The following is a 69,845-nucleotide window of genomic DNA, read 5'->3' as shown; positions in this document are numbered from 1 at the left end:
TAAGCACATGCATGGATTGGAAGGGGCTTTGGACAGCAAATTTAGTTTGTTAAAAGTTTTGGAGATCACCGTGTCTTAGCTATAATGAATCCCAAAATGGTTAACACATGCTTCTAAGTTGTGGAATTTTGATGAAGCAATTGCATTCTGTTGCAACACCACATCCCTAGAGACTGCCTGATTCTTCTACATCTCACTAGCATCATTGCTGGTCAGATTATGTTACAAAAGAATAAACTAATTTTTCAATGATTTTGAAGAACAAAGACGGGCAATATACAAGACTATACAACCAATATAAACTCCGTTTTCCTAGCCATCTTCCTCTCAGGGATGCACAAAAGACTGCATACGACCAATATAAAGCTTCCACTTGCTTACTTTGAAACTGGATGATCGGATGACACATCGTCTGTCTTCAACATTGCTGCAAGAATTGCAATGGGTTTAGGTCTTGTGAAATAGGTGAAGAGGCGGATAGACACCATCCAAGTAAGTATTTGTTTCTCCTGCTCTGTTTTTCTTCTTGATGCTGTAGGCTAGTCAAACGCACCTCTGTTGAAAACCTCCACATCCATGCCACCACCAGCAACAAGCAACTGTAAGATGAGTAGATGACCATCACTACCAAATAGCAAAAACTATAAAATACACGGCAGAAATTTATCTGTTTCACTAGCAAGAACAAGGTCAAAAGTTTCCAAACAACAATAGTTTTGGTTAATTATCATTTGAAATGCACCTGCAATAATTCTTGGTTTATAACTATCTAAATATTTAATCTTACAATTTATTCAATAAGTAATTACACATCATTGAAAAAACAGAACTGACATTAAGGAGCTGCAAGAGCAATACTCCACAAGTTCTTTGAGGTTTATCTCATCTACTAATAGTATAACGAGCATTTCTGATCTTAGCACAATGGTTTCTAAACGATATATATAAATATTATTGTAAAATTCAAAGGGAATAAACAATGAACATCTCAATTTTTTCCTTGTAAGTTAGAATTCTATGCGTAACGTTCTCCATCCATTACATTAAATTCATCTAAAAAATTTACTACATGAACATAAACATATGGCCAGCAAATATATAGTTGAATTTCTTGGAGAGACTAAAGGGCATAAGGTGAACTTATTGAGGTAGTCCAGAGCAAGATTAAAGCTGCATATAAAAGATAAATTCTCCTACTCTTTTAATCATTCAAGGCATACAGATACAAATGCAGATTTATTTTAAATCTAACCAAGAGTCAAATGAGATATCATGTCACCAAACACACAACAGCAGGCAAAAATTTATATAGAACTTCTCCACACCTTAACATTTTTAAGTCGCACTAGTTATGCACCGAAGAATAGGGTATCGTCCATTCTAAAGAAAAAAGGAAGAGGATATTGTTCATGATCATGAAGGATCTTCCACTTTATCAATACACGTTTTTGGCTTCTGTTTCTGAAACCATAGTTTACCTTTCAGTACGTTCAAAAAATAAAGTTTAAAAAGCTTTCTTGCATTATATCTACCTACCTAAGAATCAGTAGAGAAGTTTTTTTTTTTTTTTTTTAAAAAAAAAAAACAGGAATTTCCAAAATATCACCTCCTCGTACTTCTGGGTAAGGGTAAGTCGTCCATCTTCTGATATAACCGGCCTCAAAACTGCTACGGTCTCTTATTGTCAGAGCCCACGCGGGCATTGAGGCAGCTCCTTTCCAGTATCCACGGTCGGTATCGTGACCCGGTTGGCGAGGTCCGGTATTTGTCCGACCCGAACCGTACACCTTCATAAAACGAATCAGAGAAGTATAGAGTTTGGACCTTGATGGTTTTGGAGCTAGAGAGTTTTTGGAGTTTGTTGCGGGGAAAAGCTTCACCGTATGAGCGAAAGAGAGGAAGGGTAAAAATTGGAACATAGAGAAGGATTTAGGGCAAAATGGGGAAGAATTTATTGGAGTAGACGTAAGGCAAGAAGAAGACGCCATTGATGTGACCGTTGGCTCTGTTTTGAAGAACAGAGTAACTCTGGGTCAGTGATGGAGCAGAAGGGGAAAAATAGATATAGATTAAATAAGGTTGGGTGTAGCATTATGAATCTAAGATGCACATTAGCAAATAGCTTCTGGGCTTTGTTTTGCCCGTTGAGGCCTAAGCATGGCCCAATATATTTTGAACCAGACAAAAGTAGGCTCCATTGAGACCCGTGGTAGCCCAGAATAAAATCCCTTATGAGAACTGACATTTCATTTCTTGAAACATCAAGCTTGAGGACGAAGAAATACCGGTCACAAAGTGCACGGAGAACTGACACAGGGAGAGCGATTGAAAGATGGATCCAAAGTTACCGGAGGTCTCGCAGCTATTCGAGAGATTTAAAGCGGCTTGTGTCCGAGAGGATGTCGACACTTGCAGCAATCTGCTTTCTAAGCTCAAGGTAAGTGGCCCGCGATCCTCATGTAAAACAAACCCTAGGGCAATTCATTCTCTGGATTCGGTTTACTTAATTTCCCTATTGCTGTCTCTAATTTGTTTCATTTTCTGATTTAAGCTAGTTTTTCTGGACTTTTTTTACTTGATAAGTGTCGGAGATTTGATTTAGAAATAGTATATGGATTAATGATATGGACTAGGAGTCTGTCGTTAAACTTGTGGACCCTCGTCTTGGATTTTAAGTTGTGTGGTGGTAACGAAGTGGCATGGTTCACCGTGGTTGATCCCCTTGCAGGTCTTATTGACTGGATTTAGAAGCCTGCCACCGTTGTTTGAAGATACACCTAATGCCATTCATGAGTTGACATTAGCAAGTAACGTGCTCCACTTGTGTTTCTTCGGTTATTGGATTAGTGTATAATATGCTTTTGCCGTTCATCGATGGAATACTTTCTTCTTCTTTGTTCTTTGTTCCTTTGCTTCTAAGTTGGCAGTTCTATTTTTGCATGTTGAAAATTTTCAGGGGATGTATATGAGCATGCCGTTCTTCTAAGTGTGCAGATTGGGGATCAAGATGCCTTTGAAAGGGATTTCTTTCAGTTGAAGCCATATTATACAGACGCCAGGTAACTTACCCTTGACTTGAATTTGACATAGTTGTAGTTCACCAGTGTCTTGGAAACAAGGTCTACTCACTTATGTGGCAAACTTGTAGAGCGCAAGCCATAATCAGTATAAAACATGTTGGATAAAAGTCATCTGCTTTAATTATGGTTGTTATGTTCTTTCTGCAATGGGCTTTAATGCAGGAAATAGCGGAAGCTTTCCAATGGAATTAGTAATGTTGGAAAACTAATTATGTAGGAAGTGTGAATATAGGTTGTATGATACTGAAGACTTCAAATTCTTTTGCACTTACTTGAATTGGAAGCAGGGTTTTAAATATTGGAAATAGTGTAACCAAATTGGATTGTATTAGTCTGAAATGAACTGGATATTCGCTGATTCTGTGAATTTTTTTTTTTTTTTAAAAGCTTAGAAGAGATGATTTTAAATAATGGAATCGGAAATATTATTATTGAATCAGTCTGAAATGGCTTGTATTTAGAACTTTAATTGGCAACGGATTAAGAAGTGTGTTTTGAATTGTGTGATTCCTTTGTGTTCCTTTGTGGAACCACTCTTCAAGTGCAATAACATATAGTTTCTTTCAAACTGAAAAACACCACTTTTTCTGGGATACTTCCAAACAGATGGTTTTATTTGATCTTTCTAGTCTACAAATCTGGATTAATATGGATTGACCGTGTGGTTGTCGAAACCGGTCAAAAATAACATTTTTGGTTATCAACAATTTTACAACTGTAGATAGTGGCAAAAGGATCGAATCCACGGGGAATTGATATTTACCTATTTTCCTTATCAAGACCAAGCAAACAAACTGAAAGTAAATAAATTGAAAGTAAAATAAAAAAAAGGGGGGTTTTGAAATTGATTGAGTTAAACTAATACTGAAAGCAATAAAATAAAGCAAATAATTAAAGTAAAGGAATTCAAATATGATAAAAGTTCTAGATGAAGAATTGGATCCACTTCAGTTGTTGGGATTGATTATTCAAATTTAGGTTTTTTTGTTTGATTCAATAAATTAGTTATGGAGATGGAAGACGCTTTTCACCACCATATTTTTCATTAAGCATAAATTAGTTAGGGAACATCCTCTAACTAACCTCTAATCAACAAGTTGCCAAGGAACGTCCTTGGGTCTTTGGCATCTAACAACTGTCAATTGCATTAAGAAATAGAGACCTAATTCTAGCTACCCAAAGGTATAGTGATATCGCTAGATCATGCAATTTCCTTAGTTTTTACACCAAGTGTTCTTGTGTTTGAATAATCCAAGCAATTACGGACTCAAAACTATCCAAACTAACAAATTATTACTTTGCAATCAAGAATCAACGTAGATCTAAATAACAAAGCAACAATGGAATTAAGCATGAAATTGCATAAATACTAAAAAACAAAAGATAAACAATGTGTGTTCAGAACTTCCAATCCATAAAACAACTAAAGTTTCACCTAATCTTCAACTAGAAAAAAAAAAGTTTCAGCCACTCATGGCTGAAACAAAACAGAAAATAAAAGAAAGGAAGAAGGAGAACCAATTAGCGGCTTGCTTGGAGAAGGAGAGGCGTTCGGCCACTTGTGGAAGAGAGATGGGGCGTGCGGCTTAAGATGGATTTATAGGCTGAATGTTGCCCTAAGTTTCCTTGTGAGGTTGAGCCTTCTTTTGAATTTCAAATTTTGAATCTTGACTACTTGGGAGGCAAGTATGTCTTCTTGAGATTTGGCTTCCTAAACAAGCTAAATTTTGAATTTTGAATTTTGAATGTGTATCTTCTTGAGATTTGGCTTCTTGAATAAGGGGAAAGACTTCTTGAAGATTTGAAATTTGAATTTCAAATTATTTTGTTGAATGTACTTTCCTTATTTAGCACTTTCCTTATTTATCTCCACTTCAGCTGTAACTTGACTTGGGCAACAAGTTTGTTCTCCTTTATCCCTTTTTAGGCGGTTTTAAGAATATTTTCTCCAAATTACCCTTTTATACCATTTTCTACAAAATATAATCAAAATTACAAAATTAAGCAGAAAAAGTGTAAATTAACATTAATAACAACATAATAAAATGGTCTAAATTTGGACTGATCATGGATCAATTCATATGGCCTCGTGTAAGAGTACATGTATCATAAATTATGAACTCTATGAAATAATGTTGCAAAGATGTGTTCATAAGCTACTGAAATCTGTTGTATGGTTTTCCTTACCGAATAGATAATTTGGTTTTGCACTTGCCGTTAAATCTTCTTATATGTAGTAGACAATTCTAAACAATATGTCATAAAAAGTTAAAGCATTTCTAGTTGAGACGATGAACCAACCATTTTCAGTTTTTAATTAATTAGTCTCATATGTTGATGTGTACGCTACATAATTAATAATAAGTTGGTGATGTTCATGACTTCTCTTTTTACTCTTCAATGGAGCAGTAGCCATCTCCCCCCATCTTCGCAGGAGTACATGATCTTAGGTCTCAACCTCTTGAGACTTCTAGTGCAGAATAGAATTGCGGAATTCCATACTGAACTGGAATTGCTTTCTCCCACTGCTTTGGAAAATCCTTGCATCAAGCATGCTGTGGAGTTGGAGCAATCATTCATGGAAGGGGCTTACAACCGTGTGCTGAGTGCAAAACAAACTGTGCCATACAAAACCTATGATTATTTCATGGATCTTTTGGCCAAGACAGTAAGGTAATTTGTTTGATGTGATTTGTGATAATATTTAACTGACTATTACATATTGAAGAATCAACAATCAGTTTGTCAGCAATAATATTCATTTTTAGGTTATATGTGTAGTGATGGAAAATGCGATATATCTCGTTTGATGCATAAACAGATTATAAGGATTATTTTCAGAATATGAATTTGCACTAAAAACCAACTTAGCTCACCTAGGCTTGATTGCATCCTACTCAACCTTAAAGAAAAGCCAAGGAACAGTATCTTTCCTATAGTAAACCTGCATTTTTTATTTGTATTCTTACTAATTGATGTTATATTTCTTCCAGGGATGAAATAGCTGGATGCAGTGAGAAGGCATATGACTATTTTTCAATTGGTGATGCCCGCCAAATGTTGCTCTTCTCTTCTGATGATGAACTTTTGCAGTATATCAAGGAGGTAAGTAGTTGAACTGCCTTTTCTTTTTTCAATTCCTGCTTCCAATCCTGGGTAGGCCTTGGTAATGTTGAAAGTGTGCAGTTTGGCTTTGGCATTTGAGACATTTTGGGAACGGAATAAGTTTAAAGGCACATTTTTGTTCTAATTTCGAGCAAAGCATGGATAACTCCCAGTTCCGTCTTTTTAATGTGGCGTGTTCTATTGGACAATGTAGGAGCACCCCGAGTGGGAGATAAAGAATGGTCTAGTAATTTTCCAGAAGGCAAAAGAATGTGCCCCTTGCAAGGAAATACCATCCCTACAACTTATCAACCAGACTCTGAGTTATGCAAGAGAGTTGGAGCGAATTGTGTAGAATTGAAACTGATGGTTGTGGTCACACAACTCCAACCGAAAGCTTTTCTCCAGAGTATAAACATATTATCTTTTTGTACTTTTAATATGGTCACCCCAGTAATCCGCAACCCCTTTGCTAGTTATTCTGTCTTGATTTTTAATGCACTCGAATATCAAAATTTACCAATATAGCGACGTCTTGATTAGAGAGCCTTTTTGTGTTTTTCGCCAAAGATGAGAGCAATTCATTGATATGGGAGAGGCATGCAGGCCTGGTTAGAAAGCAAATATGAGCCCGAGGCCTAAAAGCAAACATTGAAAACACACATAAACAGCCCAAACCCATAGAAACCTATATAAGCTGAGTTGGGTTTTTTTTTTTTTTTTTTTTTTATATCAGAACAACCTGAGTAGTTGGCAGACAAATGGCAGGATGACATGAAAGACCAAATATTTGAGGAAATGAAACAGTGGAGTTTGAACGCTACAATTGATTGTAATTACTGTATTCCCACCTTCTTACATGAACATATGCCCTATTCAACTGGACTCCTGTTGTCCCAAGGGAAAAACCTGTGACGAGTTGTGATGCTACATCACAATCTGACTGTTAATTGTTTCTTGAGCAACCCTCGAGTACATGTCTTGATTTAGATCTTTCAAGAACAAGATGGGATGACACGTTACTAAATTAATCATGATGCACAGACATATTAGATTATATAATGCACCAAGCCAAAGATGTTGCCTTTCCCTGCTGGACGTTGAAATTTGAGTCGCAAAATACAAGACCTGCCCCTTGAGACAACGAGTGCTCAACTGCCCCACCGTGTCGCTATCTTCATAGCCCCACTTGTGATTTCTCAAATAGCACTCCTCAATTCGCAATACCGCCACCGAAGATGATCCCAAAAATACGCCAGCTTCTTGTATCATGCTCTACGGCCTGGTTTCATCTTACCGACAATTTTGGTTTCACGGTCTAAAGAATTGGAACCGGTTTTAAACGGTTTTTGGTCTGATTCCGATATAATTTTAATCAAATCTGATTATATATATATATATATATACTTTTTAAATTTCATTTTCTTTTTTATTTTTCAAAAAGAAATATTCAACATTAAAATGGTTAGCTCCAATTCAATTAAAATACACTTCGATTTAATTCTTTACCTCTACCTGCTTTTGCTACTACCGGTCTTTATCAAATCTGTTAGTAGACTAACAGCAGCTTAAATATTTTAAGTTATTTTTGTAATTTAAATGGCTCTATATATGGGCAATTTTCTCATGGAGTAGCATAACCCCGTAATATTTTATTTTATTTGTTTTTGGAAGAGAGGGTCTGGGAGTCCCATTGCTGTCATATGTCATTATATGTTGATTACAAGTAAACCAACTCATTTATATCTAATTTCTAAAGAAAATTTTAAGAAGTGGGTTTTTATGTTATTGATATTTAGAGTTCCATTTGACTTTGTTGATATATTTATTTATTCAAGCCCTCAAAAAAAACTAATGAATTAAAAACTCTTTAATGTTTATATTTGTTTAGCTTAATTAATCATGAATTTCATTAGATATCTAATATTCTAAGATTCAGAAAATAAGATTTAGTAAGTTTATATCAGATATTCAGAAAATAGGATTTAGTAAGTTTAGATGGAGAGAAGACGTTTCTCTTTTTATTCATTTTCCTTTTGTCTGTTAGTGACGTTTAACGGTCTCTCTGTTACAGTGCTATCTGTCTCTGTCACTCAGATCCGTATGTACGGACGCATCAGAGCCCCTCTCTATATCAGGCGGCCATTTAATTTCCTCGACGCACATACGGACAGAACTGCGAAGTGACTGACCCTGCCTTGCCTATCTCCTGAAACGTCACAGGGCTGAATTCCTAGAAGATATGTAATGCGCGCGTGTCTAGTCCAGCCTGTTTTATACTTGGGTTTGAGCCTTCCCTAAAAGACTGGTCTTACGCCAAGAACAGAAAACCCGGTCATCAATATCCTTTCAAAAATTAACCATTAATTATAACCATCACTGCTTATGTTTCATACCACAAATTTCACCTCTATGTCAAACAAAAATTGAGGAATAAGCTATTGAGTAAGCAGTTTTTTGAAAGAAAAAAAAGCTCTAAATTTGCTGTCATATTTGTATAATAGAAAAAAAAAAAGAATAGAAGAATAGAAGGAAGCTGATAAATATCTATGCCCTACTGATTGCTAATAATCAAATCTTATTGGCCAGTTTGTGGATTGCTACTTTAAATTCCTCTTAATTTCTGTGGTTGAAATTCATAAATCACTCTCAAATCAAATGGGTTGATGCGTTTGCCTCATTTTAACTTTAAACCTACCATTCATGAGCATTTGCATGTCTTCACCCACTCTTATTTATCAGGGAAGGTCTAGTTAAATAATGACCCAATTAGTTAACCAACTATATTAGTGGGTCCTAATATGTAAATTCAAACCACTAGATTTTTACCACGAGTGGTTGTTCCTTGCATCTTAAATAGCTGCCTAACTGCAGAGAAACCACTCCTCCAGGTCTTCAATTACTTCAAACTGTTAGTATTTTGCTTTCAAAGCAGAAGGGAAGTTGAGCTTTCAACTCCAAAAACAAAGGCTTCAGATTGCCTTACCTCATTGTCTTCTTTGTACAGATTTCTGTCCTCTTCTAATAATTATTATAATCTTCATAACTCAGTGAAGTGAAACTTCACTATCATCTTTCGTCATTTTTCGAGAACAAGTCAAAAGAAGAAAAAGAAGAAGAGGACTGTTTCGCTCTTCTGTAGTCTACATTAAGCATATGGCCCTAGAAACAAAGGCCTGACTTTAAATGAGAAACAAGTTTTGGATTGGAATTCTGGCAGGTTAAGAGCTTGGGAAATTAAGACCAGGTTTGTCTTATCACTTGTAGTTGATTTTCATTTATAATATCATCTCCTATATATATGTAAGGCTGGATGGATGTTCTTTTCGACTACTGAACACTTGTATGTTGTCTGGTTACTTCCTTGGAAGCTAATTGATCAAAGGCAGGTCTAAGTTTCATGGATAAAAAAACTTTATCTTCTTCACATTCTGGCCCTCAAGAAGAAGCTTCCAATCATGATGAATTTTTCATGCAACAAAGCCTGCTTTTCTCTGATACTGTTAAGGTACACTTCCTAGCAAATTATATGATTCTGTTTCGTGTCTTTTGAACTCTCTTGAGTTTGGGCGTAGATTATTCATTTTTCTCTGTTTCAGGATTTGAAGATTTTAAGGGAACAGTTGTACTCAGCAGCGGAGTATTTTGAAAACTCTTACAGCAAAGAGGACCAGAAACAATTGTGAGTCACACTTTTAACTCCTTTCTTAAATAATTTTACTCAAATCATGGCTTCATAAATTGGAGGCATATGAAGGGATTTCTCTTTTCTTTTTTCTTTTTTCTTTTTTTTTTTCAATTTAGAGTGGTGGAGACCCTGAAGGATTATGCCATCAAAGCCTTAATCAATACTATTGACCACTTGGGTTCTGTAGCATACAAAGTCAACAGCTTTTCTGAAGAAAAGATCAACCAAGTTTCAGCTCTGGAGCTTCGCTTCTCTTGCCTGGAACAGGTGACTCCTCTAAGCTTCACTTTTTCTGGACGTAATTCCAGCAGGATTCAGCATAGCTATTGAAATTGATCATTGTATTGATTAAACTCCCTCTCATTTACAGATGTGGCCCTGTGGCCACCAAATCTGTGCACTTTTTAAACTCAATGAATCACAGCATACTCATGAAATCATTTATTATGAAATTATTACATTTCTTTCATGTTCGTCTTATTTATCATTTATTAGCTTTTCATGGCTGACATCTTATTAGAGAGTACGAACATGCCAAGAGTATATCAACCATGGGGGACTTTCTCAACAATTTTTGATGGTAGAAACTCCCAAGTACCACAAGCGATACATCTTTCCAGGCAAATATCTTCATCACATCCCATTTTTCTATTCTTGAAGCTCACATTCAATAGAACTGATCAACTGGGGAAGACGTGAGAAAATTTTCTGTGAAAACTTTTCAGTTGAGGAGACTTTGGATAGCAAATCAAGATTTCACAGGAGAAGCTGCAGTCCTGAATACAACTCGTGTCAGTTCAAAAATGGTACTCCATGTTTCTTTTATCTTCAGATAAGCCTAGCATTTTGATAGTCTAATCTCATTCTTGATTACTAGAATATTTACTCAAATTTCATGGCCTATTCGAGATACTATATAGGGTGGAAAACCATTGATCTGTTTGTTTTTCTTTTTTTTACTTTTATGTTAAGCTGTTCAAGCAACAATGAAAGGGACCTCTCCATCTACTCTCGGGTAATCTTCATGCAGTATCTTTCAATGTCACAACGAAATTATAAAGCCTGCTTTACCAGGATCACACTCTTATTTGTATATTTTAATGCAGAGAAGGACATCCTAGATTACAGTCTCCACAGTTTTCCTCAAGACCAGGAACTTTTACATTTCCAAATACTTTAATCAACAAAAAACCAGGTTTTTACAGATGAATTTTCTTACATAACATAATGACGTTAACAGCAGTACTATCGAAACTAGAACTGCTTTACTGATCATCTTGTCTAACGTCAGATAAAAGAGCTAGCTCTCCACAGAGGTTTCCATTCATACGTTCTGGATCCCTTCTTCCTAAGAGAGCAATATCTCTGAATACTAATGTCCTCCAGAGGGTAAGCACAAAATCTGGAGATTTGAGAATGACTGTTGCTTTCTCTTTCTTTTTTATTCATTATGAACTACATAGCTCTCCCCATCTCTCTTGATCCCTTCCACCAACCTTGATGAGATATGAAAAAACGGAACTTTCTCCTGATTCTAATCTTATCTAATCTTTTCAGCATCCGCCAGAATCTTGGAGATCTGTTTCATTGTCTACATATCCTGACAGAGACGGCGTAAACGAGATTGAACAATATTCAAGCAAAAGCAAACAACTCTTTAAGGCCTTGCTTGGCATGCGCAAATCCAGAAAGGATCACACACTGTACAAATACTTGGATGACGCTTGAAAGAAACCAGATAAAGATTTGTACTTTTTGTCCCCTATTTTGTAATCTCTTTTGTTTTAAATTATCAGTTAGTGTCTGTTGTCCTATTGGAAGTAAGCATGTTCAACTCTTTATCTTGTTATGAAAAGCTAGAGGTTAGAAGTCAATTAGAGCTCTTATATTAGGTTAGAAAAACTACACAGGTAGTGTGACACAGTCCATACTGGTTTAAAATTGCCCTGTAACCGTACAAAACAAACTAGAGCCACATGCAACAAGCAGATCCATGCTTAGCAGAGAAGAAGAGCTTTGAGAGCCAACAGAGCAGAAACGACTTGACCAAACAAGGTTGGACCTTCCCGTGAGCTGCCATTGTCCATTCAGATACGCAATTTTGCCAAAAGAAAGGAGGTTGTGAGCATAAAGAGCCACAGCATGGAAAACTCAGGAGAGCCTCTGCTAAACGGTACACCTCATCCATGTCCTTGCCTTGAAGTCCAGCGGATATCTTTCCATCTCCAATATTCTATATGGGATGATAGTTTGAGGGATGTGTTTGGTGTTGTGCTGTGAACGATATAATTAAATGTTAAAAAATCTTGACAACTCCTTCCTTTAATAATTTTCTAAATTTGAAGATAAAACTTTTTTGAATTGATTATTAATTGTTTTCTTTACGTATTAAGCTCTTCATATGTTTTTTTTTCGCTTTTCGTATGTATATTGTTGAATCTGCATTATTCCTTTCAATTAATAAAATAACGATAATTAAATTTTAAATTTTACAATTTGATTAAGGGTTTAAAAATTTAAGATAATTAAGAAAATTTAAATTTCAAGCTCAACTTCTTCAATGCCTATATATATTTTTAATAAAGAATTGTAGTAAAATAAATATGATTGTGTGAGGCCCACAAATTATGATTTGACATATGAATATCAGTTGCTCTGACAATCATGAGTTCACTAATAGAAAAAGACTTGTATTATTATTTGGTAAAAAGGCTGTTCCATTTTATTATGTCGTCTTGAAGTGGTCAAGCACTAGCTCATTGCCTTCAACTTCTTTCTTTTCTTCTCTCTCTAATGTACGTATTTAAGTTGTCTGCTGTACTTTTATCATGTTGTGAAAAGCTATAATAAACTGATTTACAAGAGATGACAGATGATTGGCTATGGATGATTCAGATATCAATGTCTATAAACTTTTTAAGTGCTCCATTATACCCTTATTTTCATTTGGTTTAATTTAACCGTTAAACATAATTACCAATCACTAGCCTAGCCTAGCCGGATGGTTAATGTTTATATTAAATATTTATTTATTAATATATAAAATGATTAATAAGAGAAATTATATATTATTATCTTAAAAGTCTTTTGAAAATAAAATTGAGCTTCCCTCACTCGCATGAGCTATAAGGAGAAAAAAGAATCCGACAGGAAACACAAGTGGGATTAGTGGGTCAACATCCCACAAATAAAAATGGCATTCAATTCAATTTTTCTTTTCATTTTAAAAAATTAATTTTTCTGTTTTTTTATTGTAAAGGATTTAGTGCTTTATGAAGTCATTAACATTAAATTCATTTTTTAAATAATAAAATTAACAATAAATTTTTTTCTCACCTTCGACCTTTTTCCAGGTTCAATCTAACTTCACTATAAGCACAATCAATTTCAACATCTTTTTACTAAAAGCTGCTTTGTAGGAAATTGGGATACTAGCATCTCACAAACATTTATTTGAATTTGAGCGTATTTTGACTTTTAATTTATAAATATTCAATTATTTTAAATAAAAAAAAATCTTTGTTATCACTCATTTTTCTAGATAACTTCTTTATTTTTTATTTTCTCCCAGACTAAATCTCTAATTATTTTATTGACTTAAAAAATATATAAACATAAAAACATCTGCGTTATAAAAAAAAAATTATAAACGGCATTAGTGGAGTCATCATAATAAAATTAAAAATAATAGAATTGTAAAGTAAATCATTTTGATGGAACATTTTATATATTTAAATTAAATCAAACATAACAGCTCTCCAATTTCATTTATTCAAATACTTTTTTTTTTGTCATAAAATAATTTACATCTTCATTAAATTCTATATATATATTATTTCAACCATTCTCATCCCAATAGTTTAGCACGCCAAAAAAAAAAATAGTACGCAACAGCTGACAAAAGAAAATAGTATACCATAAATTATAAAATATATATATAAATTTTATCATTATTAATAACCAACAATGATGTGAAATAAATTTATAATATTTGTATTATTGTATACATGCGGTACCTAAGAGGTGATGCTCCACCTGCATTTTGATTGGACCAAGTAAGCAAGTCTTCATTTTAATATTTTGTTCTTCAATTTCGTTTTGTTTTGGACATTAAAGGGACACTCTTTATCATTCATATTATATTCACATTTCATTATTTTAGCACAATTAAGTTTAGAGAGAAAAAATTAAATAAATTCTTACAAAATTATATAAAAATTAAACATCATTTTAATTATTATTTTTTTAAGTTCAAAAATTATATTTTTTATTTCAAATAATGTTTTATTATTACAAAAATAATATTTACTGAGTATTATTTACATATGAAATTTAAAATTTTATTTAATAGAAAATCAAATTAAACTCTTTTTTCAGAAAAAAAAAAGTTATTTAAATTTTAGATAGAAGAAATTAGAGATTGATTTGCATTTTTTCCGGGTGTCGATTAAAAATCAAATAAACTGAAAAAAGAAAGGCGCCTACTAAGTTACTATAGTCGCGGGAGCAGAAAATAAAGACTCATAGCTTTTTACGAGCAGTATTGCTGTTGGATTCCATAGCAAAATGGAATCACACTACGCAAAGTTACCACCAACGTCACACACACTTCTCTCTCTCTCTCTCTCTCTCTCTCTCTCTCTCTCTAGACAACATCATCCATATCCCTTCCTGCGCACACAGACGGATACAGAGAAGGACAAAAAAACTCTCCGGGAAATCACTTTCTTCTTCCACCACCAGCCTTTCAAGTTATCGAAGAAATGGCTGAACAAGAGGACGATAAGTCAAAGGATAACCAGTCTGTTGCAGGGAACAAGGGAGAGACGCTCATGGACTTGGATCTTGATCTCGACACTTCTTGGCCCTTGGATCAGATCTATTTTCTTTCTAATCCTTTGTCTCCGCTTCTGCTTTCCTCCTCTGACCAGCCATGCTCTCCTCTATGGGCCTTTTCCGATGCTGACGATGAGAGGCTTGCTGCTTCATCCTCTTCTCACGCTACTCATCCTCTCCGCTTATCTGATTATCCGATTTTTCTCACATGTCAGTAACCTCTGCCTCTTATTTTTGCTTTCTCCCCGTTAGAATAAATAGTGAATGTCTCTCAACTTTAGCTTATTATTTCAATGGAAGTTTCGGTTTCAAAGCGGACTTACGATTTTTCTCCTATTTCTCACCCTTGAGAAATGTAATTTTAGTGCTTTGGTGGGACTTTTTGGTTTGGAACTGTAGATTGGTTCACTTTCTTTTGTCTGCTAATTGTTTTGGAAGGGTGTTCTTGGTGTTAATTTAGCTTTTGTTAGTCAGAGTCATCAATTGTACTCTCTAATTGTTTTGTTAAACTAGACAAGCCGTTCCATAACAATATATCAAAAAATTATCAAGTTTGTCCTCTCATATGGATTGTTATTCCTGCCCGTCTCGCCCCCACTTTTTTTCCTTGACACCAGTCTCCTTCTCTCTCTTTTCGTATATGTTTTTTTTTTCATATGACTGATTTTTTGGAGTTTGAAAGTCATAAGGGGATTTGTAAAATTAAGCAGCCTAGCTTTTCTCGTCCTGTAGTTATTTGTTTTTGTTATTGTATCTCGCCGAGAACGAGCACCATCTGAAATTTTAAACTTCTGTTTTTGATTTGAGGTTTCAATTAATGCAGGCAATCCCAGTTCACTTGCTGAAAGCCAGACAGAAAATGACGATAAAAGGAAACTTCCTTCTCCACTTCTGGGATTGATGCCTTTTGACAACCCAGATGGATACTGTATAATCAAAGAGAGGATGACACAAGCACTTAGGAATTTTAAAGAATCAACTGAACAACATGTTCTGGCTCAGATTTGGGCGCCTGTGAAGAATGGGGCCAGGTATGTGCTGACAACTTCAGGGCAACCCTTTGTAATTGATCCTCATAGTAATGGACTCCATCAGTATAGGATGGTCTCTTTGACATATATCTTCTCACTGGATGGAGAGTTTGAATGCGAACCTGGGCTTCCTGGCCGTGTTTTCCGACAAAAATTGCCGGAATGGACACCTAATGTGCAGTATTATTCGAGCAAGGAGTATTCACGGCGTGATCATGCTTTACATTATAACGTTCAGGGAACCTTGGCATTGCCTGTATTTGAACCATCAGGGCAGTCCTGTGTTGGTGTTATTGAGCTCATAATGACTTCACAGAAGATTAACTATGGACCTGAGGTTGACAAAGTCTGCAAGGCACTTAAGGTTGGGTTTTTTTTTTCCCTTGTATGTTTATGTAAGTAATATTATGTCCTTCAGTGAGATAAACTGTGTATTTAGCATGGTGATTTCTTTTGGAAAACATTATAATTGGGGCAGCATGTGTCGTGAAGAATTTTATGTAGGCCTCGGTACAAACTGTTATTTTTTCAAATGCATTGAGATTCCTCGTTCACATAATTTCAGTTGTTCCGCAGGCAGTAAATTTGAAAAGTTCAGAAATATTGGATCATCCAAGTACACAGGTGAGCCTAACAATATGATTTATGTCAAACCTGATTATTTGTAAACCTGAAAGATAAATGTGGTATTCTTCTTTGATTTCTTCCCTCCTTGTTCTCATAGATGTATACTTGCACTGCTTCTAAACCAGATTTGCAATGAAGGTCGGAAAAATGCACTAGCTGAAATATTGGAGATTTTGACAGTGGTTTGTGAAACTCACAAATTAGCTTTGGCTCAGACTTGGATTCCTTGCATGCATCGTAGTGTTCTAGCCTTTGGTGGTGGTTTAAAGAAGAGTTGCACCAGCTTTGATGGTAGTTGCAACGGTCAGGTCTGCATGTCCACCACTGATGTGGCATTCTATGTTGTAGATCCTCACATGTGGGGATTTCGGGAGGCAAGTCTTGAGCATCACTTGCAGAAGGGTCAAGGCGTCACCGGGAGGGCATTTTTGTCTCACAATGCATGCTTCTGTCCAGACATTACCCAATTTTGCAAGACTGAGTACCCATTAGTTCACTATGCACGCATGTTTGGATTGACTGGCTGTTTTGCAATCTGCTTGCGCAGCAGTCATACTGGAGACGACGAATACATTCTTGAATTTTTTTTGCCTCCCGGCATCTCTGATGTTTTTCAACAGAAGGCTTTATTGGGCTCCCTGTTGGCAACAATGAAACAGCACTTTCAGAGTCTTAAGGTTGCTTCTGGAATGGACCTTGAAGAAGAGGAAGGATTTGTTGAGATCATTCAAACTTCTGTGAGTGGGAAACTTGATTTAAGGCTTGAATGCATTCAAACACCCGAGTCTCCAGAATCTCTGCCAAATGTTAACACGTCACCAAAGGAAGGACAGATGGCTCAGGTAGATCCAGTGGTGAACTTAGATGTTGTAAATAATGGAGGCAGCACTGGTGATGCAGAGGGAGGCCACTTTCCTACTTCTCCTCCAGAGAATAAAGGGAACAAAAAGCCATCTGAAAGAAAACGTGGGAAAACTGAGAAGACCATTAGTCTAGAGGTTCTCCAACAATACTTTTCTGGAAGTCTTAAAGATGCTGCAAAGAGCCTTGGTGGTGAGTTCACCCATTTATGTATCATTGCTTCAATTTTTTTTATACCATTTCAGAGGTTTATTAAGTTATTGTTAATTTTTAAATGAAAGCTGGATCTAGTTTCTGTAGCATGTAAAACAAAATTGTCTTAAGAGAAATTTTGCTCTACACTTTGCAGTTTGCCCTACTACAATGAAGCGCATCTGCAGGCAGCATGGGATCTCACGTTGGCCATCTCGCAAAATCAACAAGGTTAACCGATCCCTGTCCAAGTTAAAGCGGGTGATTGAATCTGTCCAAGGTGCTGAAGGGACGTTTGATTTAACTCCCATTGCTACAAGTCCACTTCCTGTTGCTTTTGGTTCTATTTCTTGGCCTTCCAATCTGAATGGATGTAATCAACAAAACTCACCAAACTCTAGATCCTCTGAACCTAACAATGAAAGGAATGGATTCCCAATATGCAAAGTGGCAGGAAGTGAGGAGCAGAGTGGGAGTGAAAATCAATTGCCAGGAGGAAGAGTAATAAGTCACGAGGAATTGTTCCTGCAAAATTGTTTTTCACCAGAAATCGGGCAAGGCTCAAGCAGACATAAAGCAGGGAATGTCTCTAGGGAAGAAAGTGCTGGGACTCCAACCTCTCATGGTTCATGCCAAGGAAGCCTAGCAAATGACATTGCACCTGCAAAGGTTGCATCTGCTTCTCCTGTCCAAGAACAAGGGAATGAAGTGGGTACTATTCCTGAATTGTCATTTCAACCAAAAGGAAAACCAAATCTGTCAGCCCTATACCCAATACCAGATGCCTTTGTGGCAACAGAAGCTCAAGCACCATTTAGAGAAAGGCTAATTGAGGACGCTGGAAGTTCAAAAGATCTTAGAAATCTTTGTCCTTCAGTGGCAGACACAATGTTAGAGGAGCGGGTTCCAGAATATAGTTGGACAAATCATCCTGGTCCAGAATTCCCTACAAAACAATCCATGGCTGCTCTAGAACACGCAACGCCACGAGTAACAGCCAGGCAAGAAATGAGATTTGTAACCATAAAGGCAACCTACAGAGAAGATATAATAAGGTTCAGAATCTCTGTTGGATCAGGGATTACGGAGTTGAAAGAGGAAGTGGCCAAGAGGGTGAAGTTGGAAGTGGGTTCTTTTGATATAAAGTACCTGGATGATGATCATGAGTGGGTTTTGATAGCCTGTGATGCAGACCTACATGAGTGTATTGATATTTCAAGATTGTCAGGTGGCAATATAATAAGATTGTCGATTCATGATGTGAATACCAATCTTGGAAGCTCCTGTGAGAGCAATGGCGAGTTATTATTAGGTTGTACATATGGAAAGGTTTAAGAGCACCATTTTTAGTGTCGTAGGATCCAGGGAAATGGAGATAAATTTTTGTTCCAAAAAATTGCTCTAGTTGTAACAAATTTTCCATGGAATTGTAGAAATGTCATCTCTACATTGTGAAAGGGTGACTGACTGGGACAAGCCCTCTCCACTCGATATATTAAGTAGTTTTCCCAGTTGAAATAGTAATATTTTTTTGATAAAAAAAAATATTACTATTTCCCAATTTTTTGACCCTGGAAGCGTTGGCGATACATGTTGGATCTGAACATGGAATAAAAGACCTCGAGAAGACCAACTAAGAGTGATAAAATTTGAACATGTTCACCATATTCGTTTTCCTTGAGGAAGCCTTGTTGATTCTGAACTTCTTTCCTAGATACACTGATTGGAAGGAGCTTTTCCTTCAAATCATGCATAAAATAAAATAAAATAATTAAAAATAATATTTGATATTTTCATATTCAAGATATTTTAAATTTTTATTCAATAGTTATAGTCGAATTGGATAAAAAAAAATAAATTAATTATAAAAGTGTCACCGCTACATGCAAGTTATTATTTATAAAAAAATAAAAAAAATTTTAAATTTTTTTTAAAGTATATAAAAAATAATTATTAATTAAAATAATTAGTAAAAATAGATAAATTTATTATTATTTTTAAATAAATATAAATATGAAAAAATATTTAGACAAATAATTATTTAAGAAAACTTATCTAAAATTGTTATAATGGAATTATATATTTTTGAAATTTTTATTAAATTTTATTAAATTATAAGTTAAAAAATTTAGAATTTCAATGATAGTAAAACATGTTAAAATTTCAGAATATCATATCTGTGGAAATTTTAGAAGGTAAATTTATTAAAGAATATAAAAAAAATTTATAAAATTATATATTTTACACTATTTGTTTTATAGAAAATATTTTTAGCTAAATATTTTCCATTTTTTTTAGCATTTAGAAATCTAAGAAAGATTAGTCAAAGAATACTTTAAATACTTTAATTTGTTTAAAAAAATATCTATTCTTTTCATATTTATATACATCTAATTTAAAAAAAATAAAATAATTTTAATTATTAATTAATTTTTTATATATTTTTAAAAATTTGTTTGTAATTATTTTTTTATAAATAAGGAATCTTTGGCTATATTTAATATTTTAAGTGTTTAATATAACTTATAATTTATTTATTTATTTATAAATTTAACATGTTTTATACTTAAAAGTGTACGACATATCAATTTTCACAATTTTATTATCGAATTTCGCAGTTCAATAGTTTTATTATCGAACCTCGCAGTTCAATAGTTTTATTATCGAATCTCGTAGTTCAACGATATAATTATCGAATAAAATATAATTTTAATTTTTTTATTTTATGCATAATTGGGGAAAAAAAGAAATAAAAAAAACCTCCATTGAAAGCATACGAAAAGCAAACTGATATTGCGAAGAATACAACGCGGACATATGGCTTACAAGTCTCTTTAAAAAAGAATACATGTAGAAAAGACAACCAATCACAAAATAGACTGACAAGGTCAAAAACCACAAAAAATCTTATCCCTTTGGTAGGTTACCTTCCGAAATCATGGATACAAATAATTAGCAGATAAATTTGGACTGCGATTGGTCCTACTGTTTGTATCAGTAGACTGGCTTCTCATGCCCTATTGGTCTCAGAAGCAGAGCCATTGAGAGGTGCAGTGGCAGCCCTCTTGGAATCTTCGTTGACAAGTACTTGAGCTAAAGGCAGCTCGCTTTTCCCTTCCCTTGCAGCTATTTGCCTCTTCGTAGATTTGTAGAACACCGCGTACAGTGTTAGTTGGGCCAATGCAAATAGCGAACCCAGCCCGTTTGGAATCTATCACAGTAACCATTCATGTAGCCGTAAGCCCATATTAGCATAAACTGAGCAGCTCTAACATGTCTAGTATAAGAAATTTTTATATAGATTTCTTTCCTCTTTTAAATTTGTTTCTTTGTTACTCCCATTCAATTTATCAATTATCTTCTTCAATTATTTTTTTATTCTACCCAATTATTTTAATTTTTATTTATATGCATATATTTAATTTTACATATCTATGTGTGTAGAGAGAAGAGAGAGAAGCGATTACTAAGAGGAAGGGGTCAAAAGAAATGAGAGCATAACAAGTCCAGGCAAGACCATTGATAAAGGAAGTAAGGGATACGAAGAATGGCATATACTCCACACTTTTTGTCGTAATGATCATTTTCTGCATTACGAAAAAACAAAGTTAAATAAATAAATTATTTTGTCCTATAATGTAACATGATATTTGATAAAAATACTGAAAGAAAAAGAAAAGAATGAAGCTTATATGATTTGATAAAGAGACTAACCATGACTGATAATGGCGAAGCATACATGGCGATGTTAAAGAATATGCAGATAAATCCCACAATCGCAGACCTCTTTTTGGTAGTGTGGGCTAAATTTAGCACCATTGTTGCAAGTGCAGCAATGAAAATAAGCTCAACAACCACTATTAGTATCACTTTAACCCTCTTTTTCTTGTCCGAGTAGATGATGAAAACGATAATGTAGAGAAACTCAATGACTGTTCCTGCTCCATTTACGGTTACAACCAACAAGCTATTTGGGTGCACTATGGGCAGCCCATACAACACCCACGCCATGCAGTTCACTAGGGTGGCTAGGTATGGGGTTGCCGAGTACTGCTCCACTGCCTTTCTCTTCCATATTTGAACAAAAGTTGGCCTGCAAATCATCAAAACACACAAGATCAACAGCTTCCCTTTAATTCAGTTCTTGGATGTTAGATTAAACATGGGTTGCTTTTGTTTTCTTGACCACTGTATTATATATATATATCTTTCTTAATTTCTTCTTATAGCATTTCCTTTATATACTCTACGTGTGTGTGTTCCTTTTTCTATATATATCTCTCCAAATGAAATAACCATTTTCCCAAAAGCTTACACCGGCGATAAGAACAAAGAGAGTGCGAAGATGTTTCCTGCAAATAAGCAACATCAGAGAGAGAAACTTGAAAATTATGAAATTTGTATAAATATACTTGAGAAATAAAATTAAGAAAAAAACGTACCTAAAATACCAACCAAGTTTCTAGCAGTATCTGAAGAAACCATAGCTATGAAAAGAGAAGAGAAAGCCAAAGCCAAAGGGAAAGAAATATGCTCAACTTCACAGAAAGATAGAGATAAAGAGACTCTTATATAAAGGAGGAGTCAAGGAGAGAGGGTCCAAATTCAATCACTTTTTTATACAAGTTATGCAAGTATTTTACTGAAGTTTTTATAATTAAACGTTAAGAAATCAAGTTTTCGAATAAAGATTATTATTTTGAAACAAAAATAAATAAACAATGAATAATTATTTTATAAAAAATAAAAAAAAAATCTCTAACTTATCCCTATCTCATACGATTAACCGAAATGAAATTATTCACTTCATACACATTGGAAAATTAAAAAGATAAAAAAGATTGCAACCTTTAATGATGTTTGGCAAGTGGAAAACTAAACAAACGCAGTAGCGAGCGGCACGCCTTGTAAAGAACATTAATAACACATGGGAAATATTTGTGGAACTGAAAACACCAAGGACATGGAGGTGAAGTTTGAGAAAGCGAGTGATACAGTTGAGTGTGAGGTAATGGCCAATTGAGAATTGAAGTCCAGTTTGTCCAATTATGTGAAAATGTTGAAGCTGTGTCAGGTCAGTTTCCTGCTTAGACTATTTTTGGAACAGTTATAAGCCTAGACAGCCTGCTTTCAATTCAAATTTACTTGTTTGAATATCAACATTTTGGAATGGGTAACTGTTGGTTTTGGTTTGCTTTCATTATTTTTCCTCGCTCCTACAAGTTAAGGCCGGTCACCGTCTCCGTGATTCCTGTTCCAATATCTCAGAACGAAACCAACCTTCAATTATAGTTTTGGTTTAGAATCAAGAAATTTGCGATAAAATTCAATTTAGTAAATTTTTTTTTAATGTTTGGAATGAAAAATTTTAATTTTTAAAAAATAAATAGAACTTGTACGTAATTATGTAAAATTTCTTTTGATTTGTGAATTTTTTATTTTGTTTAAAAAAACTTTTTATCTAAATATATCATATTTGAATTAAATTAAAAAAAAAAAAGTGAAAATGAATATATATTTGGGGGAGTGAAATAATTTTAGGAAATGTAAAACTGGTAATTGAGTTGAGAGGCAGGTAGATCATGGGTGGAATGTGAAATGGGCATGCAGTTAGTGTTGGATATCAAATTATCATCTCATCTCCTATCATATCTCCTAATCAGATACATTAATTTTCACCAACATTAGGTTTTCACATTAATTCCTTTGTTTTAGATTTCTTGTTTACAAGATTAAGAATTGAATTAATAAAATCTTGTACACTATTACCTTTTCCAAATTGAAATATATATAAATTAACTTAATTCATTTGGAACAAATCATTTTTAAAAAATAAAAAATAAAAAATTCAAATGAAGCTCATCCTTCCGACAAAGCAGGATTTCTTGAGCTTGGAGACAAGGTGAGGATGAAATAATAACACAATGTAGATTTAGATTAGAAGTATTTTTTATTTAAATGTTGAGAAATTTAAAGATTTTGTTTAATTATTTTATATTTTTATAATTGATTTTATTCAAATGATTAGGAATTTTTCTTTCTTTAATATGCGAATATATTAAAGATGGTATAAGAGAAGCATAAAATTGTTGGCAGAAAAGATGTTATATTCGAATATATTAAATATTGCTTTATTTATCAAATATAACAAAAGCATAAAATTGTCTACCCAAAAACAAAAAGCATAAAATTGTTGGTAGTAGAAAATAATTTTCTATATTTTTTCATATCATGCTTATGACTTGTAATTCCAAAAAGAGAAATAACAAAATGGATGAACTTATACCAATAGGTCAAATTAAAAGTGTTTTCTTTAATTTTGCTGTTCATGCTGGACATTGCAGCAGGAGGAATCCTCTTTTCTGCTATTGCTTGTCACCACAACAATCAACGCCCTCCTGTCAAGAAAACCAATGAAAAATCCTTGGAATTTCTAGCACACAAAGATGTTCTTTCTGTCTATTGAATCACAATCTGATGTAATAGACCTGAAAAGAAAGTGAAGCTGAATTATTATGTATGAGGAGGACACTTAAGACTGAGTTGTTTCCAACATGAGAACGGAAATAGTTGAAGAATAAGGACAGTTTCAAGTCACAGAAATCCTTGCAATTAAGTTAATGCTCTGACTTGGCAACCCACCGTTTCAGTGGGTTGTTAACTAAAGAACAAGCTACTTATTCTTTCTTGTTTTGTCTTGTATTTTCTTCCATACAGAGCGTAACCTGTTTGCTCTGAAAGAAAAGCCCTTTTTGATGTAGGACTATTTAGACTCCGTCAGGAGTTTTAACCAATATCGTTTGGTTAAGACGAAATAAGAGAAAAGAATGACTATTTAGACTCCGTCAGGAGTTTTAACCAATATCGTTTGGTTAAGACGAAATAGGAGAAAAGATAAGCTAAAAGACTAAAAATCTTATTGAAATTTCTCAAAGATTGAAAAGTGAAAAGTGAGTTCCTAATAGCCAAGAGAGAATATTTATAATAGAAATAAAATAATCCTAATCCTAATAGGAGTTTAAAATCATAATAGCCAAGGGAGGCTATTTACAATAAAAATAAAACTCTAATATGCAAAATTATAAAAATACCCAAAATATCCAAAATAATAATTAAAATATAAAAGTTAGCCCCGATCCAAGTCTGTCATAAAATTCATGGCTAGTTGTTCCGTGTCATTCCCTTCCACTTGTAAAGAACTCGTCCTCGAGTTGTCATCAGCAGGGTAGTACTGAAATAGATCCGTCACATTAAACGTCTTGAAAATTTTCATTTCATGTGGGAGGTCAAGAACATAGGCATTGTCATTGATCTTCTGAATGATCCGGAATGGACCAATCTTCTTGGCGTCAAGCTTTTTCTGTCCTCCACCATGCTCCTTGCGTAAATACACCATAACTTGGTCACCAACATTGAAGGACTTGAAACGCCTATATTTATCAGCTGTAGCTTTATATTTGTCATCGGCTTCTATAAGGTATTGTTGTACCTGTTTGAAAACATCCACGTGCTGCTTTGCCAAGTTGCTTGCTGCAATACTGTTGTAAGCAAATTCCACCTGGCCTTGGAGGTTTTCACTCTCCTTTGGACTCATCTTGTAATGAGGCAGATTCGGTAATTTTGATCCAGGAATGAGATCAATCTGATGTTGGATATCCCGCAGGGGTGGACGCTTTGATGACTCCTCCACCATCTTAGGAAACTCCTTTAGCAACTCTTTGACGGGCGGTGGTAAAGATGGTGCATCCTCCATTGTACCTTTTGCTCTCATCAATAAGGCTAGTGTGCCTTCAGATTTCTCAACTGCGCCTGATAGCTTCTGCACTCCCGTAGAAACAGCAACAGTATGCTTCCCTTCCACCTTAGAATGTTTCGCAGAATCGGAAGGCAAGATAGTAATCTTCTTTTGATTCCACATGAACATGTATGAATTCTCCTTCCCTTTATGCAAAGCATCAACGTCGAATTGCCAAGGGCGACCTAGCAAAATTCCACAGCAATCCATATCCACAACATCACAATTAACAGGTTCAGTATAAGATTTACCGATCGAGATAGGCACGCTGCAGATTCTGTTGACCTCAATTGTCGGTCCTTCCTTGATCCATCCGACTTTGTAGGGTGAGGGGTGAGGCTGTGTAGGCAACTGTAATTTTTCTACCAATTGCTTAGCTATCAGATTCTCACAACTGCAGCTATCTATAATTAGCCTGCAAATTGCCTCTCCTACTCGGCACTTTGCCTGGAAAATTTTTCTCCTTTGTGTCTCGTCCTCCTGTTTTGTTGAGCATAAGATCTTCTTCACCACATAGGTGACCTCTCCATCTTCAGAACCAGCAATAGATCCGTCATCGTCATCCACTTCCTCGTCAATTTCAGCCACCTGCTCAACTATATTAACCTGCCGGCGATCAGCATTAACTCCTCTACGTTCTGGACAATTATTTGATCGATGACCAGATTGCCTGCACCGGTAACAGATGTCTCCCGTTGGCTTCTGGTAAGGATTGGTCCTGCCTCCTTTGTCTGTTGTAGTGGTGACTGCCTTGCCCTTACTGTCTCTCCTTTCTTCCATGGTATTCGGAGGGTTGCCAGAATTTACAACCTTAGAAGGCTGCCCGCTGTAGTTGCCTCTATATTGTTGCGTCCCTGTTGAACTAGAGTTTCTGTAATTGAAATTTCGGTTGTACTGCTGCTGTCGTGGCTGCCAATCAACGCGCTCTTCTGCCCTTTTTGCCATCTCAATAGCGTCTGCCAGGGTGAAAATCGCAGCTACTCCCATCATACAACGAATTTCGTGATTCAACCCCCTCTGATAATGAGCAACCTGTTGGGCCTCGTTCTCACAGTTTTCACATCTCGCCTGCAGCCTTAGAAACTCCTCGGTATACTCATCCACCCTTCGGTTCCCTTGTACACAGTCATGATACCGGTTATATAAAACCTGAGCGTGATCGCTAGGCAAGAACCGTTGTTCAAACATCTGCTTCATCAGCACCCAGTTTCGTATGGGCTCCAGCCTCTTCCGATAGCGTTCGTTTTGAATCGAATTCCACCAGGCTGCTGCACCCCCTTTCAACTTATAGGCCACAATTGGAACCTTGCGTTCCTCTTCCACGTTCATAATTTCAAAGAAGCGTTCAACCTCTACCAGCCAATCAAGAACAGATTCAACATCTAATGAACCAGGAAAGTTTTGAAGGTCTACCTTGATCCTGTAACCTTCCTGATAGTTCTGTTGGGGATTTGCAGGCATAGGATTGACGACCACAGGATTGGCGGCCACAGGAATGGCGGCCACAGGATTGGCGGCCACATGGGGATGTGCGGCGGCGGCGGGTTGGTGGATTCCCTGCTGCAGGGTCAGTTGTCCGATCATCTCCCTCACTTCTGCCAAGGATGCCTCAATCGCAGCAAGTCGCGCCTCTTGGTTATCTGCCATGGTCGAACTTCGCTCTGATACCAATCTGATGTAGGACTATTTAGACTCCGTCAGGAGTTTTAACCAATATCGTTTGGTTAAGACGAAATAAGAGAAAAGAAGGACTATTTAGACTCCGTCAGGAGTTTTAACCAATATCGTTTGGTTAAGACGAAATAGGAGAAAAGATAAGCTGAAAGACTAAAAGTCTTATTGAAATTCCTCAAAGATTGAAAAGTGAAAAGTGAGTTCCTAATAGCCAAGAGAGACTATTTATAATAGAAATAAAATAATCCTAATCCTAATAGGAGTTTAAAATCATAATAGCCAAGGGAGGCTATTTACAATAAAAATAAAACTCTAATATGCAAAATTATAAAAATACCCAAAATATCCAAAATAATAATTAAAATATAAAAGTTAGCCCCGATCCAAGTCTGTCATAAAATCCATGGCTAGTTGTTCCGTGTCACTTTTCTTCTCCATAATACATTGGAATATGTACAACTTTATATGTTGATTTATAACCATTGGTTATAAATTAGTTTGGTAAGAAGAAGATGTTGTTGGGTTGTTACAGTGCCTAAATCAAGACTAGTGGAGAATGATGCTCTTTCTATATTGAAGGAAAGAAAAATGGTTCAGGAAATGAAGAGCTCCACCAACTATGAATGGTCTAATAAGAATCCCATGCAAAAGGAAAGTTTCATGGAATTTGGTAACCTTCTCTCTCCTTGTCTAGGAGAGTTGCTATAATTAGAGGACATGGAATAGGGAGCAAAGCCTCCAATATATTTTCTCAACATCAAGTTCAACCCATTTCAATAATGCCAATATATTGGCCAAATTCTAGCATGTTGGATCACTTGAGTTGAGGGATTGATCATTGTTATTCATGGATTGATATATGGTAATACTACTCCAGCTCAAAAGGAACTCTTGGAGAAAATATAGAAAAAAAAAAGAAGAAGATATATCTATACCTATAAATGAATGTATCCTCCCTTTAATATATATAAAAGAATTATACATAATTTTATTTTTTTAAAATTAAAAAATTTACAAATTAAAAAATAAATAATTTTTTCATTTCAAATAAAAATTTGATAAAAAAATAAATAAATTGAATTCTCAACAAATATTTTAATTTCAAATAAAGGATAATGTTTTCTAGATGTGTTTGATCAATTCCCTTTGGAGGGCTGGAAATCAGCGGGTTAATAGATGCTGATTACAATGAAGAAGATCCCACGAGTAGACTCAAGAAAGCAAATTGGGTAGTGAAGTCCACAAGGATCTGCAGTTTGCTCGAGTGATAGATAAAAATAAATAAATAAAATCAGAAATATCTTTCAAAATTTATTTGCTCAATTGAACATTCTTCTTCCGAGTGAACAACGACTTCTATGTCCCATCCCAGCACCAGACAGACAATGAAAACAACTAAAAGTGGCAAACAAATCAGGATTTCAAAGCTCAAGAAACAGCAAAATGCACCAGACTACAACATTGACACTATACATAATCTTCTATGTTACAGAATGTGCACGTGTAGATAAAAATGAGAAAGCAATACTAGCTCAAATTCGAAAACCCAGGCCAGGCCACCTCTTGGTTGACTCTTTCTTGTTTCTCTTTGAGTTGTTATCTATCAGATTTTCCAGTGATTTTGTCTTTTTGTTGCGAACCCTGCCTGCTTCTTTCAGAAGTTCAGCTAGCCTATTCTTCTCATCTTCAAAATCAGGATTTGCAATCCCAAGCTTTTCCTCCCTTAATTTAAGAACATATTCCAAGTTCTCAATTGCATCGTCAACCCTGTGATCAAACATAATTCAACGTAAGAAAAAGGAATAAGTAAATAAATCTTTGAGTCTCATAATGTGTAAATAAATCTTTAAATTAAGAACATCTTCCACGTCTAATTAGTTAACCCAACTAAATTTTCCAATTAGTAACAATAGAAACCTAACTTCTTTTAGAAAAATAAAACCAAAATGATCTCTAATTTGAGTTTTTTCTCAACTGCATCACCCATGCAATTATTGAACACTGCAAATAGAGCTAGAATCAAAGTAATAACACAACAACACTCAAGATCAAGTACTCTTCCAAATAGAATTCCTCCACAGGACCAGGAAGAAGTCCTTATTGAAGACAATTCAATCGCAATTCACAATAATCATAAGCTGGTAGTTCAAGGCAGAGTCATCCAAAGATATAATACCTCCCCATAGCATCATAGGTTGCTGCAAGATTGCTATACACTCCAAGAGTATCTTGATTACAAGGGCCACACTCCTGCTCCAGTATTCCTCTTGCTTCTTCAAACAACTCAGCAGCCTCCTCTATCTTGAACAGCTGTACACAAGCCAATCCCATCTGGTTCAGGACAACACCAAAGAAGGCTGACTTCCTCTCTCCACTGGCTCTAAGTTTTTCTACAGCACTCTCAAACGAGTTTCTTGCTTCTTCATATCTTCCAACCATGTAAAACATCACTCCCATTCGTGCTTCTATCCCTGCAATAGTGCTTTGCTGTCCTGGTTTGTCCTCCAACAATTTCATGGCCTTCTGCAAGAGCTTCAATGCCTCCTCAGGCTCATCTACAGACTCATAAATGGCTGAAATCTCAGTCAGTCCACCAGCAATCTCTTCCGCTGTGGTTCCAGGTACAGGTTTTGCATATATCCTCAGAGCATTTTCACAATAAGACTTTGATTCTCTGAGCTTTCCTGTCCTGTTATATAAGTCAGCAAGGCGTACAAAGACAGAGGCAACTGAAGGGTGATTGTCACCCTTTGATGATTTGAAGACAGTGAGAGCCTTTTGGTAAGAGAAGATGGCCTCATCAAAGCGGCAAAGAGACATGTAAATGTTTCCAATGCTGACATCAATTGCAGCAACTTCATTATCTTGTCCATTTGCAATCATTGCCATACTGGCAAGAACAAGATGCTCGAGAGCTGATTCATAATCTCCCTTTGCCTCACATATGAGGGCCATCAGTCGACGGTCAGCTGCCTCTTCAATGGATGCTGGCTCACTATGAGCTCGATGAATTTCAAGAGTTTTCTTGCACAGTTCTTCTGCCTTATCAAAGTTCATGGCTTGAACATTTGCCTCAGCCAAATACCTAGCATTTTCCAAATTATTTACTGAAATAAATTTAATTTAGTGGTAAATAAGCACTCTCATTATAAACATAGTATGGCCATAATGGAGATAACTTGAGATGGAAGATATTAAAATGCAGCAATTAAGAACATCTGAAGAGAAAATAGTTAATATATATAAACTTCTCTACTATAATGCAGTCACATAATTCTTCTATAGGTTGATAATCATTTAGTAAAATGCATTCAAAGAAATGGACTGCAATTATCTATCCCAATATTCAGATGTAAGACTTCTTTATCACTTCTCGAAATTGCATCAGCAGCCAAAGTATGTGTCCACTTGCATGTGTTTGTAGAGTAATATATAACTAATATGTGCATAAATTCATAGTCATAGACAAGAATATTAAAGGAGAAGATCTGAAAACATAAGCATTACGAGAATGAATTTGGACGAACATCAATATCTAGATTCAAGAACATACATTAAACTCAGTGTCAGAAGTTTTAATTAAAATCGTGAATGCATAATTTTGACTTTAAGATTTCGATATCATCAAGCTGAATTTCACACAAATTCAGAAATAAGAATTCCATACATAATATCCTAATTTAGCTAACAACAGCAAAATTTAAGCTAAAGTTTACCCCAAATATTTTATGTTATGATAAACTTACTCCAAATAGTAATATTAATAAACCCAATATCCTAATCACACAACAAACATACATAAAAATAAAAATCCAAGTCCAAACTTCCCAACAGAAACAAACCTGCAAGTCTCCCCAACTCTGGGATCGGTCTCTCCCAGGGCCTCTATCTGAATCTTAAGCCCCTTCTCATAAGCGGCAATCGACTTATCGACCTGTCCAAGCATCGAGTACGTATCCCCCAACTGCATATACCCAGAAAACGCAGCAAGCGCGTGATCCATCCCTTTAGACAAATCCGGCACCGTAATAGCCCTCTCGAGAGCCGGCACAGCCTCGTCGAACCTTCCTAGACTGCAATAAATAGCAGCCAGCACGTGCAGACTCATAACAAGGTCCAAACTCGGTTCCCCGTCGATGGCACATCTCTCAAACGACTTAGACGCACGAATTGCGTAATCTAGAGCCTTACCAGGACCCTCCCCAGACGCAATGGTATCCCGGGCGACCTTGAGAAGGAAAGGACCGAGATCCGGGTTGTCAAGGGAGGCGTCAGAAAGCAGGAGCGGGTTGGGGGTTTCGGGCGGGGGTTTCTTAGAAGAGCGGGTCGGGGAAGGTTTGGATCGAGAAGGGGATGGAGACGGAGGCTTTTTGTTGGGCGTTCTGGGTACAGCGGGGTCGGGTCGTGGTTGAGACTGAGATTGAGGCTGAGGCTGGATCTCGGGAACGGAGATGCGGAGAGGGGGTGCCTCGGGTGGCGTCTTGACCGAGACAAGACCCGGCATCGCCTCTATATGTTATGCTTTGGGATCGGAGATGGATGAAGGTTTACAGAGAAAGAAATAAGAGGGAGATTAAGGGAGGAGATTTAGCATTGAGGTGAGTAGGGACAGCCTACCAAAAAAGGAACTGACAGGAAAGCTTCAGCCTTCAGATGAAAATCGCTCTCTTCTCGCTGTCTCTGCTACGTCTCTCTTTCACTCCTGCCACTGTATGGCTATTGGCCACGGCCAACCATGAGGAGCAAAATGGTAAAAATGTAGGATTGTATGTTTATTACTATTAGTGTGCTTAACTTAACTGCTTATAGTGGGATTAAAAAGGACTAGTTTGAGGATTAAGCAGTGGTTTAGTATTTTTAGCTTCATTTGGATTGGTTTCTGGTAAGATTTTAGGTAGTTGTCGGGTCTTAAACGTCAGTGTTTTGGATACGAAAACTTTGACGTAGCAATATGGATCCAGGTACTGGAATCGCATTGCAGTTTGTTCTGCCAACTGAAAATATTCTAATGCTATCCCATTTAGCCAGTACAAAACTTGCACAAGTTTCCATCTCATCCGTTTAACCCAATTACCAAAAGAATATGAAGATTATCAATAAATTTATTATAGATTAGGATTTTATTTTTTTGAGTCATATGTTATGTAATATTATAAAAATAATTAATTTCTTTTTATAATAAAATCATATTACTATCATCATTGATCAATAATAAATACAAATAAAGTTTTCAGAATATATTTCTATTACTAGAATATAAAAATCTTTTAATACTGAAGTCTCTACTTTGAAATATTATTTGGGTCCGCCAGTCACTGAATGATGGTGATTTTTACGTTTGTATTAAGAAACTAAATCCATATCAATATAAAGTAAGATTCCTAATTTATAAATTGAAATATAATTGCTGTTATTATTTCAAATATATATATTTTTGTCCATAAATTCATTCATTAATAAACAAATATAAATTTAGTGTTATTTGACAATTTTTGCTTTGGCAAATTGCTGTGTAATAATATTATATATCAAGAAAGAAAAGATGATGGCATTAGAGATACGCAAAAGCATATATTAGATATTAAGAAAGAAGATAAACTGCAAAGAGTTTCACATTGATTCATGGTAAATCCATCCACTGTAAAAAATACAATACAAGCTCTCTATCATTGAGCTGAGCTCCTTAATGATGTACCCTCTCCACAGAAAGAGCTAGTGTTTATTTCATTAAAGGCCTCCTGGCATTGATGCTTAAGCAAAAGCTAAGAAGATATAATTTGTAGTTCAAGGCTTGCAACCAATAGGTTTTTTTGATGGATCATGTTTGCAATTAGCCCCCGCCCCTTCGTAGTCCAACATAGCATCAATCTCTATGAGTTTTCTCATCTTCTTCATTTCAGCAATAATTGGCTGCAAACCAAACAAACCATAATACATAAGTTAGCACCTAGCTAACCCTCAAAAATTAGTTCAACGAGAAAGACATTATCCTATTTCTAATCAATGCAAAGATTTAGAACACTCCATTATGCACATGACATCATGACATCATGACATTTTAAGAAAATGACCAACGTAACTCACCTCAAAATTTAACAAAGGGATATGTTCAAAACTTTATGAAGAGCACATTATCCCATCTCAAATTACTATGGGAATTAACAGCACCATATTACTGTAGTCTTTTTAAGGCTTAAACATTACTTATCACCTCATACACATTGAGAATAATTCACTCACTTACCTCACTTTGTGGGTTTGCGTACTTCATGCCTTGTGCAACTCCCAAAACTTGGCCTACAAGAGAATGAAATGGAAATCATAGGTTACTTATTAATGAATACCCTGCAAACAAGATGATATAGTCTGGAGACTGGAGAGAACTATCTAACCTATGGATAAATGGATGAAGAGGAGGAGGAGAATGAGACTCAATGCCTTGGTCTGAGAACCAGCCATGGGGAATTGTTCTGGTGATTGCTGGTAGCTAGAGAGGGTTAGAGAGAGGAGCGATGTGGTGGAGTTATATTGGATGAAAAGGGGGACAAATCCATATAAACTATTAATTCATGGTGCTGGGTGCAACCAGTACTCAAAAGCTTTGTAGAATGGTGGCTGAAAATGCAATACCCATTAGCAAACACAAACAGAACAAAGTCAACTAGCACTCATTTCTGTCACCTCAGGGATCCAAGGCTTTGCCTCCTGTCCTCCAAAAGCTTTTGTTAGGTACTAGTCAATATACCATTGCATGGCTCAAGCTCTACCAATACATATCCAGCTTGCATATTGCCTAAATTTCTAGTCTCTCTACATATCTATTGTAACTCCATTCTTGGCTGGCGTTCGGGTCACTATTTAGCAAAGTGGTGTCTTTATCAACAACGAGAGACATTAGCACAAAGCCCATGCCTGTTCATTCCACATCAAAATATTTAATGCTTTAATGAATGGTGCTCTTCATCTTCAAACAGAGTTTTTATACTAAACAAATCAATATGGGAAGCAAATAACAAAGGATCCTATGAATGAAATCATTGCAGGAGGAATCGGAAGATCAGATTAGGTGAACCAATAGTAAGGGCACTCTCAAAATAGACAACACAGGAAACCCAACATTCCATATATGTGCAATTAACCATAGATTACATCGAATAAGGTTCCTTTAATTGACTAGATAATGGCAATGTTGTTTTTTTGTCATGGTGTATTCAATTCAAACTTACATTTCCCCACTATTAAAGGTTGTCAGCAAGCTCAATTGCATATTCTAGCACTATATTCACCACTAAACCTGAGAGGCAACTAATTGTCACACATAGTTTCCTTTGTGTACCAATAGTACACAAGACATCCCACATTATATGCTGGCTCTTGTGAGAGATATCATGCATCCTTTCTCTTGAACAGCAAGGAGCCAGATTTCAATGCTTTCCTGTGACCTTCAAATCATAGCGGACAAAGTATTACCCTAGATTAATTATCTAAGATATAATATAGACAAAATAAGATCAAGCATAATTTGAAGAAAAGAGTGTTAACATATTGTCAAATAAAGAAAACTGCTCATGATGTGTACTGTGGAAGTTGCATGCTCACTGTATCATAACATTTTGTTTTCAGGGTCATATTGTATGGTAATGGACAAGGCTTAACACCTCTCTCCCATGTAAAGAAAGAAGGGGAGGTGGACCCTAGATAAAGAATATGAAAACTCATCTGCCGCTCTTATTTTCTTGGCTCTCAAATCATGACCTTTGGTGGCAGTCATATCACAATAAGTCACAGCACCTTCTTTAAGTTGACTACCCAACCTTCCCCATCTTTTTTTTTTCCATAAAATTTAACTCTCCTTTTAGCAAGATGCAATAATAGCTTAACACACCATCTCTGCCCTTTTTAGCTTTGTAGAGACAACATTATTTTCAACAGTTCCTTGTCTAGACCATTATCATTTTTGGCCGTGGTTATCGAACCCACCAAGACTTCTACTAACCCTGTATGGCAAAAAAATGAATTCACTTAGGTTTGTCCTTTTTAAATTTAGTTAACTTTGTCTTTTAATCCATGTTCTTATGGTGGATATGAAATTATTCTTTCCTAGGATTTTCGATTTCTAGAAAACAGATTATGAGGTATGTTGATTTTTCTTGTTAAAGAAGGGGGTTTTGCCTCTGCTTCATACAACTTTAATTGGTTTGCTTTGTTCGCAAGTCATGTATGTGGTAATTAGTTGTCCTCTAGCTATCTAATTATTTCATCAAGATTAAAAAGAGAAACATGCTTGAAAAGTGCCCATATTGGCACGACAACTAAGATTGGCCACATCACTAGAAAAAGTAATCCACTGGCTGCATATTTACTTAGCTGAAATTATTTACCTTTTATGGTTGTTGACAACTTTTAATTGTTGGATTTGTGAGCTGTATTGTGTATACCTTAAAATTTTGATCTTTATTATTTTTGTCTTTTTGGAGTATGGCCAGAACATAATGAATCCTGAAAACTCATCTGCATATGATATACAGAGCAATCAGGAGCCTATTGGGTTTCATGCAACTTAAAAGGCATATGGTTTCCTAAGGTCAAAGCAGAATTAACTTAGTTGGGTCCACAGGCTTTATGTTGGCTGAGGAAAAGGCCAACAATCAAAGTTGCACTACCACTATGGTAATTGGAAAATGCTAAATAAAAACCTATATGTGATTTAGATTGACGAATGTTACACGATTACTGAACATTAGAATTGCCAAAATTATCTCACAGAAATAAGCCTTCACATGTATCATTTCTTAAGGAGACACTTCCCAGTAAATTAACCATGAAATTACAAGCTCTTAATTTAACTATTGAGAAAATAATAGGATAGATTATGAACCCAACTGAGATTTCTATTTGAAGTGTGAAAATTACAAGATTACAAGAAAAAAAAAAGAAAGTAGGAAACCCCAGGAGAGCTTTCTTGTAATAGAGTGAAAATTACCGATCCAAAGGCTCATCCAGGTTGAGGATTCCCTTTTATCTTTTTGCGATTAGGAAACCAAGGCTAGCCATCAGTGACATATAACCTACTGAAATTCATATTGAATTCTTAGCAGTACAGGTGTATGGTAAAATATTATATTTGAAAATGATACCTGGCAAATCCTCAAGCTTATCTGCATGTAATAATGCAGAAAAAAAAAATTCACAGGAAGATATCAGACAACTAAGTACTAAATAATTCAAAAGGGGGCATGGGTTTCCCATGGTCAAAGCATGGCTTATTCAACTTGGGCCACAACCACAGGCTTTGGTTTCGGATATCAAAGAACGGCGGAGAGGTTGGTCATTCTATGGTTCAAAGACTCAGTAACACGTGTAGGACTAATTCTAAGGCTCTTTTCCACAATTATTCTGAAGGTTATTTAAAAGTTGAGAGCAAATTAGTAAAAATTACTTCTTATTGTATTTGGCTAATTACTAGCAGAACAGCTAAGAGTTACTGTACCAGCTAATATTGCGGAATAAACCATGACTTGCAGATGGATGGGTGATCTCATGAGTTAAAGCTTTAGGATTGAGTGGACTATCATGTCACACAATTGTGGGATGCAAAAATGTCAAACAAGCAGTGAAACCATTAGCAGTGAAACCATTAGCAGTGAAAGGAAACACTTCTTTTTTTCTTGTGGAGAAGCAGTGAAAGATAGACAATTTAGCAAAGTAGGCTTACCAGGGTTTGTTTGCATCTTGCCAGTGGGCTTCTTGCCCTTGCGGGTTTAAACTCAAGTTGGTACCCTCATCAGCCTAGCTGTTACAACCTCTTTTTTTCATCTTCAGCCCAGTTCTTGTTCCAGCTGCTTTTGTCATTAGCATTTCTTACTTCTGGGGCTTTTGGGCTAAAAGGGGCTAATATCTTATCATTTGACTCTCCTAAATCTATCGTTGGGAGAGATTTCGCGTGATCAAGAATTCAATGACCCGAAAATTTTGCTAGAGGAGGACTCATGAGAGTGGCGGCGAGTAAAGGAGCGAGAATGAGGTGGAGATCCATAAGGCTAAGAACCGACATGTAGTGGAACGACGGGGCCGTTTTCTCTCCATTGTGAGAGTCCCATGACGAGCTCTTAGCATAGCAGACTGACCGGCATGGAGAACTGGAGAGAGAGGATGGTGCAATACTGGTGACTTCGGAGTCCATTTTTGAAGTGTACTTTGCAGGTGTTTGTGAAAATGCTTTAATGAAACCCAAAAGGCACTATCACTGGAATTATGAATCAGCTATCAAATACCTTAATTGTTGATAAAAACATCAAAGTTTTAGGATTCTCTGAGTTTGAGAGGGTTTCGTAGTTTGATCGGAAGGGCGATGAAGAATTTATGAAAATGAGAATTGGGTTTGTTTGTCAGCTAACAATGGGATTGGTTTCATCTTGTTGTAGCGTCATGAAGGTTGCACTACATCAGGCAAGCAAGCCATGCAGAAGAATAGAAGGAGCATTTTTTCGATTCATGCACGATTTAAAAAATAATTATCAGTTCATGCAGAATTCGAAAATATTTTCAGATTCTGTGTGTCAACGGAGCGTGTTCGACAGTCATACTGTCGAACACGCTAGTTCGACACTCATAGTGTTGAACAATGGGGAGTTCGACATCATGGGTGTCGAATTGCCATGTGGCGTGTCTGATGTGGTGTGTTCGACATCCAAAGTGCCGAACAGCCTATAAAGTAGACATGTGGAGATGTCCTTGCATGCATAACATGTCTCATGCATGCAAAGGGTGCCTTACATGCATGACATGTGTCATGCATGCAAGGCACTTTTCAGGAGACCCATGTGGTACTGTGCATGCAAGTCACTTTGAATGTCGAATGGGGCGCTGTGCATGCAGGTCATTTTGGGTGGAGTGCTGCATGCATGAAACATGTTATGCATAAGGGGTGCCTTGCATGCATGACATGTGTTCATGCATGCAAGCCACTGTCTGGGTAAAGGAGACCCACGCACAGCTACGCGGGGAGGAGACTTTAAGTCTCCTTCCATACACCATCTTTCTGCTTTCATCTTCTCATTCTCTATTTTATCTCTCAAATTTTTTCTTCTCAGCATTTTCTTCTTCAAAATTTTTTAGTATTTTTTTTTCCAAATTTCTTCAGCAATTTCTTCTCCCTTTCCAGCTCCTTCCTCAACAGATTTCCTTCTTCACCTTTCAACATTTCCATTATCATCAGGTTCTTTTTTACTTAAATTTATTTTTAAATATAGATATTTTTTATATATAAAATAAAATTATAAAATATAATTTTATATATAAATATAATTTTAATTATTATATGTATTAAAAATTTAAGTATAATATTTTTTATTTTTAAAATTTAATTATGTAAATACTAAATGGTAATAATAATTATTTTTCAAATTTCTGTTCATGCCACTGGACTGGCCAGGGGAGCAGTGAACAGTTTGTTCGACACCATGGGTGCCGAAGAAGCTGATGAACTGGCAGTTCGACACTCATGGTGTCGAACTCCCCATTGTTCGACACTATGACTAGCGTGTTCGACAGTATAACTGTCGAACACGCTCCGTTGACACACAGAATCCGAAAATATTTTCGGATTCTACATGAACTGATAATTATTTTTTAAATTGTGCATGAATCGAAAAAATGTTCGAATAGAAGTTGCCTAATTGCTTGTAGTGTATATTTGAATGCTGTATGAAATTTCATGCAACTTGCTAGGATATCAATATCAATATCAACCAAGTCATTGGTGGTCCGATCAGTAAAAAAATTCAATTTATTTATTTATTTTTAATTAAAAGGTCATAATTGCCATTCAATATTCACTTAATAGAACATTTAAGTTGAACTAAATGAAAAGATTAAGTGATTAACAAATTAAATATTATGTATTAATTAATTGGATTTTGAAAAACAGGAACCAATCAATTAATATTGACAAATTCCATATACTAATAGTTATTTATTTTTTTAGGAAGATAGGGTTGAATGGTTACTAGGCATTTATGCTGAGTTTTTTGGTTTGTAGATTCATTTTTAATAAACATTTACTCCTTATTAAATTACAGTTAATAAATTTATTAATTTAAATTAAAATGTGAAATTTATTATAGCAAGAATTACTCTATTAATCGAGTTCACACACTATGCATCAAACAAAAACAAACAATAGCAACGCATTTTGATAAATTCTTCCAGATTAGAATTCGCCCTGTATTCGAAATACAATAACCTTCTTTCTTCAAAAAAGAATTAGGTATTTCTTTTTTCATATATGTGTATGTGAATCTTCTTCTGGATCTTGTATCTGGCATTTGATAGTGGACCGTGGTCCTCTTCTTAAGTTGAGCGTAGGTATGACCCAACCGCAATCATTTAATTGGTAAATATTAAAAGTATATATATAAACAAAAAGCCTAATCAAGTGATGATAACCGTGAGATCTGAATGCCAAGTGTGTCATCCTGACTAGGATAAGAAACCGGTATCTCCAAGCAAAAATGATCTACAAAACAATAAGAATCAGAAAACCAATGGAGCCATCATAACTAACACTTCCATTATTAAGCTAGGAAGTGTTCCTCAAATAGATAAATGCCCCCCTGAAAAAATAATTGAAAATAGAGAGTAAATGACATGTGATCAAGGTGATAAACTTGAAATTGTTAATTTAGATGTTCACATGTATGTAAAGTTTATCAAGAGAAAAATTGTAATTGTTTAAATTATTCATTACGGTCAATTAGCTATTAAATATTTAATCAACCAAGAAAAATTTATTAACTCACAATAGCTGTACATAGAGTATTTCTACAAAAGAAAAACTACATATATAGAGTAAATCATGTAATATTATGTTTCAATTATATATTCATTTCCCTAATAATTCAATTCAATTAAATTTTTTTTCTAACAGTTCTCCTATTTAAAATAAAATAAAATAATTATTTTAATTTAAATAATTTTTATTTAAAAAACAAAAATTAAAATCTTAACTGATTTTATAAAAATTTACTTGATTTAATATATCGCTTATTTTGATCCACTCTTTTCGGCCGAATGGATAAGGCTGAATTTGACTCTATTCGAACACACATCAGTATCAAGTGATGTTGAAATTGTATCGTCTTAAAATGTGAAGTTTGAAATTCTAGTCACTGTCATATATGTATATAATTATACGCATACAATATAGAAGCTGTTCTCCATGGTGAATGAGTAAGAATTCATGGCCAATCTGAACGTCGAACTGCATAATGAGTGAATGACTCTAGTGGCTGCACCATTGCAGCCCTTTTTTCTTCAAGGAATATGAAACTCAGGAAGTGGGATATTATTCACATTAGGAACCTAGGATACCAAGGTCAAGCAGTATGTGCTACCATACGCAGAAGAAAGTCTTTTCATGCCAAAGGCAAGTAGAGAGATGCATAAATCAATGATGTAAAAAGCATCAAGATACGTAGAAACAGCTATGCAGCATAGTTTTCTTAGAAAAAAAAAATTGAGGCATTTAGTGCATTTTCACAACAAGTTCAGAGATCATTGAATTATGCACTATTGTTAAGGTATGATGACGGTTAACATATAAGATTTGCCTTGCGGGAGGAAATGGGATGGAACCTCCTTAACAAGATACGTGCCTTGCCCCAAATTGCATCATCTGACATCAAAGACAGTGGCATACCATCTCCTAAACCTAATTTGGCTCCAAAAAGTTTGCCAGCTGACATTTTCCTCACAAAATTGCTAAATTCAATCCAGTTTTGTTCTTGGAACATGTTCCTGTCCATCCTCACAAAGTTGAATGAAAAGGAGGGCTTTTTCAAACCATACGAGTAGAACCTTCTAATCTTTAGCACCTGTTGAAACGATTCATCATCCCAAATAGCAGTAGCATTTTCGCCTTCCAAGGGAATACCATAGATCCTAGCTGCCCATACAAGTTGTCTAAGAAAACCCTCTGGACTATTTGCTGACTTCAGAGATTTCTTTTCCACATCTTGCATTTCAAAACCTGTGCAGCACATGCTGAATCCATACCTTCTGAACATCTCAGTAATTGGCAGGTACCCGTTTCTGGTGGAAGTATTATAGTAGCCAGCTGTTAGCTCAGCTGGATGAGACTGTGTGCCACAATGCCAGTGTATCACAGCCACTTTGGCTGATTTATTAATTTCAATACCCCGAAAAATGTTATCAACATCCATGCATATCCTTTGCCCGTGAAGCAGCAGCATCCCTGAGTACCATTCAAGAAAAAACTTCCCATATGGTTTATTCCAAGTCCCATCACTACTGAAAAATTCAGTATTCTCAGGATCATGCACCAAACTACTAGCACCAATTGGACCTCCATTTCCCCATTCACGCAGCATTCCAACTTCATGGGCAGAAGCATTCAGAGATGCAAGCATGTACTGTTTATAGCACTCAGAAGGGGAAAATCAAAATCAATAATATAATTAAAAGATAACAGTGGGCATGGAGGAAGGGGTGGTTGGGAAGTGCAGAGAGTAATATGGTCAACGACGCTTACTCCAGAAATTGCTAGAGTGATTACAAACTTGTAAATAAAGCTCTCTTATTGGTGTACCTTATCATAGCAGTGAAACTCTCCAAGTAAATGTGAATGTGAAGCCTGTGCTAATTGTTCTGGCGGGCAGAAAGGATATCTCAGTTCACCTGCAGGACCCATCCCAACTTGAATTCCCTTACAAAAAAAAGAAACTATAATCAAGAAAACCCACCTTTCCGCATCATAAAATCTTGTATCAATAAATAAAAACAGGGATATGTAACACTGTATCAGCATCATCTTACAGTAATGATTTCACCAAGTAGAGACCTAAAAGTATCTCTGAAGTTCCTCATAAAATCTGCATAGGCTTGGACTGGTGAACGCCCCCTTAAAACAGGAAGAGTATCACATCCTAGAGAAATATATTCAGTACTTCTTCTTCCAAATCTATCACAGTAAGCTAAATCTGGATCTTTGTCAATCTCATTAAGCACCCAATTGGGGAGTGAAATCCTTCAATCACAGAAGAAGTTTCAGAACCACTAACAAATTGGAACAGAAAAAAACCCACATACAGGGATAGGTATCTAACTGAATTTGCACAAGAGGGCATTTTATTTAAGACAACCCAGAATCGTCAAAAGGAACATGAAAACAACGGAATGTCTCGCATAAATAAACCTAAAGTATAATTTTATAAACCAAATAAAGATTTCTTCACGCATGCTCACTCTGAAATGACATATGTACCTTTATACAGAGTACTAAATGCTAGTACTAAACGATTCAAAAGTGCTACAAATAAACATTCTATGACTAGAGTATGCACATGCTGCAGTTCAATATACCTTACTGCCCGTTTTTTATCCAAAAAATCAAAATGATTTGAATGTTTGAGACCAATAATTCTGTGAAATTAATCACAATATATGAAGAATATCATTTATCAAACAATTATACGATTACATCACAGGGAACCATAGAGTTGTCCATGTGAGACCTGCAGTGTCATATCCCAAAATCTTTGCATTTGAAAAAGCTATGTACTATGTAACTGTACATGACAATAAAAGAATTACAAACTCCTCGTTATAAGTACATTTTAGTTGGGTTATAAAAGGGGTAACAAAGTAAAAAGTAGAGGACTAAGGGGAGGGCTAAGCTGTATTACTTCAAATGGATGAGCTCCAACCACCTAGGCATGCGGATAGAAATAAGGATACATAAAGCCAAAAACTCTCACAGAAATTATGATAATTGCAGAAAGTCCAACTAATTACACATTAAAGCCACATTTTGGAAGCTACACTAGAAACTGTTTCTTGTTTATCAGTAGCAATTTTTAGAATTTTTTTCCGATGGTTTATCGGCCCAGCAATTTAACAAACGCATGCATATTAAATTTCCAGGCATGTGCGAAAGCTCCCAAAAATAAAGAACGCCAGGCATAACAAATACTTAAGAATAATGTGATATATGACTAATAATAACATCATCGTAATATAGCTAAAAGGAACCAATGTAAATGGACAACACAGAAATTAACTCGATAATGAGCTCTTTGGAATGAAACAAGCCAGGATCACCAAGGTGAGGAGTCACATTACTGTCGCAATTAACAATTAAAAGAGAAATTGGATAATCAATCAGAGATTTCGATGGAATCAGGACTTACCTGTTGGGATCTCCAGGCCCGCTTCCGCTCTCGTGAAAGGCCAGGACGACTCTCACCTTCAAGCCGCTCTTCACCGCCATCTGCACAAGCTCCAAATAAGGTTGCCAGTTGTAAGCCCCAGGCTGGTCTCTCTCTACCAGTCCCCACCACACCTCAATGACCACGCCCTCGACCCCGGCCAGTGCCAGCGCTCTGAGGGAGTGCATCATGATCTTCTTTCTCCGCACTTTCCCTTCCTCGTCCACCGCATCCACTGGCATCACGACGAACACAGGCGACCCCTTCTTCCTCCTCTGCGCCGCGCCAAATCCTTCTGGCATCTCGTACTGGTTGAACTCGTCGCCGTTGTCAGGAGAAACGGAGCCATCAGCATCCGAGTGTTTTGAGTTGAGACGCGAAGAAATGAACAGTGGTCGACTTAATGGGCGAGTTTGATGAGCAAAAGCGACGGAGGAGAAGCAGCGAGATAGAGGATTGAACTCGGCACGCTTGCAGCAGAAGGAAGCTGAGAATCTTGGATTCGACTGAGATGAAATGGCCATTGATTCTTAGGATCAGAGTTTGAGGAGAGTAAAAAGATAGAGAAAATAAGGCAAAGAAGAAAATGGTAGTTTCTTTTTTTGCAGAGAAACTGAATGAAACGAGGGAGAACGAACAGTGGAGCTAGTCAGTTACTAAGGGTGTGAGTGTAGTACCAGTATACAACTGCGGCTTATATACTCTACAGGAAAAAGAAGTAGGTTTTAACCCTTTGTGGAGCTGAAAAAACGCTGCATTTGTTTTGCTACTCTAATAGTTTTAACTGCTCAGATTGTGTAACTTTCAATCATAAGTGCGCTCCGTGATTCTCGCGGCTGATATTGTAGTAGAAGTGATTTCATTTTTTTCATTGACAAGAATGATTGATAATGTGCCCACGAAACTGATGGCGGCAAATCAGTTAAGCTGAGGTTTTCTCTGACTCGGTTGTTTTTTTCTTTCTTTTCTTTCTTTAAAAAAAACATTTTTATACAACAAAAAATTCTTAAATTCAAGTTTTCTCTTTGTTTTTTTTTAATCATATCTCTCTTTTATTTTCGGCATGAATTTAACTTGAATATTATTTTTTGATATTATTTATCAATATAAAGTCTTTATTTTATTTTATAAAAAATAATTTTATTTTTTACTTATTATAATTCATTAAAAAATAATTTAGTTACTGCTTTTATTAAAATGCTCATTTGTTAAAATATATTAAAAATAAATTAAATAAAAAATTAATACTTAAAAAATATGTATTTTTAATTTTATTATAATTATATTATATTTTTTTTTATCAATTGAAATATAAACTTTTAAAATTATTTTAATTATACTCTACGATTATTTATATTTTTAAAAATGCAAAATTAATAAAATTATCATATCATTTACCCTATCAATACCATATCAATAACATATATCACACTAAATTAGTAAAATTTAAAATTAATCATAAAAATTTTTACTTTTATTATAATTTTATTTTTATTAATTAAACTCTACCTTTTAATGTCTGACTAAATATATTTTATCATTATTTATATTAAGCATTGTATTTAAAATTATTATTATTATTATTATTTTATTTTAATTTTTATTAATAATTTTATAATAATAATTTATTTTAATTAAAATTATTATTAACTGATTTTTTAATATATCTAATATATTTATTATTTAATATTACTTTTAAAACTATCATTAAAAAAATAATCTTATTAAATAAGGTTGTATTAAAAAATAATTTAAAATAATATTTATAGTTTGAAAATATTAAAAATAATAAAATATTTTTTTAGAATATTTTTTTAATTATTCTTTTAATTTATATAATATTAATCTACAGCTTTTTTATAAATTATAGAGTAAATTTAAAAATAAATAAATAAAATAAATAATTATTAAAAAATTCAATACTTTTAATTTTGTTGTAATTTTATTCTAAAATTTTAAATTATTATTAAATTTATTTTGTAATATTGATGTGAGAAATAACGTAATAATTTTGTTAATTTTTAATAATAAATAAATATAATTAAAATAATTTTAAAAAATAAATTTTAATTAATAAAAAATATAGAGTATAATTATAACAAAATAAAAAATATAGGCTTTTTTATTAATTATTGAATAAAATATTTTTAATATAAAATATGAATAAAAAGGATATTGAAGAAGAATAAACAAAATTAATTATTCTAACGCCCACATGTTAGCAAATATGGCAATGGATTTTCATGAATGATTGATGGTCTACGTGTCTCTCTACATGAGGTTCTTAGTTTATTTAGAGAGTATATGGATTAGTTTGCCTCGAATAGTTAGGTCTGGTAGTTTGTTTCTATAATTTCTTTATGTTGAATCATTAAAAAACATGACACTTCAATGAAAATCATATATTATTGTTATTAATTTTCTTTCATTATTAATTATGATAAATATGCCTTATTAATTTTATGAATGTGAATAATTTTTTTAAAATTGACAATTAGAATTTTTTAAAAAATAAAAAATAAATTTTCACTTTTTATCTATTCTGTCATTGCAAAACTCTCCTTTCATATTTTACGAAAGGAAAGCTAGATATTATATTGATAAATCAATGGAATAGGTTAATTTATTTAAATAATTTATTATTAATACTTTTGGCTTAAGACGGTTTGGACATTCTCATGCTAGTATTTTCATACCATTAATATAAAAAAGAAAATTCATTTTTTAGTAGAAATTAGTATATGAGAACTACTATAGCTGAATAAATAAAATTTTCATTTTTCAATAATACAGTGTCAACTTTTTTCTCATGAGGAATTAAAAAATAAATAAATCATTCAACAAAATTCTAAGTCTCTGACTTTCCATTAGCTAAACTCAGTAAAGTTAGAAATTTATTACTCTTGTTTAGAATAAAGATTTAGCATCAATTTAATTCAATTTTTTTTTCTATCAAAATTTTATATTTAGAATGTAAAAATTTATTTTCTTTTAAGTTATAAAAATTTTATTTTTAAAAAATAAAATTATATATAATTTTAAAAGTTTTTTTTTAAATGAATCATATATCAAACCAAATGATTGTGGTTGAATTTATATATATGAATTTCATTAAATTTAATATAAATATAAAAATTAACTATATATTTAAATTATTTTAAATTTAAATTTAATAATACGTAACGTATTCATGAAAAGAAAGTTGAGTGTTTTAAACAATTAATCTAGTAATTCAAACCATACATTTTTTAAATTAAAAATACATAGTAAATAATGGATAGAAGAAAATATCTATAATTAAAATATCGTGACATTGTCCTTAATTAGCATAAGTTAATTAAATGTCACTTAATTAGCATAAGTTAATTAGGCTAGTTACAGTCTCTCTTTATTTAAAAATATTCCCACTATCCCTTAACCAGAATAAAATTGCGATTTCATTATCCAATAATCACCCGCATAATATGTAAAATAAAAATTAATTAGCAATTGAATTTATGTCTATGTCTATATTTCTTAGCCAGTGTGAAGGAGAGAGCTAAATAATTGGAATGCCACGAATACCCATAGTTACATTTTTTAATTATAATTTTTTTTATTTTAGCCGGTTAAAAGTAGTTATTTATAAAAAAATCTTTAATTGGATAACTTGTTTAGATTATTTCGTTATTTAAATTAAACTCTATTCTACTAATAATTATCTAATTAGAAAATTTTTTACAATTTATTAATATATTTTTTAAATTTTAGTTTTATTTATTATTAGTTAAAAAATCGTTATTTTACTTAAAAAAACAAATGTTTTTAAAAAATTAAAACCGTTTAAATTAAAATGTTAGATTCTATCTTTTTTTAAATATTTTTTTATAAAAATTATTTCAAAATAAAAACTTTACAAATTTTAATCAAAAATCAAATTTTTATAAAATATTAATTTAATGAATATAATATTGAACAATGAATAATTATAGAAATAATTGAAAAAAAATAAAATTTTACCTTTTCTTTAAATTTGCACGTTAATATCAAAATAAAAAATATTTGATCCAACTTTAAAAAAAATTTAATTTTAGATTATATGGAATTTTTTCAAAGCCGTTTTTTAAATATCATTTTAATATAAAAATATAGATAATATATATTAATAAGTAAAATAACATATGATTATATTTATTATTTATAAAATTAAGAACAAATCACATAATTTAACTTTTAATAATGTGTTATTTCTTTAATAATTCATGACATTATATTTTATCTGTAATATTATATATATATAAGAGAAGAAAATAAATAATAAAATTAGCAAAATGCTCCTGATAATTTTATAATATAGAAATGAGAGAATAATTTTATTTTTAAATTATTAAAATTAATTTTTAATTTCTTAAGTGATAATATAAAATTTTAATTTATCTTTTTTTAGAGATTTTTGCAGATTTGGAATTGAAAAAGAAACAAAATTCAGCAATTAAATCCAACTTGATAATATTTATAAATTTAGGATTTGATTGGTGAGTGATACAAAATTCTCGCTTATAAGCACGCCAGGACCTAAATAAGCATCAAAAGGAAGCGCTAGCCGTTAAATGTTGACATTTTTTAAAGAGGCGGGTTGAATATAGCCTAACACTTATTTAAAAAGGCTAGGCTCTAATGATTGCCTTTCGAAAATTTATGGGAGGCAATCATTGAAAATATTAAAAAAAATTATAATATTAATATATTTAATTATTATTTTAATATATATAATTATTATACATTTTAAAATTTAATAAAATTTCACAAAATTTAATAAATTGATAACTCGAGTTATTTATATTTATTAAAATTTTAATTTATCAATTAATTCATAACATTTCAATAACTAAAAATTTATAATAAAAAAATAATAATCAATATAATTATCTTAATAAATTTAATTTAATAATAATAATAATAATAATTAAATTCAAATATATAAAATTAAATTTAAAAATATTCTAAATAACCTTTAACGATGGCTATGTAAATGATCGTCCATATCACAATGTCGTGATTTTCTATTATGAGAGCGCTTTATATTGTACCTGCAGCCGTTAAACAATAGCTCTTGTTGAGTCTTCTCATAATCCGTCAAATGATAATTCTTATTGAGTTTCTTCATAATTTCCAATATTATCGTTGTCATAAATAAATTTAAATAAATAAATTGAGATAGAAGCCTAGAAATCTCCCAAATAAATGAATTTTGAGTTGTAAAATCAAAATCCTTGAATAAGGGGTCGAAGAAAATAATTTAGAAAAATTTAAAGAAAATAACTTAAGATGGTTTGAGAGATCATCCAGTGATTATCGGAGATGTAGAAAAAATAGATTTTGATGGAATATGTGTATGTACAGAAGAGAAGAAGTCAAACCACATGCTAATCATGTTTGATGATCTGAGATCTAGAAAATAGGGTTTACAAATGGTTCTGTTAGCTTAAAAAAAAAACTTAGCCTGTGAGGAGGGTGTCTCTCCTTTTATCCTACTTTTCCAATGGCGTGTCACGACCTTTCTGCTATAGGACCACATTTTCTGTCGTATGGGCTCGTACGTACGGATAATGCAGTGACCCTCCCTGTGTCAGGCGGCCATTTAATTTCCTCCGGCGCGCGAGTGGACAAGACTGCGAAGTGATTGGGCTTATTGTCCTTTCCTCTCATGACAGGGTTGGAGAGAAAGAGACCGAACCCAATAGTGGTCCGGTCTCAGGGCCAAATGGGCTGGGCCGGTCTGACTGGGGGGTTTGGGTGGACCCCGGTCTTAAGGCTGAGCGGGCTGGTCCTGGTTCATGCGAGAGACTAGAGGGCCTCCAAGTGATGGGCTGTGTAATACCCGGCTAGACTCCGACATCAGAATTCCTGCTTTCCGTCGGAATCTCGGATATCGAAACCCTCTAGAAGGGTAAAACCATGTTTTTATAAAATGTTTTTACATGTTTTATGATTTGAATAAAGAAAAAAATTGAGTTTTGAAAGAAAAGACCAAGGTTGGAAAAGCCAGGTTGGGCTGCCGAACGTTGGTGACTTGTGGAAGCTCTTTTGGCCTCCGAAGGTGGTCTGGCCAACCATCTATAAAAGGCCCCTTGTCTGAAAATGGACGAGTTTTCTCTCTCTATTTTCGGGCAAAGGTGAGATTTCGCCCTCTTTTGGTTGATTTTGAGTTTTTCCTTCAATCTCTTCAAGTTTTAACAAGTTTTAACTTGGTTTTGAAGATTTTTGAGCCAAGAACGAAGTTTTGAAGCTTGGAGACCCAGAGCTCGATTTCTCCCCATCTCCGAGTTTGGATTGCCTCTCCTCTCGATTTTCAAGAGGTAAGAGTAGATCCTACCCTTCTTTCATGTTTTTAGTAAGTTTTGTGGGGTTTAAAGGGTGTTGGATGCATGTTTAGAGTAGATGAATAATGTTAGGGTTTATGTGCCCTTTATGCCTAAATGTATGCTATGTGGATGTTTGTTGGGGTATAGGCTAGTTTTAAGCCCCTATATGCTTGACAATGTGTATATGCATGTTTTAGAATAGTTGGATGTGTGTTGAGAAGATTTAGTTGGCTGAATGTGTGTGAGAGGCTTGAGTTCTGCCATTCTGGAAGAACTTAGGTTCGGCAGCCGAAGCCATGTTCGGTCGCCGAACCTGCCTGTGGAGGTGGTTTGGCCGCCTAAACTTGCCCCCGAAAGTTTGGACTTTCGGCTTTGGAGTGGAGTTTCGGCCGCCGAACCTGCCGCCGAAGGTTGGTGACTTTCGGCTCTAGACAGGCTTTCGGCCGCCGAACCCTGCCCCTGAAAAGTGCCTGACTTTCGGCTCTTGAGGGACTTTCGGCCGCCGAACCTGCAGTCGAAAGTGCCCTGTTCAGCCTTCCTTTGCATGTTTTCTATGAATGTTTTATGATGTTTTAGGGGGTTTTTGGGGAGATGTTTAGAGTCATGTTAGTATATGTTTGGTCCCTCATTTGAGTCCACCCGTGTAGGTTCGGACCCAAGGAACCGAGGGCCCCAGCAGTGAGATAGCTGCTTCAGATTCTTTTCAGAGTTGCCAGAGGTGAGTAGAACACAACTCTATTTGATTTCAAAGCAACTAAAATGTTAAGCATGTTCATGCATCACGATTGCCATGTTTATAGGTTGTTGCATTAGAATTCACGAATATGATGCATTGCATTAATTATTGTTGATGTGGATGGTTATTGGATGATCCATTAGTCCTCGATATGATATGATATGGTATGATACGGAAGTCCAGGTCGAGGCCCATTCTACACCCCTGGCATTATTGGATATGTTATGTTATGTTATGTTATGTTTAAGAGGAAGTCCTGAGGAGATCCGTCGAGGGCCGGGCACTTATTGGATATGTAGAGGGCTATTGGTGACAATACCATCTTAAGGTGATTCACTTGTGTTGTGATGCATTTCATGGAAGCATGTGATTATTAAATTGTTTTATTTGTTCTGCTCATTGGGCTCTAGTAGCTCACCCCTTTCCCTTAACCCCCAGGTTTGCAGGTTCGGGATAGACCAGGAAGTCAGCAAGAGTAAAGGCATAGTGTATGTAATAGTTAGTGTGGACATGAAAGACAATGAAAGATAATGTATTGTAAGATATTGTACGATAATGTTATGAGGTTTAGTGTAACGACCCCAAAATGGACCGTCACCGGCGCTAGGATTCAGGTCGACTTATGGCCGCCAGAACCCGTAGCAAGCCTGCTATACTCTCTGTGTACCTGTAAATCTCATACATGATCATACATTTTCTGTGAAAATAAAACTCTTTCTCTGGACCAAGGCTTAACCTGTGCATGCACTATCTCTGTACTCTGTACTCTGTACTCTGTACTCTGTACTCTGTACTCTGTACTCTATACTCTGTACTCTGTACTCTGTACTCCTGACTAGAGCTTGCTCTAGATGGGTTAACTCATACCTGTTAAGCCTGGTTTTTCACATACTCTGTAAAACATATACATATACAGATCATGTACATAACAAAAGAGTTACAACATAAAATAACTAAGTCAATCACAACTTTAACTGTATACACAACTAGTACATCTCTTTAATATTACATGTCCACTCTAAGCTATTACAAATCTCTTTACTCTTTCTGTACTTTGCTTGTAATACCCGGCTCGTTCAGGCATCGAAATTCCTACCGTCCGGTGGAATCTCGGATGTCGGGCCCTTTGTTAAGGGTGAAGCAAGGGTTTAGCAAAGGTTTTCAAAAAGGCTTTGTACATGTTTTAAGTGATTTTATGGTTTTGGAAAGGAAAGGAATCGAGTTTTGAAGAGAAAAGGTCAAGGAGGGAAATCAGAGGTTCGGCCGCCGAAGGTAATGTTCGGCCGCCGAAGGTGGTAGAGTTTGTGCCCCCGAAAGCTAGGTTCGGCCGCCGAAGTTAGCTGAGTTGCGGGTGCAAGTTTGGCTGCCGAAAATGGTTGACCAAGCCACCTATAAAAGCCCCTTAGGTCGGTTCCAGAGGTAAGTTTTCTTCCTCTTCCCACCTTAGGTGAGCTCATGTCCTCCTTGATATGATTTCATGGTTTGTACAAGTTCTTTCATGGTTTTTAATGCGTTTTATCCTTGTTTTGAAGAGTTATGAGCTTTGAGCAAGGTTTTGGAACTTGGAGCTTGGTTTTGGAACTTGGAGCTTTTAGAGCTTGGTTTCTCCATATTGTGAAGTTAGGATCACACCAACTCTAGTTCTTCAAGAGGTAAGTGTTGATCCTTTATGTTTAAACATGTTTTAAGCAAGTTTTATGGAGGAAAGGGTAGAAGTTGCATGGTTTGCATGAGTTGTGCATGAAGAGGGTTTATAGACCCTTTATGCCTTTGTTTGCTATATGTGGTTATATGATGTTGTGTGTTGGAGTTAAGGTTGTGTTAAGCTCCTATATGCATGTTTACGGGTTTGTGCATGGTTTTAAAAGGTTGTATGCATGCTAAGAGGGTTTGGAAGGTGTAGGGAGGCTTGTTGGTGCATGGATCTAGGTTCTGGAGGAACTCAGGTTTGGCCGCCGAAAGGAGTTTCGGCCGCCGAAAGGAGTTTCGGCCGCCGAACCCTTGAGGAGGTGGGATAGGCCGCCTAAACTCACCCCCGAAAGTTTGGACTTTCGGCTCTGGTGTGAGGTTTCGGCCGCCGAACCTGCCGCCGAACATGCCTGACTTTCGTCTCTGGAGAGGACTTTCGGCCGCCGAAAGTGCCGCCGAAGGTGCCCTGTTTTGCCTTCCTTTGCATGTTTTTCCCTGCATGTCTATGATGTGTTAGAGGGTTTTTGGGGAGATGTTTTAGCGTTATGTTAGAGTTGTTTGGCACCTCATTTGAGTCCACCTGTGTAGGATCAGACCTGAGGCGAGGTGTTTAGCTCCAGTGTTAGAGTTGGCCCAGAGGTAGCCGAGCAGAGGCTTCAGGTGAGTAGAACTAACTATGCATGTTTTAAAGTTCATGTTGAAAGGTAATGACAGTATGAGCATGAGACACGCATCATTAATGCCATGTGATACTAGGTTGTATCGCACTAGAGATCACAACTATGCTGCATTGCATTGCATTATTTCATGTGTATGGGATGGACCAAGGCGATCTCAGTAGCCCATAACCTGTTATGTCTAGATAAGACCTTTGGGAGCTCCGTAGTAGGGGCCAAGCTCTAGTACATGTAGTGACCTGGGATGCTCCTTAGGGGCCGGGCACCGACAGAGGGAGTTCTGGGATCATGTCTAATCCGAGATGTGATATGTTTGTGCTGTGACACATTTCATGAAAGCATGCACTGAATGAATGAATGAACTGTTTTATGGTTTCTACTCACTGGGCTCTAGTAGCTCACCTCAGTCCCTTCACCCCCAGTTTTGCAGGGCCAGTATTAGCTGTGGGAGATCAGAGTTTATCAGAGTGAGCTATGGGAAAATCAGAGTCTAAGCGTGGGTTGCTATGTTTGGTTGTACTAGCATAGCTTATAGAGTGGCATGTATATGTATGAGAGAAGCTTGAGGTATATGGTGATGTAAGAGGATGTAAAGTTAAAGTGATGTAATGTAATGTTATGTTATGTTTTGTATTTGCTTGTATAGTATAGTTATAGACCTGATGTATATAAAGGTTATGAATGAAAAGACAATGTGGTAAGGAGATAGAGGAAAGGGGAGATCAGTATATGTGTTAAGGTATAGAGTTGTGCTTTGCCTAGTGTTGGTTAATCCCTTCCTGGTGTACATGATCATGAGGTTTTTTAAGATAAAGGTTTTCATGTTGTATGAAATGTTTTCAAGATGTTTTCATGGGAACCAAGCTTATTGATGAGTTGTTACGCCATTGGAGCAGCCCTTGTGGACTCCAGATTGGGGTTAAGTTATAAGTAAGTGCATGCACAGATTAAGCTTGGTAAAGAGTAAAGAAACATTTTCAGTTATAGATCTTGCGCAGGTTAAGCCTGTAAAGTTTTATGAAAATTGTGCTCATGTATGGGATTAGACCAGGTGAGGGAATGCATGGTTAGGCTTGCTACGGGTCCCGGCGGCCTTAAGCCGATCTGGATCCTAGCGCCGAGCAGTCTGGGTCGTTACAGAGGGGTATCGGTTTTCGGGCTGTTACAGATGGTATCAGAGCATAGGGCCTCTTGAGTACGATGTATGGAGCAAAGATGCTCAGGGAGCAGAGGTATCCCACATCGGAAAGAGGTTGTGTGAGTGTGAGTAGGGCAAGCACATTAAGAAAGATCAAGAGTAAAATCATGTCCACTAGGATAGGATCAGGAGTCCTGTCTTGCTTGCTGATGTGTACGGCCATGTGTGATCCATGTGCATGTCTATGGTATTATGGATGTTGATTGATCCCTTAGTCCTCGATATGCTATGTTATGAGATGAGATGAGCTGAGAGACCAGATATGGCCTTTGGCACAGTTGGTCATGGCATGTTAGGCTAGGTTGAGGGCTTTTGGTGACAGGTTCATCCATGATATTTGATGCATGAGGGTTCATGTGTTTGTCGCTTGGACCATATGATATGCTGCTATGCTATGTGTTGTGAGTTCATGTGTTTGTTACATGGACCCTATGTTGTGCTGCTGATGTGTGCCTGTGTGCATATTGTGTTTTCAGCAGAGTGAAGATGCAAGGTGCTAGTCGGTCTGTGGAGTCAGATCCCTCTGAGTGGGAAGGTACGGATACCTTTTCCCCTGTTTTGCCAAGAGAGCAATCAGGTAGAGTTGGCAGTGAGGAACCATCAAAGAACCCTGAAAGGGCACTGGAAGTAAGCAAAGCAGGAATGGAGCGAAGAAGAATGTCCGGAGACATCATGAGAGAAGAGAGGATGAATGTGCAGAGAAAGGATGTAGGGCTGCAAGTGAATATGGATGAAGAAAGTATGGGAAAGTCGGAAGAGGACGCTCAGACTAAGGATTCTAAGATCTCAAGTTCAGGAGAAGTTGAGCCCTCCATTCTGAGCACAGCTGCCAAAAGAGAAAACAAGAAGGTCAGAGGCCTCAGAAGGTCGAAGAAGGGCAAGCTTTGGAGGAGGTTGAAGGATAGGTTAGGTTGTGGTACTGGTTCGAGCTCTGGCTCAGGCCCTATAAGATGTGGGCGGTGCGGAAGGCTGCATAGAGGACCTTGTCGGATTCGTATGACGGCATGTTTCAAGTGCGGACAGGAAGGGCACTTTAGACGTGAGTGTCCTACTGCGCCAAGGATGGTACGGTCCTAGCAGCTGGTTTCAAGGAATGTGGCTCAGACCAGTGAGCAAGGAAGGAGAGGAGTAGGGGCATTGGACACAGTGATGTCAGGTATACTCACTTGTTCATGTTCTGTTGTTTTGTGCGCTCTAGTGTTTCTGTTTCTTAGGTTGCTCTAGGAGCCTTTGAGCGGTTGAGTTGATAGCTTCTGGACATAGAGTGTTCTCTTTGGGTTCGTAGACCCGGGTAGGATTCATCTATGGCTGAGGTTCCGTCCAGTGTCATTTGAGGGAAGATGCCTTCCACCCGACCTTGAGGTCCTAGACTTGAGTGTCTGGATGTCATTCGGGGGATGGAGTGGCTTTCTCCTTGTGGTGCTGGTGTTACCTACGTCTGCAGCGCAAGGTAGTCAGGATCGCAGGTCAGGATGGATCCGAGGTAGGCTTCAGAGAGGACAGGATAGGATGCCTAGAAGTTTGATGTCAGCTATCAGGCTCGTAGGGTGTATAGGACTGGTTGGTAGAGAGTTCTTGTTCAGGTTTGAGAGGCTAGTAGGCAGGTTTGGGAACTAGCCTTAGAGCGGTTGAGAGCGGTTGAGAGGTGGTTAGGGATGTTCGTAGGCTCGTGTCAGGTTTACCATCGGTCAGGGAGGTAGAGTTGGGTTTCGAAGTGGTACGTGGTACCAGAACCATTTCTATCGTTCCTCACAAGATGGCACCTGCAGAGCTGTGCGAGTCCTAGGACGAGTGGTAAGAGTGTCTGAGTTGGAAGAGTTCTAGGAAGAGTGGTAAGAGTGTAAGTGTTGTGAGAGTGATAGGAGGAGTGTAGGAGTAGTGGAGCTTGGTAGGAGTTGTGGCGCTTGGTAGACAAGGGTTTTATCCGCCCTAGTACCTCACCCTGGAGCGTTCCAGTGTTGTGCGGGAAAAGAAGGAGAGATCCTTGAGTCCTTAGAGCAACTGTAAGCAGTTGGACAAGGTCACTACCAGGAGTAGCCTTGGATTGAAGATCTACTGGATCAGCTAGCGAAAGCCAGTTGTTTCCGAAGTTAGATCTGAGATTCGGGATGAGATAGTTGAGGCTCGAGCAGAGGTTAGGTTAGTACAGAGGAAGAGGAGAGCAAAGAAGTGTAAGAGGAGAAAAGAAGGCGGAAGAGAAGAGGAAGAGCAGAGAAGGAGAAAGAAGAGAAGGATCAGAGTGCGCAGCGGAAGCTTCTGGAGTTTAGACGTCATGTTAGCCGTTGCTAGCTTCTTTTTTTGTGTTTGTTTGTTGTGTTAAACATTCGGGGACGAATGTTTTTGTAAGGGGGGAAGATTGTAATACCCGGCTCATTCAGGCATCGGAATTCCTACCGTCCGGTGGAATCTCGGATGTCGGGCCCTTTGTTAAGGATGAAGCAAGGGTTTAGCAAAGGTTTTCAAAAAGGCTTTGTACATGTTTTAAGTGATTTTATGGTTTTGGAAAGGAAAGGAATCGAGTTTTGAAGAGAAAAGGTCAAGGAGGGAAATCAGAGGTTCGGCCGCCGAAGGTAATGTTCGGCCGCCGAAGGTAATGTTCGGCCGCCGAAGGTGGTAGAGTTTGTGCCCCCGAAAGCTAGGTTCGGCCGCTGAAGTTAGCTGAGTTGCGGGTGCAAGTTTGGCTGCCGAAAATGGTTGACCAAGCCACCTATAAAAGCCCCTTAGGTCGGTTCCAGAGGTAAGTTTTCTTCCTCTTCCCACCTCAGGTGAGCTCATGTCCTCCTTGATATGATTTCATGGTTTGTACAAGTTCTTTCATGGTTTTTAATGCGTTTTATCCTTGTTTTGAAGAGTTATGAGCTTTGAGCAAGGTTTTGGAACTTGGAGCTTTTAGAGCTTGGTTTCTCCATATTGTGAAGTTAGGATCACACCAACTCTAGTTCTTCAAGAGGTAAGTGTTGATCCTTTATGTTTAAACGTGTTTTAAGCAAGTTTTATGGAGGAAAGGGTAGAAGTTGCATGGTTTGCATGAGTTGTGCATGAAGAGGGTTTATGGACCCTTTATGCCTTTATTTGCTATATGTGGTTATATGATGTTGTGTGTTGGAGTTAAGGTTGTGTTAAGCTCCTATATGCATGTTTACGGGTTTGTGCATGGTTTTAAAAGGTTGTATGCATGCTAAGAGGGTTTGGAAGGTGTAGGGAGGCTTGTTGGTGCATGGATCTGGGTTCTGGAGGAACTCAGGTTCGGCCGCCGAAAGGAGTTTCGGCCGCCGAACCCTTAAGGAGGTGGGATAGGCCGCCTAAACTCGCCCCCGAAAGTTTGGACTTTCGGCTCTGGTGTGAGGTTTCGGCTGCCGAACCTGCCGCCGAACATGCCTGACTTTCGTCTCTGGAGAGGACTTTCGGCCGCCGAAAGTGCCGCCGAAAGTGCCGCCGAAGGTGCCCTGTTTTGCCTTCCTTTGCATGTTTTTCCCTGCATGTCTATGATGTGTTAGAGAGTTTTTGGGGAGATGTTTTAGCGTTATGTTAGAGTTGTTTGGCACCTCATTTGAGTCCACCTGTGTAGGATCGGACCTGAGGCGAGGTGTTTAGCTCCAGTGTTAGAGTTGGCCCAGAGGTAGCCGAGCAGAGGCTTCAGGTGAGTAGAACTAACTATGCATGTTTTAAAGTTCATGTTGAAAGGTAATGACAGTATGAGCATGAGACACGCATCATTAATGCCATGTGATACTAGGTTGTATTGCACTAGAGATCACGACTATGCTGCATTGCATTGCATTATTTCATGTGTATGGGATGGACCAAGGCGATCTCAGTAGCCCATAACCTGTTATGTCTAGATAAGACCTTTGGGAGCTCCGTAGTAGGGGCCGGGCTCTAGTACATGTAGTGACCTGGGATGCTCCTTAGGGGCCGGGCACCGACAGAGGGAGTTCTGGGATCATGTCTAATCCGAGATGTGATATGTTTGTGCTGTGACACATTTCATGAAAGCATGCACTGAATGAATGAATGAACTGTTTTATGGTTTCTACTCACTGGGCTCTAGTAGCTCACCCCAGTCCCTTCACCCCTAGTTTTGCAGGGCCAGTATTAGCTGTGGGAGATCAGAGTTCATCAGAGTGAGCTATGGGAAAAGCAGAGTCTAAGCGTGGGTTGCTATGTTTGGTTGTACTAGCATAGCTTATAGAGTGGCATGTATATGTATGAGAGAAGCTTGAGGTATATGGTGATGTAAGAGGATGTAAAGTTAAAGTGATGTAATGTAATGTTATGTTATGTTATGTTATGTTATGTTTTGTATTTGCTTGTATAGTATAGTTATGGACCTGATGTATATAAAGGTTATGAATGAAAAGAACATGTGGTAAGGAGATAGAGGAAAGGGGAGATCAGTATATGTGTTAAGGTATAGAGTTGTGCTTTGCCTAGTGTTGGTTAATCCTTTCCTGGTGTACATGATCATGAGGTTTTTTAAGATAAAGGTTTTCATGTTGTATGAAATGTTTTCAAGATGTTTTCATGGGAACCAAGCTTATTGATGAGTTGTTACGCCATTGGAGCAGCCCTTGTGGACTCCAGATTGGGGTTAAGTTATAAGTAAGTGCATGCACAGATTAAGCTTGGTAAAGAGTAAAGAAACGTTTTCAGTTACAGATCTTGCGCAGGTTAAGCCTGTAAAGTTTTATGAAAATTGTGCTCATGTATAGGATTAGACCAGGTGAGGGAATGCATGGTTAGGCTTGCTACGGGTCCCGGCGGCCTTAAGCCGATCTGGATCTTAGCGGCGAGCAGTCTGGGTCGTTACAGAGGGGTATCGGTTTCCGGGCTGTTACATTGCTGATCTCCCCTGTACACTGTACACTGTACACTGAACCTGCAAGACTGGGGTTAAGGGAGTGGGATGAGCTCTATAGCCCAGTGAGTAGAACAGTAAAACAGGTCAATAACACATGATCGTATGGAATGCATCATAGCATAGACAATCCACAGCAAGGGTAAACCTGTCACCATATAGTCCCAGTAACTGTTCCGTGCCAGGCCGTAGACTGAGGTCCTGGTCTTCCTGTACTGTATATGTATATGTGTATATAACACCTATCCTTACCATTTGCCAGGGCGTAGACTGGGCACCTGGTCTTTACTATACCTGTCAGGCCGTAGAATGGGGTCCTGGACTTTCCTATACTTGCCAGGCCGTAGAATGGGGTTTTGGACTTCCTGTCTGGAACTATTGGATCATTCAGCATTCACTCACATCAACAAATAATTATGCAATGCAACATATTCGTGGATTCTAGTGCAAACAACCTACTGTATACTCATGATGCATGAATGATGCTAAAAGCATTTCATTTCTCGATTAAAAGAATTAAGTTTAGTTCCACTCACCTCTGGCTATCTGGACTGACTCTGCAGGCTCTGTAAACTCTGGAGCAGTACTCACTGCTGCTTTCTCTGGTTCCTCTGGTCTGTGCCTACACAGATAGACTCAAATGAGGGACCAAACTAGTTTATGAACAACTCTATTAAACTCCCCAAGAATCCCCTTACACGCACTCAAACCTCCATGCAAAGCATGCAAAGGAAGGCTGGACAGGACACTTTCGGCGGCAGGTTCGGCGGCCGTAAGTCCTCTCCAGAGCCGAAACTCATGCACCTTCGGCGGCCGAATCTCTACTTTCGGCAGCCGAACCCTTTCGGGGGCAAGTTTCGGGGGTTGAAAGGTACTCCAGAGACGAAAGTCTCTAACCTTCGGGGGCATCTTCGGCGGCCGAACCTCCCCTCCAGAGCCTAAAGTCCAAAGGCTCGGGGGCAAGCTTAGGCAACCGAAGCCACCTCCTCAGCACATTCGGCGGCCGAACCCTTCTTCGGCGGCCGAAGCTGGGTTCATCAGCAAGGCAGAACCTTGCTCTGCCTCACGCCAAAATGCACCAAACTTCCTCCAACTCAAACACCTCAACTCCTCAACATGCATACACCCAAGTATATGCTCAAAGGGGTCAGAAACTACCTAAAAACCCCAACAACACAAAACATATAACACATAACAAGCTTGTCTCACAAAATATCAAAAACCTCTCTTTTACCCTAATCATGCAACTCTCCCCCAAAACCTCAAAAAGCTTCCATAAATCATGAAAACAAGCTCAGGATCTTCACTTACCTCTTGAAACCAAGAAGATGAACGATCCTAACGTGGAGTTTTGGAGCAACTCTCCTTCAAACTCTCCAAATTTCAAAATCTCAAGTGTTTAGTTCAAAACCTTCAAAATAACATAAACATCAATCAAACCTTTGCATGATTTGATGAAAACATGAAGAAAACATCAGGAAGACAGAGTCTCACCTCAGAAAGTGAAAGAAAGCGGCAAAGCTTATCCTTTCAACCGACTGAGGGCCTTTTATAGGTGGCTGGCCATCGTGAAACTGAAAGCCATGCATGTTCGGCGGCCGAATCTCACCTTCGGCGGCCGAACCTGACTTTTCTGCCTTGGTTCTTTTCTTGCAAAAACTGAGTTCCATTTAACTTTAAACCATTAAACCATACTACATTCCTTTAGAAAACACATAACTCTTCCCTTCTAGAGCAATTCGACATCCTGGATTCCACTGGACGACAGGAATTCTGATGCCGGACTCTAGCCGGGTATTACATTCTCCCCCCCTTAAGAACATTCGTCCTCGAATGTGCCTCAAACAAACAAATAAACACATCAAAGGAGGAAAATTAACCTCAAAACAAATATGGATACTGCTGGAGCATAGACTCCCGCGTCTCCCAGGTGCATTCTTCTAGATTATGGTGGTTCCACAGGACTTTCACCATCGAAATTTCCTTGTTCCTTAACTGCCTAATCTGCGTGTCCAGAATCCGTACTGGCTGCTCTATATAAGTGAGATCTCTAAGAATCTCCACATCAGGCTCACTCAGAACCTGATTCGGATCTGACACAAACTGCCGGAGCATAGAAACATGAAATACCGGGTGAATTCTCTCCATCGAAGCAGGTAAAGCCAGCTTATACGACACATTCCCGATCCGCTGCAAGATTGATAGAGCATAAATTAGCCCATATTATCATGATATTCTTGATGTCTATTTACATCTTTTCTACCTAATTTTGTGGTTTTAATCATGTTTTGCAGATATTAGGTGAAAAGGGACATTCAAGAGAAAATGCTCTTAAAAACGCTCAAAAGTGCAAAATCTGGAAAAGCCACCTTCGGCAGCACTTTCGGCAGCTGAAAGCCCAGTCCAGAGACGAAACTGCCCCACCTTCGGCGGCACCTTCGGCCGCCAAACATTGGCTCCAGAGACGAAAGTCGGCCTCCTTCGGCCGCCGAATCTCCACTTTCGGCCGCCGAACCTTCAGAACATAGCCGAAAGTCCAGCCCCCGAAACTCAACTTAGGCAGCCGAAAATGCGCTCTATTGCACTCTTTCCTTGTTCAAGAAGCCATATCCCAAGTTGCCATATTTGAGGAGCCAAATAAGGGAAATATCTTGAGATCCAAATCTTCAAGATTCACATTTAATTATTGGATTTCAAGATCAAGCTTATTAAGGAAGCTAAATCCCAAGATCACATGTTTCCTACTTAGTGCCATGCACATTCAAAATTCAAAAGGAGTCTCCACCTTCCTTATTAGTGCATGGGCAGCCTCTTAACTCTTTGGGCAACATCTTGAAGACCTTGGGCAGCAATTGAAAAGACCAATGAGCCCCCACTTGCCTTCCATCACATGCAACTCGTTTTTGCCTTCACTCATGCACAAACAAGGCACATGCAACACCAAGGGCACTTTGGATAGCCTCTAAAAGTCTCCTGGACTTCCATGAAACCCTAGGCAGCCTCTCAAGACTTATTTAAAGGCTTCAAGAAGACAAGGAAGACAGCTTTTCATCCTCCCAAATTCGGCCAAGCAAGGGCAGCCTCTTCTCCACCTTAGTTCTTCATCTTCTTGCTTTCTTTTCATCTATTTTCTGTTTTGGTTCAGCCATGAGTGGCTGAAACCCTTTTTCTAGTTGAAGTTTGGTTGAAAATAAGGTTGTTTAAAGGGTTGTGAGATCTGAACAGAAACTTTTGTCTTTGATTTTATTCAATATTCATGCAATTGTGCTTAATTCTAAGATTGCTTTGTTGTTTTGATCAAATTGGCTACTTGATTCTTGATTGCAAAGTTAATTGATTGTTGGATTAGGATATTTGTTAGTCCGTAATTGCTGGAAATATTCTGTCCATAGAACACTTGGTGTAAAAACCCAAGAAATTGCATGATCTAACACCATCTCATGCGTTTGAGTAGTTAGGGTTTGGATCTTTCTTGTTCTTCATGCAATTGGCAATTGTTTTGATGCCTAAGGCCCAAGGACGTTCCTTGGCAATTTGTTGATTAGTAATTGATTAGAGGACGTTCCCTAATCAGTTTGTTCATAAGGAAAGACATGGTGGTGAGAAGCGTCTTCCACCCCCATAACCAACCTCTTGAATCAATCAAGATAACCATGTTTCAATGATCAACCCAAACAACCAAAGTGGATCCACATCTTCAACTAGACCTTTCTCTTATTGATTTCCTCTTTTATTTTAATTAATTGCTGTTTTAATTGCTTTCATTAGTTGGTAATCAAATCATCTCAAAACCCCTTTTTTACTTTTATTGCACTTGTTTCTATTTTTCTTTGATTACTTGCTTTCACTTGTGCTTTCAATTAGTTCTATTGGTCTTGATTGAGATAAATAAATAGGTAATCAATTCTCTGTGGATACGATCCTTCACCACTATCTGCAGTTATAAATTGTAGGTAACCAAGAAGGTTATTTTTGACCGGCTTCGACAACCGCTCCTGTCAAAGATCTTAAAGGGTCCAATGTATCGTGGAGCTAACTTACATTTTCTTCCAAAACGAACCACTCCTTTCATTGGAGACACCTTTAGCAATACCATATGACCCTCCTGAAACTCTAACAGTTTCCTACGAACGTCTGCGTAGCTTTTCTGTCTACTCTGAGCTGTTTTGATCCTCTCTCTGATCACGGACACCACTCTACTGGTAATCTCTACTATCTCTGGTCTTGCAAGAGTCTTCTCTCCTACCTCTTCCCAGCAAACAGGTGATCTGCACTTCCTCCCATACAACGCTTCATAAGGAGCCATCCTGATGCTAGCATGATGACTGTTATTGTAGGCAAACTCTACTAGAGGTAGATGCTGCCTCCAAGAACCGCCAAAGTCTAACACACACATTCTGAGTATATCCTCAATGGTCTGGATGGTCCTCTCTGACTGTCCATCAGTCTGCGGATGGAAAGCAGTGCTAAAATCCAACCTCGTGCCCATCGCACTTTGCAGCCTTTGCCAAAATCTGGAGGTGAACTGAGGTCCTCTGTCAGAAACTATAGACACTGGAACTCCATGTAATCTCACTATCTCATCCAGATATACCTGTGCCAACTTATCCACAGAATAGTTACTCCTAACTGGAATGAAATGAGCAGATTTTGTGAGTCTGTCCACAATCACCCATATAGAGTCTATCATGTTGGTCGCTGCTGGTAAGCCCACGACAAAATCCATAGCTATGTTCTTCCATTTCCACTCTGGAATCGGCAGTGGGTTAAGCATTCCAGCCGGCTTCTGATGTTCCAGTTTCACCCTCTGACAAACCTCACAGGCTGTCACGAACTGCGCCACTTCTTTCTTCATGGCTGGCCACCAATATACCCGCTTCAGATCCTGATACATCTTGGTGGCTCCTGGGTGAACACTATACCTCGCATTATGAGCTTCTCTCATAATGTCTTCCTTCAGACTGCTACTATCCGGTACACAAAGTCGACTCCCATAGCGAAGGATCCCTGTGCTGTCAAATCGGAACTCTGCACTGTTGCCTGACTGAACAGTCCTGGCAATTTTCATCAACTCTGGGTCCTCGTGCTGTTTCTGAGCTATCTGCTCCAGAAACACTGGTGTCACTCTCATTTGTGCTATCAATGCACCCGTACCAGACAACTCTAGTTGTAACCCTTCCTCAATGAGCTTATAAAGCTCCATCATTACTGGTCTCCGCTCTGCTGCTATATGGGATAAACTGCCTAGTGACTTCTGACTTAGGGCGTCTGCCACAACATTCGCCTTACCCGGATGATACTGGATCTTACAATCATAATCACTGAGCAATTCTACCCATCTTCTCTGCCTCAAATTCAGTTCTCTCTGACTCAGGATGTACTGTAAACTCTTATCATCGGTAAAGATCTCGCATTTAACCCCATAGAGGTAATGCCGCCACATCTTGAGTGCAAAGATAACTGCTGCCATCTCAAGGTCATGGGTGGGGTAATTCAACTCGTGCTTCTTCAATTGTCTAGAAGCATAAGCAATCACCCTATCCTATTGCATCAAAACACAACCCAATTGTAATACCCGGCTCGAGTCCGGCATCAGAATTCCTGTAGTCCGGTGGAATCTCGGGTGTCGGAACTCTCGAGAAGGGTAATGCATAGGTTTTCCAAGGTATTTTCACTTGTTTTCATGTTTTGAAGTGTTCAAAGACTTGAGTTTTGAAAGAAAAGCAACAAGGGAGAAATGCAAAGGTTCGGCCGCCGAAGGTCACTTTCGGCCGCCGAACATTGCATGGTTGCGGCTTCACGTTCGGCTGCCGAAGGTGGTCTGGCCAGCCACCTATAAAAGGGCCAAGGGTCGGTGGAAGGAGGTTATTTCTCCTCCACTTGCAGCCAGAGGTGAGTGTCAGCCTCTCCTACGTTGACTTTCATGTTTTCCATGATTTTCATCAAATCTTTCAAGAGTTTTAAGAGTTTTGGTGACTTATGAAGGTTTTGAGCAAAAGAACCAAGTTTTGAAGCTTGGAGCTTTGGAAGAGCTTTTCTTCATATCTCCACGTTAGGATCCTTCATCCTCAAGTTGTGTAAGAGGTAAGTGAAGATCCTGAGCTTCTTTGATGATTTTGAAAGGTTTTATGAAGTTTGTATGGGTAGTATGTATGTTTAGGTTTAGGTGAGGTTTTTGGTGATTTGTGGTGTTCAAACATGTTTAAGTGTTATGTGCTATGTTTGTTTGGGGGTTTCGGGTAGTTTTAGACCCCTTTGTGCATATATATGTGTCTATGCTAGTTGGGAGTCGTTGCTATGCATGTTTGTAGGTTTTTGGGCAAAGTTTGCATGAAACAGAGCAGGGTTCTGTCCTTCGGGCAAAACCAGGTTCGGCCGCCGAAGGAAGGTTCGGCCGCCGAACCCCTTGTGGAGGCAGTTTCGGCTGCCAAAGGTTGCCCCCGAAAGCTAGGCTTTCGGTTTAGAAAGAGACTTTCGGCCGCCGAAAGAGGGAGTTCGGCCGCCGAAAGTGTGTGAGTTTCGTCTCTGGACGAGACCTTCGGCTGCCGAAGGTGCCGCCGAACATGCATGGGTTTCGTCTCTGGAGAGGGGTTTCGGCCGCCGAACCTGCCGCCGAAAGTGCCCTGTCCAGCTTTCTTTTGCATGTTTTATGTGATGGTTTTAGGATTGGTTAGAGGGGTTTTGGGGAGTTTCTTAGAGATGTTCTTGCGTGAGTTTGGTCCCTCAGTTGAGTCCACCTGTGTAGGTACGGACCAGAGGAATCAGGGAAGTCAGCAGTGAGTCCAGTGTCAGAACCTGCAGAGTCAGTTCAGAGATAACCAGGTGAGTGGAACTTAACTTGTTTTAATATGACAACTGAATATTTTATCATGCTTCATGCATCATGACTATGCCATAGGGTGAGTGCATTAGAGTACACGAATATGACGCATTGCATGTATCCTTGTACTTGGCATGGCTCCTTGTACATTGCTTATGTGAGACGGCACGGACTTCGTGAGGATTCATTAGCCCTCAGAGGAAAGACCTGGATCAGCCCTACGGGGACTAGGCACAAAGACCTGGAACAGCCCTACGGGGACCAGGCACATGGTACTCCGGTACCCCAGATGAGATAGAGGGAGTTTTGATCCGTCCGGCCGAGGTGATGTGATTATGTGTTGCATTCCATGAGAGCATGTTTTATCACCTGTAATTTTATTACTATTCTACTCACTGGGCTATTGTAGCTCATCCCTCTCCCCTAACTCCAGTTGTGCAGGTTCAGAGGTTAGAGAGAACTCAGCAGGGTACAGGAAGAGTACAGAGTGGTGTAATAGCTAGTGTGGACATGTAAATGTATGCTAGTGTATATGGACAGTGTATAGAATAGTGCTTGACTTATAAGAGTTGTAATCCCTTTGTGGAGTCACATGATCAGTTTATGTATGTTTCTTTATTGTTGTATGTTTATGAGCAAAACCAGGCTTAACATTATGAGTTTGATCCGCCTAGAGCCATGAGGAGCTCTAGTAGGGATTGGTAGAGAACAGAGAGAGTGCATGCACAGGTTAAGCCTTGGAATGAAGAAAAGTGTTATGTGTTTTACAGCAAATGTATGATCATGTATGGGATTTCACAGGTATACAGACAGGATAGCAGGCTTACTACGGGTCCCGGCGACCTTAAGTCGATCTGGATCCTAGTGCCGGTGGCAGTTCGGTTTCCGGACTGTTACAGATTGGTATCAGAGCCCTAGGTTCATATGGTCGGACCTATAGAGAGAGTTGGGCTCATAGAGAGGTTTAGCAGGTCAAGCATCATAGGAAAAACATGTCCACGAGGATAGGATGTTATGCTGATGTGCAATGCCATGAGTTATGCATGTGCATGTTTTTGATGTATGTTGATGTGTTGTGTGATTTGTTGTTTTCCAGCGAGTGAAGATGCGAGGAACTCGCGATCCGCGAGATTGACTGGTGTCCCACCTGTAAGTGAGGGTACAGCTGCTCGTCCACCTGCCTTGCCAAGGGCAAGATCTCACAGGTCAAGCAGGGAAGGAACGTCACGAGACCCTAGAAGGTCTTCTGACGAGAGCAGGAGAGGAGTAAGCAGAGGGGGAAGGTCAGTAGAAGAAAGAGGTGTGATGGAAGAGGATCAGAGTAGAGATGTAAGCATGGGTGTAGAAAGGTCAGAAGAAGGTATGGGGGAGTCCCAGGGAGGCATGCAGGCCTCGGGGTTTTGCTATCCACCCTTTCCTCAGGGCCCAGAGTATCCGATGGGAGGCACGTCGGATTACTCCAGCTTTGCCCCATATCCACCCTACATGCCATATATGTCCTATCCTTCCTTTTATCCACCATATCACATGTATCCACCCCCACCTGTTTATCCAAGTCCATTACAGCCTGAAGTGAGGGAACCATTTCCTCCACCACCACCTCCTGAACCAGTAGCCCCTGTTGTGGAAGCACAGCAACCCAGTTCTTCAGGGGGAAGTAAGGTGAAGATGACCGAGTACTTAAAGTTGGATGCTCCTAAATTCAATACAGGAGATGATCCCTTTGAGTATCTCAGTGCAGTCAGAATGATAACAAGTGAGTTGGGAGCTGATGACAGTAGAGCCATTGAGATGGCAGGGTTCACGTTAAAGTGCAAGAAAGCTAGAGAATGGTTCAAGAACTATGTGGACCCGAGACTTGAGAGTATGACATGGGAAGAGTTCGCCAACGAATTTGCTGGATGGGCTTTTCCGGACAGTTCCAGGGAACTAAAGGTTGTGGCGTTTGAGCAGTTGAGACAGACGGAGGAGATGAGTGTTGATGAATATACAGATAAGTTCCTGGAATTGTTGCCATATGTCGGTCAGGCATATGATACAGATCAGAAGAAGGCAAAGAGATATGCCACAAGGCTTCATCCCCGGTATTTCTCTTTGATTCTTCATGCGGAGAAGGAAAGTTTCCACTCTATTGTGGATGCTGCTAGAAAGATGGAGGCCAGTGCCATAAGTCAAGGTGTAGTCAAGGCACAGTCTTCTGGTGTTAAACCCGGTTCCTCCTCACAGAGTACAGCAAGTGCAAGTAAGAAAAGATGGGAGAAATTCAGAGGAAAGAGAGGCAAGTTTTGGAACTGTAACGACCCGAAAATCGGACCGCTACCGGCGCTAGGATCCGGGTCGACTTAAGGCCGCCGGGACCCGTAGCAAGCCTGACATAAAACCTGTGAACCTGTATAATCCCATACATGATCAACAACATGCATAAAAATTAAAACTTTTCTTTCCATAAACATCAACCAAACTCAACCTGTGCATAAATATGAACATAACTTTGATCCCTCTGTGGGATCTCATCTGTGCCCTCAAAGGGTAACATAACCTGTGTTGAGCTGGTTTACATAAACATCATCAAAATCTCTAAGATCATGTATAAAAAAGGGATGCAACATTCTATGGTCAAGCACACACTAACGTCCATAAAACTCATTACATAACTATACTGTACTTTTACATTACAATTTGATCATGTCCATTGCTAGCTATTACATAGGCATGACTTCTTTACTCTATCTGGACTCCCGTACTATGTCCTGTGCCTGTAAGCCTGGGGGAAAAGGGAGAGGGGTGAGCTAAAAGCCCAGTGAGTAGAGCTATTAAAACACGTTAACACTATGCTCTATGAAATGCATCATAACACAAACAATTCACATAAGGGTTGGGCGAACTCGTCACCAATTAGTCCAAGTTAACTCTGTGCCAGGCCTGTAGAATGGGGTCCTGGTCTTTCCTGTCAGAACATACATCACTTACCATTTTCCCAGGGCCTCCTCTGGCTCCTGGTCTTCAAGTCCCATAACCGTGCCTTACTCTGTGCCAGGCCTGTAGACTGGGGCCTGGACTTGTTTACTCTGTGCCAGGCCTGTAGCATGGGGCCTGGTCTTCCTGTCTTGGACTAACTGGGTCATCCGACATTCACCCACAACAACAACAATTTATGCAATGCGGCATATTCGTGAAAACTAATGCAATCATCCTATTGCATAATCATGATGCATGAAACATGATAAAGCATTTAATTTAAAAGATTAAGTTATAGTCCCACTCACCTCTGGCTGACTCTGACAATACCGAAGCAGCTGAACTCACTGCTGGGGTCCTCGGTTCCTCGGGTCCGAACCTACACAGGTGGACTCAAATGAGGGACCAAACATACCTGAACATAACTCTAAAATATTCCCCAAAAACCCCCTAAAACATCCTGAAAATATCACATAGAGATATGCATGAAATGGCTGAACAGGGCACTTTCGGCGGCACCTTCGGCGGCCGAAAGTCCTGGACAGAGACGAAACTCAGGTAGGTTCGGCGGCACCTTCGGCGGCCGAAAGTGCCAGACAGAGACGAAAGTCTCTTTTCGGGGGCAACTTCGGCAGCCGAAAGGCCTGCCTCCCCAGCCATGTTCGGCGGCCGAAAGTGCCTTCGGCTGCCGAACCTGGTTTCTGCCAAAGGGCAGAAACTTGGCTCCTTTGTGCATTTCGCCTCCAAACCTTCCAAACATGCATATTTTTCAACCAAAGCATGCATACAAGTTCCTAGGGGCCTCAAACATGCATATACCCCATCTACAACACTTCAATCACACACAATCAAGCTACATTGTTCAAAAAGTCATCAAAAACCCATAGGTTCAACATATGCCCTAACATGCATTCTATCCCTTAAAACTTCATAAAACTTGTTTAAATCATACATTGAGCTTAAGATCGGCTCTTACCTCTTGAAGATCGAGGGTTGAGGAGATCTAAACTTGGAGATGGGAGGAGTTCCAACTTTTGGTCTCCAAGCTCCAAAACTCGTTCTAAGCTCAAAGATCTTCAAAACCAAAGTTATAAACTTGTAAAGATCATGGAAAAAGGAAGGAAAAACTCAAGATTGGGGAAGGATGGCGGAATGCTCACCTTGGCCGAAATGGGAAGAAAAAGCTCGCCCATTTTCGGCTAAGGGACCCTTTTATAGGTGGCTGGCCAGGCCACGTTCGGGGGCCGAATGTGCCTCCGCATCCATGCAAATGTTCGGCGGCCGAACTTGACTTTCGGCGGCCGAACCTGGGTTTTCCTCCAATGCTATTTTCATGCAAAAACTCATTTTATTTAATACTTAAAACCATTAAAAACATGGAAACATTTCATAAAAATATGATTCTACCCTTCTAGAGGTCTCCGACATCCGAGGTTCCACCGCACGGTAG

General features: G+C 37.6%; 7 protein-coding genes and 1 pseudogene across 9 annotated transcripts; 4 read left to right on the top strand and 4 right to left on the bottom strand.

Annotated features, from left to right (window-relative positions):
• Positions 1-220: 220 nt before the first annotated feature.
• Positions 221-2,087, bottom strand: LOC110609133 (annotated as a pseudogene).
• A 150-nt stretch (positions 2,088-2,237) lies between these two features.
• On the top strand, positions 2,238-6,734 carry LOC110609132 (26S proteasome non-ATPase regulatory subunit 8 homolog A). Its single transcript, XM_021748493.2, has 6 exons — positions 2,238-2,437; positions 2,729-2,807; positions 2,957-3,059; positions 5,490-5,753; positions 6,074-6,185; positions 6,400-6,734. Exons 1-6 carry the CDS (start codon positions 2,333-2,335, stop codon positions 6,538-6,540), a joined length of 804 nt encoding a protein of 267 aa, XP_021604185.1. The 5' UTR covers positions 2,238-2,332; the 3' UTR covers positions 6,541-6,734.
• A 2,324-nt stretch (positions 6,735-9,058) lies between these two features.
• On the top strand, positions 9,059-12,261 carry LOC110609131 (protein ABIL2). 2 transcript variants are annotated; one of them, XM_021748491.2, is made up of 10 exons: positions 9,059-9,432; positions 9,557-9,693; positions 9,785-9,867; positions 9,990-10,140; positions 10,394-10,493; positions 10,599-10,679; positions 10,846-10,888; positions 10,980-11,068; positions 11,165-11,262; positions 11,431-12,261. In XM_021748491.2, the coding sequence occupies exons 2-10, from the start codon at positions 9,586-9,588 to the stop codon at positions 11,599-11,601; spliced, it is 924 nt and encodes a 307-aa protein (XP_021604183.1). In that variant the 5' UTR covers positions 9,059-9,432; positions 9,557-9,585; the 3' UTR covers positions 11,602-12,261. The 2 variants fall into 2 exon arrangements, with proteins under 2 accessions (XP_021604183.1, XP_021604182.1); XM_021748490.2 differs by having other exon boundaries at positions 9,059-9,693.
• Positions 12,262-14,450: 2,189 nt separating this feature from the next.
• LOC110609066 (protein NLP6) lies at positions 14,451-18,877 on the top strand. The gene is made up of 5 exons (XM_021748388.2): positions 14,451-14,919; positions 15,533-16,104; positions 16,317-16,364; positions 16,493-17,420; positions 17,578-18,877. Exons 1-5 carry the CDS (start codon positions 14,637-14,639, stop codon positions 18,753-18,755), a joined length of 3,009 nt encoding a protein of 1,002 aa, XP_021604080.1. The 5' UTR covers positions 14,451-14,636; the 3' UTR covers positions 18,756-18,877.
• Positions 18,878-20,187: 1,310 nt separating this feature from the next.
• On the bottom strand, positions 20,188-22,139 carry LOC110609906 (bidirectional sugar transporter SWEET4). Its single transcript, XM_021749743.2, has 5 exons — positions 21,863-22,139; positions 21,736-21,772; positions 21,135-21,513; positions 20,888-21,007; positions 20,188-20,631 (listed from the first exon to the last, which is right to left on the bottom strand). Exons 1-5 carry the CDS (start codon positions 21,903-21,905, stop codon positions 20,431-20,433), a joined length of 780 nt encoding a protein of 259 aa, XP_021605435.1. The 5' UTR covers positions 21,906-22,139; the 3' UTR covers positions 20,188-20,430.
• Positions 22,140-28,175: 6,036 nt separating this feature from the next.
• Positions 28,176-31,741, bottom strand: LOC110609138 (protein KINESIN LIGHT CHAIN-RELATED 1). The gene is made up of 3 exons (XM_021748498.2): positions 30,732-31,741; positions 29,066-29,974; positions 28,176-28,656 (listed from the first exon to the last, which is right to left on the bottom strand). The coding sequence occupies exons 1-3, from the start codon at positions 31,391-31,393 to the stop codon at positions 28,422-28,424; spliced, it is 1,806 nt and encodes a 601-aa protein (XP_021604190.1). The 5' UTR covers positions 31,394-31,741; the 3' UTR covers positions 28,176-28,421.
• An 8,286-nt stretch (positions 31,742-40,027) lies between these two features.
• Positions 40,028-43,827, bottom strand: LOC110610007 (beta-amylase 1, chloroplastic). 2 transcript variants are annotated; one of them, XM_043951337.1, is made up of 5 exons: positions 43,098-43,827; positions 41,725-41,935; positions 41,498-41,614; positions 40,785-41,321; positions 40,508-40,734 (listed from the first exon to the last, which is right to left on the bottom strand). In XM_043951337.1, exons 1-5 carry the CDS (start codon positions 43,637-43,639, stop codon positions 40,657-40,659), a joined length of 1,485 nt encoding a protein of 494 aa, XP_043807272.1. In that variant the 5' UTR covers positions 43,640-43,827; the 3' UTR covers positions 40,508-40,656. The 2 variants fall into 2 exon arrangements, with proteins under 2 accessions (XP_021605553.1, XP_043807272.1); XM_021749861.2 differs by having other exon boundaries at positions 40,028-41,321; positions 43,098-43,826.
• A 10,418-nt stretch (positions 43,828-54,245) lies between these two features.
• Positions 54,246-54,836, top strand: LOC110609884. Its single transcript, XM_021749717.2, has one exon. The coding sequence runs from the start codon at positions 54,246-54,248 to the stop codon at positions 54,834-54,836; it is 591 nt and encodes a 196-aa protein (XP_021605409.2).
• The last annotated feature ends 15,009 nt before the right edge of the window (positions 54,837-69,845 follow it).

This window comes from Manihot esculenta, chromosome 2, assembly GCF_001659605.2.
Source record: "Manihot esculenta cultivar AM560-2 chromosome 2, M.esculenta_v8, whole genome shotgun sequence".
NCBI classification, from domain to species: domain Eukaryota; kingdom Viridiplantae; phylum Streptophyta; class Magnoliopsida; order Malpighiales; family Euphorbiaceae; genus Manihot; species Manihot esculenta.
Note: the sequence above shows the minus strand (reverse complement) of the source record. Positions and strands in the feature narration are given on the sequence as shown.

Excerpts from the sequence above, each read along its gene's own strand:
- LOC110609132 (XM_021748493.2), top strand. The coding sequence starts at position 2,333 with ATGGATCCAAAGTTACCGGAGGTCTCGCAGCTATTCGAGAGATTTAAA. Across the intron at positions 2,808-2,956 it reads TCATGAGTTGACATTAGCAA|GGGATGTATATGAGCATGCC; the intron begins GTAACGTGCTCC and ends GAAAATTTTCAG. Across the intron at positions 6,186-6,399 it reads TTTTGCAGTATATCAAGGAG|GAGCACCCCGAGTGGGAGAT; the intron begins GTAAGTAGTTGA and ends TGGACAATGTAG.
- LOC110609131 (XM_021748491.2), top strand. The coding sequence starts at position 9,586 with ATGGATAAAAAAACTTTATCTTCTTCACATTCTGGCCCTCAAGAAGAA. Across the intron at positions 9,694-9,784 it reads TTTTCTCTGATACTGTTAAG|GATTTGAAGATTTTAAGGGA; the intron begins GTACACTTCCTA and ends TCTCTGTTTCAG. Across the intron at positions 10,680-10,845 it reads CTCGTGTCAGTTCAAAAATG|CTGTTCAAGCAACAATGAAA; the intron begins GTACTCCATGTT and ends TTTTATGTTAAG.
- LOC110609066 (XM_021748388.2), top strand. The coding sequence starts at position 14,637 with ATGGCTGAACAAGAGGACGATAAGTCAAAGGATAACCAGTCTGTTGCA. Across the intron at positions 16,105-16,316 it reads AAGTCTGCAAGGCACTTAAG|GCAGTAAATTTGAAAAGTTC; the intron begins GTTGGGTTTTTT and ends GTTGTTCCGCAG. Across the intron at positions 17,421-17,577 it reads TGCTGCAAAGAGCCTTGGTG|TTTGCCCTACTACAATGAAG; the intron begins GTGAGTTCACCC and ends TACACTTTGCAG.
- LOC110609906 (XM_021749743.2), bottom strand. The coding sequence starts at position 21,905 with ATGGTTTCTTCAGATACTGCTAGAAACTTGGTTGGTATTTTAG. Across the intron at positions 21,773-21,862 it reads AAACTTGGTTGGTATTTTAG|GAAACATCTTCGCACTCTCT; the intron begins GTACGTTTTTTT and ends GCTTATTTGCAG. Across the intron at positions 20,632-20,887 it reads CTTTTGACCCCTTCCTCTTA|ATTCCAAACGGGCTGGGTTC; the intron begins GTAATCGCTTCT and ends TTACTGTGATAG.
- LOC110609138 (XM_021748498.2), bottom strand. The coding sequence starts at position 31,393 with ATGCCGGGTCTTGTCTCGGTCAAGACGCCACCCGAGGCACCCCCTCTC. Across the intron at positions 29,975-30,731 it reads AGAGTTGGGGAGACTTGCAG|GTATTTGGCTGAGGCAAATG; the intron begins GTTTGTTTCTGT and ends GGAAAATGCTAG. Across the intron at positions 28,657-29,065 it reads ACCTATGATGCTATGGGGAG|GGTTGACGATGCAATTGAGA; the intron begins GTATTATATCTT and ends GTTTGATCACAG.
- LOC110610007 (XM_021749861.2), bottom strand. The coding sequence starts at position 43,639 with ATGGCCATTTCATCTCAGTCGAATCCAAGATTCTCAGCTTCCTTCTGC. Across the intron at positions 41,936-43,097 it reads GGGCCTGGAGATCCCAACAG|GATTTCACTCCCCAATTGGG; the intron begins GTAAGTCCTGAT and ends CTGTGATTGAAG. Across the intron at positions 41,322-41,497 it reads AGTTTCACTGCTATGATAAG|TACATGCTTGCATCTCTGAA; the intron begins GTACACCAATAA and ends TGCTATAAACAG.
- LOC110609884 (XM_021749717.2), top strand. The coding sequence starts at position 54,246 with ATGCAAGGTGCTAGTCGGTCTGTGGAGTCAGATCCCTCTGAGTGGGAA.